Source organism: Morus notabilis, unplaced genomic scaffold (assembly GCF_000414095.1).
Source record: "Morus notabilis unplaced genomic scaffold, ASM41409v2 Scaffold905, whole genome shotgun sequence".
Classification (NCBI taxonomy): Eukaryota; Viridiplantae; Streptophyta; class Magnoliopsida; order Rosales; family Moraceae; genus Morus; species Morus notabilis.
In genome coordinates, this window is record NW_010356723.1 from 1 (window position 1) to 60,735 (window position 60,735).

Consider the following 60,735-nt stretch of genomic DNA (forward strand, 5'->3'; position numbering starts at 1 on the left):
ACATATAGGGTGACTGTTAATGCAAACATTGATGTTTTTGATGTTGCCCGTATTGTCTGGGGTTTATGCCCGTATTGTCTGGGCTTTGTGCCCATATTGTCTGGAATTTATGCTTGTGTCTTACAATTTTTTTTCTTATGGTATTAATGTTATTTGATGAGTTAGTGTTTTTTAAACAATTACTACTTTTTTTATGTTCACATTACAAAAATTTGTTTCTGTTTTAATTTAAATTACTTTGGTCTTTATGTATAATAATTGTAATAATCCGTCTTCAGTATTTTACTTATTTATTTGTTCTTAAATGTGTCGTTTTATGTGTTTTTTTAGATGTTTCTTCATTTTTTTTTATTTTCTGTAATTACTTTAGTGTAATATAAAGCATATTTTTTTCCTGTAGACAGATTTAATGTATGTATGTGATATGTTAGTGTAACTAAGTATATTCTAAAACTCAATTGATTTTTTTCCTTTCTTATATTTTGCTTTTTATATACTATATTCATTATGTGATAATGAATTATTTTATGACTCTACCTATTTTGAGCAGATTTGGTCTTTTCTTACTGTTGCCTAAAATTGTGAATCTAGAATCTCGCAAGTGCACGAGTCAACAAGTAGTAAAATGATGAATAATCAAGTATCGTCTCACAGGGATTGAGTGTTTTTGAAATCAAATTGCTAAGTTAATTCTATTCAAGTTTTAAGAAGAAAACTAAAGTTGATTTTAAGATGTTAAAAACTAATAATAATCTGACTGTAAGAAAATGAACAACAGAGATAAAACTAATTAATAACAAAATGTGCAAATAAAATTGGTCAAAGTCACTGTGCGTGGCTCACAATTGCTAAATTGTCTCCTATCAATGTTGCGCGATGCTGCAGCAACGGACGGCAACGAAGACTTCTTGTTAACCAGATTTACTAAACCAGGGATTTTCGAATCCTCTGTCTACCGATCTTAAAGCTAAATTTCACAAATCTCTTTGTAAATTTAGGCTCTAAAATCAGGGAATGAAGCTCTAAATCATATGGTTATGCAAGACACAATATATTTCTATATCATGTGAATCAAATATTTAAAACATCTAAGAACTTGCACTATTCAAGCTGTGTCCACTCAATTAAATCTTCCCAGATCTAATCAAAGTTATACTCCCCTCTTATGATTTCCCAATCATAGTTAAGGCACAAATTCAGCTCACTTGAATAAACAAAGAAATAATCATCAGATCCATTCAACATCAACTAACATTTTAATATTTAACAACTCAACAATCTCAGCCAACAAATCATAATCTCATAGAGTTATATATATGGATTCGAGTTCAGATTTATAGAGGAACGTAAATATTTTTTAACAAAGTAAAACAGAGTAATGAGAGTAAGAGAAACTAAGGTGAAGAGAGGAGAATCATAATCTCCCTTTTCCAAGATTTCTTCTAAACGCTTCTTTCATCCACAATGAACCTTCCTTTACGTTCAACACCCTGTGACGTTTCTTTCTTCTTCTTTCCAGTACTGGAGCTGGTACTTGATCAGAGAAATGGAGGTGGTTTCCTTTTCCAAGTTCAGCCGCCTCTACGTTACAAAATATGACCAATGACACCTTCTTTCTTCTCAGCTGCAGGTACTTATTGTACCCTAATTCCACGTGGCAGCACATGAGAAAGCCTCCAATGAGTGGCTCAATCAGCACCCTTCACGGACAAAATCAGCCCATTAACCAGCTCAGGTCCAGCTGTCAGCAAAACACATGTCTGGCCCAGCTTGTCTTACTGCAGCAATGCATAGCAATGCTGACTAGGATTCCTTCATACTCCAAAAATGAAAAGCTACTCAAAGCTCCAAACGACCACGTTTTCTTAAAGCTGAGATTAACCACAAAGTGCACCTGAATTAGCTCTTTTTAAACGATAATCATGAGAGAGAGAATTTATGAAACACAAATAACTAAAAACTATTAACAAGACAAAATATAAGAGTAAACTAATATTAATTACCCTCTAGGTAATAATTTAAGCCTGTAAAATGCTCAATTAACTCTATTTTCATAGAGTTATCACTTACCTTCATATTATATAATTTAAATATCTTTATTTTTCTTAACACTTATATTTACAACCAATTTTCTCATTTTTATATTTGCAGCTGAAAGAAATGAAATGCTCAAGAATCACAATAACATTGTATTTTATTTTGTACAATTTGTATATATATATTATAAATAATAATACTATATATATATATATGTATAAATAAGTTTGTATAAATTTTATATCTATCATATAATACAATATTGTATAATACATGTATATATATAAATATATTTTAAATACAACTATCATATAATATAATACTATATTCCGCAGCAACGTGCGGATTTCAGGCTCGTTAACCTCTATTTTCAGTGCAGAGCAAGTTATAAGAAAAACAAAACATGTCGTATTTTCAAATTTGTTTGCATGTTTTGAAAACGACATGTCCTTTATCTTCATTAATCTTGGTTTTTAAACTAAGAGAAAAATTTTTCACCTTCAATATGGTCTATACCAAAAAGTACAGTGTGAATAGGAGGAAAACATGTCAATAAAGGCTGTTTCATCTTTCCCTCTTTATTGTCGATAAAGATTAATGAAAATGCGTACAAAATTGGGAAGGCACAATTGTTCCATTTATTTCCTCTAAACGCATAGACAATTGTTCACACATTATTGAACTTCAAATTAGTCAATCCTCAATAACTACATCTAGTTATTTTCTCCTTGGAAAGCCACAATTATCGTCTCTATTTTTGATCATTTTGCAAAATAGCCAACTATATATACACTATTAAATATTTATAATAAAAAAACAACCCAAGGTTTTTTTGTGTGGATAATATAACCCACGGTATTAGTATTGCTAATAAAATCCAAATGTTATTACAAATTGATTACAAGCGGAAATCCATCCACTTTAATGGACCTCCACCTAAACAAACGACACTAATCTCGACAAAAGAATCCAACCAATTTGGAAACACGAAACAAAGCACTACATTATACAATAAACAGAACAGAAGATCGTTGTTTTTTCACCAATCACTTTGAAGCAGTCCTCCTCCGAAGATCGGCGTTGAAATTAGGGTAAGAAGAAGAGTCCCTCCGATTCTCAGACGGCGACGGAAAGCCTCTGTTGACGCTCCGCGATCGCTGCTCGGCGAAGTCCAGCGGCGGCGGCGGCTGGAACTCCGATCGCGTTCGCCGGTGGGACGATCCTTCGGAAAATTTATGGCTGGATCCGCTCAAATTAATAATAATTATAAAAAAGCGTTTACATAAAAACAGAAAAAGATAAGATGATAAAGAGGTAAAGTACTCTCTATATACTTAATAATACGTACATAAGTGGATTTTACTTCCACCATAAAAGAATGAAAGCCCAAGAATAGATTCCCTAAAAAACCAGGCCAAGACTTTTAACAGAATATTAATGTGAGAAAATTAATAAACTCACTTTTAATGTTTGGATTATATGCATACTTGTCATATTACAGTACCCTGAATTTAAAAATACTATTCTATTTATCTACAAAATAGTCTGCTACCATACATAAAAAGACACTAGCAACCTTACATAATGAAAAAGGTCCCAAAATAATGAAATATCATTATAGGAAAGTTTGCAAAATAAAATCATGATATGAAATCAGAATAAGACATTTAATGAAACCTACCTTATTTAGTGAAGGGAAAGTATTTTTCGAAAAAAAAATTAAAACCATACAAAAAATACGATTCGTACAAACTAATACTCATTTTCACTAATGTTGATGTCTAAGCTGACTCAACACCCACGTGTTGGGAAGTACAATACTCGAACTCCTGTTTCGGTCGAGATCCCAATCGACAACTTCATCATTTTTTGGACCTGTTTGCTCTTCGGTCAAGATGGTCGAATACTGATGCTCGAGGTTGGGTCCGGGAGGACCTACTAGATGAGTGTCGGCCATTCATTCGCCGAGCAGTGCTAACATGCTTATATCTTGAATTGCGCCGACTAGTGGGCTGGCTCGCCGATGGCTCAGGTTCGGTTGAAGGTCGGTCCTCGTCCTCTTCCTCGATAGGTTGGATGTTGGGTGCGGGCTTAACAGGTGCGGCTGGAGCTTGACCTTGAAAGGCATGGACGAGCATTTGGACTGTCTTGGAAAGGTTCCAGACGTGGGCTATGAGCCGTTCAGTTTGGGTCTGAGCTCAATGTCGGGTTGCTCTGGCTCCTTGGCCTCGGCCCCTTCGGGGACCTTAGGGGTCGGGTACCGGTTCCTTTGAAATGTTGTTCTAATCATTAACAGACCCCTCCATGACGGGGTAGTATTGGAAAAGTTAGGATGCTGGAAACGCGTGCACGCCCTCCTTTAAGAGCCAAAATTTTGATGCGTAAGCTGACTCAACACCCATGTGTTGGGAAGCAAGGTGCTCGGACTCCTGTCTCGATCTTAGCTTGGTCAGTGCTCCGCCATGTGCTCGAGTTCAGGGACTAGTGTCCTATACTGGAGTAAGAGATAAAGCTTCGAAGTGAGTGGACACCAGTGTGGTACTTACCAAACACACTCCGACACTCAAGTCAGTTGAGCTAATTGGGAGCAATAAATGTTGTGACAGGAGTTGGGTAGTAGAATTATCCTTACCTCAATAAATGATCATGGGGTATTTATAGTTCCCTTGATGGACCCGGATTTTGTCCATGACCCACCGGGGGCCCACAAGTACATGTGTACGGCTCCGTCTGACGTCGTGACAGTGTCGCACATCAATGGGAGCGTACAGTATTCACTCAATGGTTGGGATCGATTTGTTGTACATATTGTTTATTGTGATGTGGAGTCGCCGAACAACCATGTTCAGCGACAGGCCTGTAGGAATTGTGCTCAGCCTATCGTCAGGGTAATAAATATAGCCGAACATCATATCATATCTGGTGTCGGAGAGAAGCTCAGCTATATCATAACGTCTGAAAACTTATCGATGACTTGTTCAGCCGTACCACCCGAATAGTGCTCGGCATGTGCTGCCGAGCTACCTGCCAACAACTAATTTATTAACAATATCATTATCAAAGAGAACAAAAATATTAAACAAATGTTAATGTATAAATAATACCCATTTTTATTATTTTACTGACAATAACATTATCAAACATATCTTACCCTACATAAGAAACACGAAAAATGTACTCAGTAAAAAATATTTCCATTATTGTAGCAATATGCTCTCTAAATCTTAAAATGTACCCGTTGTGCTTTTGAAATATGATATCTCCAACTTTACAGATTCTTTAATTATTTTTTTCTCTTTTTATTGCCTCTAATCAATTAATGTTTTGAGAATTATTGTCTAACTGATATTTTTGGAGCGAAAGACATTTAACAAACCCGAAATATCATAGCTAATTAGCAATTTAATGGTCTTATGAATATTTTCGTTTAAAAAATTAATAGAATCAAGATGAAAAGAAAAAAATTGAAGACATATCATATTTCAGAAGACACAATATATATATTTTAAAATTTAAAGGTATATTAACACAACTAATAAAATTTAAGAGACGTTTATAAATATTTTTGTTAAAAAACTTGACGGAATTAGATTTAAAGGTATATTCACACAAGTGATAAATTTCGGAGCACGACATTCACATTTTAAATTTTGTCTAACAAAGTTCAGAAATTCATAAAACGATGGACGCGGTTCGACCCAGTGATCAACCTTGCTGAGTCTGAGACACGCAAGCAAATGCATGCCTGCCGTCTAGTGTCGCTGGAGCGAGTCGCGGCTAGCGGCACCCAAACCACCACCGTCGTCTTCTGTCGTGGTTGTCTCTGCTGTTCAGTGCAAAAGTTCGTTTTCTTCTCCTAATTACTAAAACAGGGTCAGCTCCTCAGCTCTTCATTTCAATTTCTCTCTCAATTTAACATGTTCACTTTAGCCTGCAATGTTTAATTTACTTCTTTTTTTTTCCTCCTCTTTTTCCCTTTCCGATTTAGTTTTGGGTTTTCTCTGTCGTTGTGTGTTCTTTACTTGGGCCATCAAACCAAGTTAACTTGTGTGATGCCTTTACTTTAATTGTTGATTGGTATTGGGAAAGATTGAAAAGTTGTAATTACTAAAGAAATTAATTCGATTATGAGATATGAGATACAAAATGGAGGCTTTTAGATTCAACAAAATTTGCAGTGCCCATTTGAACATCTTTCAAGAAGAGGCATTAAATCCAGTAAATTTGTTGTAAAAAGTTAAAGTGCCCAAATTTGTGCATATTGTGAAAGGGTTAATTTTTAAACCAATTGGCTGACTATTTTTAATTGTTTTATTGTAGATAATTCCCTCTATCTTACACATGGTAGTAGGGTTTATACCTTCTTGCCTGAGTTTGTTACAACAACCTCGTCCTTCAATCTGTATTTCCAAGCACATATCATCAAGAAAATATAAGAGAGAGATAACGAGGACTGCAGGCATTAGAAGAACTCTAATATCACCACCTCCTCTTAAAGATACTTTTGGTATACGTGTTTTTGTGGTGTCAGATTTGCATACAGAATATGCTGAAAACATGAAATGGGTTGAGTGTTTATCGACCGTACGATACAAAAATGATGTTCTTCTTGTAGCTGGTGATGTGGCTGAAACGTACAGTAACTTTATCTTGACTATGTCTATGTTGAAGGATAGATTCGAACACGTTTTCTACGTGCCTGGGAACCATGATTTGTGGTGCCGTCGGGACGGGGAAAGTTATGTAAGGGCTTTGGTTATACTTTGTTATAGTTACTTTAATTCATTAGCAAATTATATTTGGCTTATTTTATGTGTTCGCTAACTAAAATAAAGAGTCTAAGAGGCCGAAGTTCTAAATTCTGTTATAACAAATGTGATATGAGGTCAGATCGAGGTTTCATCAAGCTGTTTAGTTTTCAAAAGTCTTGAATTGTTTTGTACTTCTTCCCTTGAATAATATTTTGACTATTACATGTCTTTCCTTTTGTTGTAGTCATATTGACTATCACATTTTCTTTGTAGCAATTTTTTTTATTTTTAAAAAGGACTTTACTTTTTCTGGAATTTACTTTGGTTTACAATCCTTGGTAATGATATGGCTGCGTGGTGTTTCAGAGACTATTTTATTTTAAACCGTTTCATTGTTTTCCTTTCCCTTTTTGTCATCTGTTGTCATTCCTTCTTGCACATATTAATCAATCTATGAACAATGAGTGCTTGTGGCTTTCAGCTTAATTCTCTTGAGAAGCTTAATAAATTGCTGGAAGCATGTAGAGCTCTTGGAGTTGAGATCAATCCTACAGTTATAGAGGACTTGGGTATCATCCCTTTATTTTCTTGGTATCATGAGGTGAATGTTTTATCACGTTGTTTTGACGTGTTTACACGATTCATCTCCTGGATCATGCATAGACTCATCAAACTGCTCCATGACGCTTCATCTTGTTTTCGCTTCTAGCCAAAGAATGTGACGCTTCATCTTCCATTATTCTGATTGACTGCTTATTTTGCAGAGTTTTGATAAGGAGGAGGATATTACTGGCATTCACATTCCTTCTTTGGAGATGGTGATTTACTTTCTTTTCTCCTAGTAAGGGTTTTATCGTCTATGACATCATAATTAAATGCGCCCGTGACACCTAGGTTTAATGATGATTCCCAACATCTAGTTTTTTTCTTGTAACTCTTTAAGTGTTGCGTATGTGATCAGTTATTCTAAATCAAATATTTTTTGAGGGTGAAGGTGTCAACATTGATCTTTTGAGTCAAAGTGTTTCACAAAAACCTGCTTTGTAACGACAATCCAGAAAGGTTTGTAAAAGTTTTATGACGCCTTACCATACGAGGGAATTAAATAGCTAGATTGTGTATTTGTTCTTTCAAGTGGTTCTTGCAAAATATTGCTCTGTAGCCAACTTTAAAGTTCCATAAAGTGTTTTCAACATAAGGTGAACCTCAGCATTGTGAATGGTCATAACTATAATTTTTCCTCTGCAACTTACTTCCTCTCTAGTCTTTTGTTTTTTTTTTTTCCCCTTGAGGTCTCCTCATGTCAATCCCACGAGCCTCTTATCCACTCCATTCTCATTCCCTACTCGGGATGGAGGAGGCCGCGGAGAAGTTGCGTGATTGTGGAGATAGTGCTATTGGTTTTCGTTCTTATTTCTCTCTCACGTGTGCTCTTTTTATATATCATGTTCATGCCAGTTTTCTGTTACTTTAGGGTTTCTATCGTGCGGAAAGAAAGATCTCTGGATATATTTAAGATCATAACAAATGGTTCTACTAAGTTGTATGTAGGCATGTAAAGACTTTCATGCATGCAAATGGCCTGGGGAGCTGTCGAGTGGAGATGCCTCCCTTGCCCTGTACTTTGATGCAATGAATGAAAGAAATCAAAATGTTGTCGACAAGATTCAGAGGATCTGTAGCCAAATAGTTACATTTTCTCACTTTGTTCCCAGGTCTGTTACTGTCTGGATTTAATCTTGTGTTCAGCCAATTCTATTGTATCTTCTTAAGTAGAACCAGTGATTGTAAATTTCTTTATTTTACTCACTAATTATAATGGTAGAGGAGCACAGATTTGTATATCAAGTCATTTAAAAGGGAAAAAAAAGGAAAGAAAAATCAACGAGTTGATATGGTCTAGCCTTTAGGGGAAGGAAGAAATTAAGCTCCCTCTTCCACGTTGCTCTTACAGGATTATCATATCCATTTATCTTCTGGATTATTTTTCCTTTAAACCATGTGATTGCTCAATAGTGAAATATTTGGAGTGTATGGGGTGACATGATTGTTTTTTGGAGGAAACATGTTTACGGACTCAATTGAAGAATGCCTGACTTTCTTATGTTGCACCTTTAGTGATTTTTAGTGGTATTCTGATATTGGTCATTCATCAGTGTGATATTCAAATGGAGTAGTGGAAAGAAATTTTGAGGCGCTCTGCGCTCATTTATACTTTGAACCAGTTGCAGTTGTAGCCAAGTTGTTTACTGTCATGTGGTGTTTAGTGGATGTTCCGACTTCTGTTATACAGTTCTTGGTTGTCGTTGCTGCGTTGACATGTATAGGTGGTTGTGCAATGATTAGGTGGTTTTAATGATTCTGACGCTAGCATTTTAACTTTTCTTGTGTACCACGAACTATTTTTGTTTTCTGTTCTTTCTTTTTAAGAGATTCTAGTGTGCTCCTTCTTTAACACCTTGACATCAAGACATGGGCAGAAACTAGATACCGTTTAAACTTGTGTTGTTTCTTAATTAGATTCTATTCTTTATATTTTATGGCAGTACTAAGTTAACAATATCTGGCATATTATGTCTTTAGGCAAGAGTTGTGCCCGGAGAAAAGGATGCTTTTTTATCCAAAGCTCCCAAAAATTATTGGATCTGATTGTCTTGAGCATCGCATAAGGTCTATCCATGGGACTGAAGGTGATGAATCTGCATGTCATGTGTTTGGTCATACACATTTCTGCTGGGATGCGGTGATCGATGGTATCAGGTAGATTGCGCTGCATTTACTGATGTAGCATTAGCTTCCACGGAAATTTGGCCAAACTTTTATTTTTTCTTTTTAGAGAAAAAAAACTTTATATTTTTAGTGAAAAGAAGCATTACGTTGAACAATAATTTGAAATTACTTGAATCAGTACAACGTCTTTGTTTCACCTGGAAAATGAATATATCAAATGTTCAGCTTTAGGAATCTGGCGAACTATATTGGTTTTTCAGTTTTCTACCATATTCAACAATTCTTTTTGCCCTTTGTCCATATTCAACTCTCTAACATGCATATGCAAGTCATACACAAACATGGATAACAATATTTGAAGAAATGATAAGGTCCTCTCCATTTTGTTTTTCTGAATGTTCATGCACAATGAGGAAACTTTAGAAATTTGCATCATAGATTTGCTTCTAGAAACTTCTTTCGTAGCATATACCCTGAGTTAGAAGAGAAATCAGACTCATTCTTGAGACCAGGTCAACTATTCGTTAAGAGCTTCATTTCACTGGCATCTTTGACAACTATCTTTTTTAAGCTCTTAGAAACCGCCAAGAAACGAAAGCAAGGAGGAGGCCGCACCTTAGAGTTGGAGTTAAAGCTAGGTGAATAAAGAAATCAATGTAGTAACGGCAGATTTAAGGCGGTGTATTGCATTTTATTCTCTAGTAGCTTTTGCTAGAAGGTATTCTGTAGTATTTACTTATATGAGCAATTTGTCCCATACAATGCAACACGTTTTATCACTACATAATCCTAGTAGTTAACATTTTTGGCATGACTATAGGGTGACAAAAGAAACGTCCTTTCTCAAAATGAATTCTCTTATTTGATTTAACTATAAGTTACAAACTATTGGTTTCTCAAATTACTTACCGCAGTAATTTATATGCATAAATGCAGGTATGTACAGGCACCATTGGCATACCCAAGAGAAAGGAAGAGGAGAATGAATGGGGGTGAAAACTGGCTGCCATTTTGTATCTATTCTGAGGGCAAGTTTTCTGAAAGAATTTCACCATGTTTTTGGTCCGATTATTACTCTGTGAATCCTAGAACACCTCATAATACTGAATTGGCTCCTTGGGTTGCCAGATTCTACCACAGAACATGACTTTTTGTTTATGTTTTGTTTTGTTTTGTTTTTGTTTTTGTTTTTTTTTTGTTGTTGTTCCAATTTAATGACCTAGACATATAATATGGATTCTGTTTGTGAAATTATCACATTCATAATAACCATGCACTTTTGGCAACTTTAGAACTCTTTGCTGCTGCTTGTATTTATTTTCATAGCCGTGTCAACATATATTGCCTCTATTTTGAGCGTCTTCATTCATTTATTCAAAGAAGAAAGGGAAAAAAAGAAAATTCTTTCGGCAACTATATAACATTTTTGGTTGGACAGTTCTAATTGGTATAGTTTGAATAATAACCCTAACAGAATAGTGGGAAAACCCTAAAAAAAAAAAAAAAAAAAAGGAAAAAATAACAATGATGTTCCAATTTTGACCGGTCAGTATAAAATAAACTTGTATTATTTATTTATTAAAAGGATCTACTAAATTACTTTAATACTCCTGCAACCTAAATATAAATTTGCCTCTTTGCCCATCTTCACTTCTCAATTAAGTCTCCTAGCCGCCGCACTTTCTTCCTTTTTCTCATTTGTTCTCTCTTTCTCACTCCACATCTTTCTTTGTATTTGAATTTGAAGACATCATAAGATTAAACCTATCAAATGATAGGTCAAAGTCATCCTTTGTCTTCAATTCAATGAAAATTTTTAAGGGGAAAAGATTGTAAAATTCCTATGGTAGGAAATGTAAAAAGGAAAACGTAAAGAAGAAAAAGAGAATTGAAGAAGAATTGTGTATATTTCTGTATCTTGGAAATGATGTACAATGAGTATTTTATACAAGCAGGAGAGAATAATTCTATGCCTAAATAATAGCAACTTTCCTAACAAATACCCTGATTTAGGGAAATTGATCTAGACAATAAATTAAATAAATACAGGAAATCAAATACATAAAATCAAGAGGAAATTAAGGAATAATTAGCTAGGATCTTGATTTTTAACACTCCCCCTCAAGTTGGAATAGATGTTGATCATTCCTAACTTGTTGACGAGATTAGAAAACTGTGGCACACCCAAGGATTTAGTGAAGATATCTGCGGGTTGTTTTGATGTCGATATATGGTAAGTCTTGACTACCCCAGCTTAAACCTTTTCTTGAACAAGGTGACAATCAATCTCTATGTGTTTTGTCCGTTCATGAAAAACCGGATTGGAAGCAATGTGTAGAGTAGCTTGATTATCACAAAATAACTTTACTGGTTGTTAATGCTTTGTTCCAAGATCAAGTAAAATGTTTTGGAGCCAAGTGATCTCACAACAAGCAGCTGCCATGGAACGATATTCTGCCTCTGCACTTGAACGAGAGACAGTTGCTTGCTTCTTGGTTTTCCAAGAAATGAGAGAACGCCCAATAAAAATGCAATAGCCTGCGGATGACTTTCGTGTGTCTCGACAACGAGCCTAATCAGCATCACAAAAAGCATTCAGCTACAATGAACTTGTGGATGGGAAAAAGATACCTTGTCCAGGTGTGTTCTTGATGTAGCGTAGGACTCATTGTGCCGCTTCTAGGTGTGGAACTCGAGGCTTATCCATAAATTGACTGAGAATATGTACGACATAGACCAAGTCTGGCCTCGTGATGGTCAAATAAATCAGTTGCCCAACAAGTCTTCGATAAGAAGAGGGATTTTCAATGCAATCGCCCTCTTCCTTACTAAGAGATAAATTCTGCTCCATTGGAGAATTGGTGGGCTTCACTCCCAAGTACTCCATGTCTTCTAATATTTCCAGTGCATATTTCCTTTGTGAAATAGCAATTCCTCTTTTGGATCGAGATATTTCAATGCCCAAAAAATATTTCAAGTTGCCAAGATCCTTGAGCTTAAATTGCTACATGAGATGAGCTTTAATTCCTTCAATTTCTTGGAGATTATTGCCCACTAGAATGATGTCATCTACATAGACAAGGAGAGCAGTAAAGGAAGTACCATGGTGTCGGACGAATAAGGAGTGATCTGATTTGGATTGTATGAAGTGTGCAAGAGCGAGGACTTTGGATAGCTTGATGAACCATTGATGGGAAGCTTGCTTGAGCCCGCACAAAGATTTGTGAAGTTTGCATACACGTGTCTCCCCCTTTCGTCCGAAACCAGGAGGCAATGACATGTAGACGTCTTCCTCCAGATCGCCATGTAGGAAAGCATTGTTAACATCTAGTTGGCGAAGGTGCCAATTCATGGAAGATGCGACAGCAAGGAGTAAGCGAACAGTAATAAGCTTGGCAACGGGGGCAAATGTCTCATGATAATCAAAACCTTCCATCTGATGTAACCTTTTGCAACTAAGCGTGCTTTGTATCACTCGACAGTGCCATCAGAGTTGAATTTGATCTTGTATACCCATTTGCAACCTACGGGTTTCTTGTTTGAAGGCAAAGATTGGAGAGACCAAGTGCCATTATCTTGGAGAGCAAGAAGTTCTTCGTTCATGGCAAGATGCCATTTTGGATCTTTGATGGCCTGGGCAAAGGATGTAGGTTCTTTGACAGTGGAAATGGAAGTAGTGAAAGCACGACGGAGAGGAGAAAGTCTATCATAGGTAAGTACATGAGACAAGGAGTGAGAAATACCTTTGGAAGCTGCCAACACCAAGTGAGACGACGGTAAGGAGCGAGAAGGCAAAGAAGTTTCTACATGATACTGTTGAAGGTAGCTGGGTGTCCATGTGGGTCGCCGGACTCGGGTGCTGGGTGTAGGAGAATTAGGTGAGGAATCAAGTGGAGCCGCAATAGTAGTGTCTAAGGCCGCGGCGTTGGGAAGAGAAGAAGGTTGGTCACCACGGCACATGGGAATGGTCGTTGCGACGGGGGGAATCGAGTCTGAAGGCGCCACGGCGGGCAAAGGTGGATCCGCAAGGGGGGGGTTTGAAAAGTCTGGCGCTGCGGTGGGTGTCTAAAGATGCCACGACAGGCAAAACTGTTGCCACAGCGGGTAGATTTGGATTGGTTGGTGCTACGGTGGGAAAGGTGGGAGCCATGGCGGAAAGAATCGGATTGGATGTTCCAGATGAAATGGATATGGGTGCAGCTGAAGCATAACGAAAAATATGTTCATGAAAAATGACATCTCGGGAAATGTAAATTTTTCTAGTGGCTAAATCATATTGTAACACCCATTTTTCTAAACCAATAAAATTCTTAGAAGTAGATGTTAGGAGTTAATTTGAATAATGTTATGGTGTTATATATAATTAATTGTAACATTATGTTGAGTATATTTTACAGGTGAACGCGACGAGGACTCGTGGTGTAAGAACAAGTTCATGCCAAATTGTTAAATTTTATATGATGATTTGATGGATATGCGTGTTTATTTAATACCATTAATAAATTATATTGATATATGGTATTACAAAATACATATACGTTCAATTTTATGTTATACTATATAGTTATGTATATATATTATATATTTAAAATATCAATGGCCAACCACCATTTGTTATTGCACTTTGTTGGTAATGATTGGTTCTATGCTGAATTGTTAAGGGTGGGGATTGATTTAATGTCTTTGGAGTCAACAACCGTATAAAGAAACTTTCACCATGGTTTGCAAAATGATATCTACCTCTTTGACAGCCACTATATCACCCAACCCAAGACAATTAATATTCTTTATTGAGTTATATATTTCACGCTTTCATTCCATTTCTTTTCTTTTGCGCCTATTTATGAAAAGAAGTCAACTTCATATACGTACAATGTGAGAAAAATAGGCAGATTCATTGCTTAACCAGCCTTGCCATATATATGTGCATTAACTATATGTATGGTCAAAAGAGAATAAGAGGAATCAGCGTACTTGAAGCAAGGAAAAAAAAATCTCTCTCTCTCTATCACGCTTGTGCCCTCTTCTTCATATCTCTCCATTTTCTCTCTAGAGCCTCAATTCCCAAAGAGATTTTTCATCTTCTTCTCCTTATTTCCTCTTTTCTCACGTTCTTGAACACCACAAGAGAACTTTCATTTTATCAGCCACCAAACTCATTTCCTCTTAATCATTTTTGAATTCATCAATCACACAAGATAAAATTTAGAGATTGTTAAGGTATGATCCTAAATTTTTGATTCTATGATTTTGAGTGTAGATTTCTATTAGACTATATGTTAGTCATAATTATTATTTGATTGTTTTGTTGTCTATCTCCATAAAAGCATGCTATAGAGGTTGGAAATTTTGATAATTGAATTAATAATGGAACTATTGGTTCTTGTACAACCTAGAAACATGCAAAGGATTATTTATTTATGATCATTTATATGATTGACTCATGTGATTCTTTTTATCATCATTTTATAGGTATAAGATGTACATATATGCACGTATTTATATTTCTTTAAGTATTAGAAACATGTTATAGGGCTGAAGAATAGATGGAGTGCTGTTTATACATGTTGAGGATGATGGTTTTGTATTTTTATATAATTTGGTGAATTTTCGTCCTAGTTTGAGTGCTGAAATTTCTTCAGGTTTCATGTCTGATTTTGAAACAGGGTTTCAGAAAGTAAACGAACTCCGTTTTTAAGAAATTATATACCGTTGGAAAGGTCTAGATGTCTACTTTAATTTAAAATTAGTTTCAGGTCATTTGGAGTTCTATATGAATGGTTATGAGTTTTTAAATGAGTAAAGGTCAGGCTGTCAGTTTTATTAAGTTTTGTGGTTTTGTGTAATCAGTGGGCTTTTATGTCTTGATGTTAATGAATGGTGAGAATGGTATATTAAATGTTGTTTTTAACATGATTAATGTATTTGATGAGATGTTAAGGTTTTTTTTTTTAGTAATCTTATTTATGATCTATGGCATGAACGGTTCTAGAGGCAAGCACCCGAGGACCTCATTCGTCGCGTCACCGTTGTGAAATTTTAAAAGGCTAAGTAAGGCGCTCAAGTAAGTACACTCTCACCTGCAACATGAATTGAAGAATTGAAAAGTGTATGATTTTGATGTTTATGATGATGTTATGACACCTTTAATATTTCATATGATGACGTTTTGAAGAAAAATGTATATTTGTCTTTTTATGTTTTTAAATGGTATTGTACACCCTTGATGGTGACCGGTGAGCGATCTTATTGCCACGGTTAGTATGGGATTTACTATCCCATGCTTTTCGTGGCTAGCGCGCTATGATGGTACAACGTCGGGCCCAATATATGATGGATTTTAAAGTTTAAACATGTTCAAAAATAATTATTCTCGTGATGAAGTTTATTGTTGATGAAAAAAAATGTTCATTTAAATTTTTGAGAATTAAGTGTCTTACTAAGCCCTTGCTTATATAAGTTATTTCATCTTGCAGACAATCTAAAGGGTAAGATGTATCCATGGAGAATATTGGAGCAGATGCGAGCTATACGTGATAGGAAAACGGAAAAAACGATCATGGGATGAAAGTGTTTAAGGTTAAACAAAGTTTTTGATTTTTACTTTTATTGTTTTGAAACTTCAGTTTATGGTGGTTTTGATTTGAAGAATATTTTAGACTTTATAGATTTTAATAACTAAGTTGAACCGAAGGTTGTTTTATTTTTCTTTGAGGAAGTTTAAAAATTTAAAGATAGTATGTTTAAAAAAATCTAGGCTTTTCTTTAAGTCGTTCAAAGTAAAGTATTTCAAGTTTAATGATTTTCCGCATTCTTTAAGAGGTAAATGTTTGAAAGTTAAGATAATTGTGACGGTCCGTGAGGGGTCATGACACATATACCCAATAACCTTTTGTATCATAAGGATAACCAAGGAAGATGCAACGTAGAGAGCGAGCATCGAATTTGCTTGGTTTATGGTGATGTGTAGAGGCAAAACATAGGCAACCAAAAACACGTAAATGATCATAAGTGGGTGTTTTGTTAAAGATTACCTCAAATGGTGTTTTGCCATGAAGAATAGGGGTTGAGGTACGATTTACTAGGTAAGTGGCAGTAAGGATGGCATCACCCCAAAAAAATTTGGGAAGGTTGGCTTGGAAAAGTAAGGCACGGGCTACATTGAGTAGATGTCGATATTTGCGTTCAACAACTCCATTTTGTTGTGAGGTTGAGACACAACTGGTTTGATGAATAATCCTTTTAGCATGATATGTGTTTGGAATGTCAAATTCGTTGCCATTATCACTATGAATAATTTTGATGCGAGAAGTAAATTGGGTTTCAACAAGGTTTATAAAAGTAAGTAGACAATCTCTAGCTTCAGATTTTGTAAGCAAGAGATAAACCCATGTACATTGAGAAAAATCATCTACGATAGTGAGAAAATATTTTGCCCCTTGTAAAGTTGGGAACATGATAACCACCCCAAATATCAACATGAATGTGCTCAAAACAAGATTTTGTCTTAATAGAACTGGAAGGAAAAGGTAGTCTTGTTTGTTTAGCAAGTGGACAAATAGAACAATCATTAATAAAATGAGCTTTAACAGAATCTAAACACAAAGAAATGCCTTGCAGGGTTTTATTGGAAGGGTGACCAAGGCGTTGGTGCCAAAGATGAGGAGTGGTGGAAGTGGCAGTGGCAGCGAAGACACGACACCCAACATACTTCGAAGTATCCAAGTAGTAGAGTCCAGCTTGCTCAATTCCCATCCCAATCGTCTTCCCCGAATGTTGGTCCTGCACAAAACAAAGGTTATTGGTAAAGGTTGCATAACATGAAGAGGTTTGAGTCAATTTGGCTACAGATATCAAATTGAGTTTAAAGGAAGGAACACAAAGTACATTATAAAGAACCAGTTTACTAGAGAAATGGACGGTCCCTATATGTGTTACTTGAGCAAGATCATGGTTTGGTAAATGGACATAACGATTGGTGATAGGTATGTGAGTGGTGAAAAATTGAGGTGAGCAAACCATGTGATCAGTGGCTCCTGTGTCAAAGATCCATCGAATACCTTTACCATATATGGAAGAGCTAGGAGGAATACCTGAAAGATTGTTCACTGTTGACACTTGATTGGCAACACTAACCGATTTTGTTCGATCAATGAGTTCAAGGAGATCACGATATTGATCAGCAGTGAGACTATATGAGAATGAGTTGTTTCAGCTTTGTTGGATGTAGAATCCGCGTGATGTGCTCTGACGTAAGACTTTGAGGGACCTCTCTTATCCCCTTGAGCATTTGCCCGCTTGAGTTTGTGACAGATGTCGATGGTATAGCCCCTGTAGCCACAAGGATCACATTGAAGATGTTGGCGGCAGTTTTCAGTGGTATGTCCAACAAGGTTGCAATGATCACATTTGAGATGTGGGTTTCTTGGTGAGTAATTCATGTTCAAATTTGGTGGTCCATCTTTGACAGCAAAGGCAGCCGCATCCGGTGTCTTCCCAGTCACCTGTGAAGAGATGTTTTGTTGTTTTTCATCTTGAATAATGAGAGAAAATACCTTGTTCACAGGCGGCAAGGGATCCATGAGTAAGATCTGCCCTCGAGCGCCGGCATAAACGGGGTTGAGTCTCATGAGGAATTGATTAGTACGTTGTGTTTGTTGGTATTCCTGCAATTTCTTTGCTATGTCGCCATCACAAGGTGGAAGAGGACTTAGAGCATCACGTGCATCCCACAAGCCTTTTAATTTGGTGTAGTAGTCACCAATGCTCATGTCTCCTTGAATGCACTCATAAATCTCTTGTTCAACATGAAAAAGATGCACACTATTTGTATGAGAGAATGTTCTTTCAATTCCCGCCAGATCTTGAAGGCACTATCATTGTACATCACACTTTGAGCAATGTTTGGTGACATAGTGTTGAGGATCCAACCCTTGACAAGGAGATTGCAGCGAGTCCATTGCTTGTGTTCCTTGGTGGATGTTTCTGGTGGTTTCGTGATGGATCCGTCCACAAAGCCATCCTTGTTCTTGGTGAAGAGAGCCATGAGCATGGCATGGCTCCAAAGAGGATAATTGTCCTGTGTCAATTGTTGAGTCACAAGAACCAAACCTGGTTGATCAGAATAGTGGAGATAGAAGGGATTACTTGGATCATCATACATGTTGGTAGATGGCTTAGTTGCCTCTGTAGTTTTATCAATATTTGCCATGGAAGCTGAAAATAATGGAGGCGTAGAGTTGGGTGGGCTGTGGAGATTTTTAAGTCTCTGATACCATGTAAATTTCCTCAAATGTAAAAAGGAAAATGTAAAGAAGAAAAAGAGAATTGAAGAAGAATTGTGTATATTTCTTTATCTTGGAAATGATGTACAATGAGTATTTTATACAAGCAGGAGAGAATAATTATATGCCTAAATAATAGCAACTTTCCTAACATATACCCTGATTTAGGGAAATTGATCTAGACAATAAATTAAATAAATACAGGAAATCAAATATAGAAAATCAAGAGGAAATTAAGGAATAATTAGCTAGGATCTTGATTCTTAACAAATTTCATTAATATAAATCTCGATAATTGACAGGATTGAGATAATGAATTTTCTCGTTAAATTCGTACATTTCAGTAATGTGAAATTTTAATGCTAAGACAATTTTAATTCGTGACAATTGATTCAAAACTTCAAGTGTCGCATTTATTTCCTAAAATGTAAATTCAAGTGACGGAAATTGATAGCTTGATTTATTTATATTCCATACATAGTTCTTTGGTTGGTTTTTAGCGTTTTTATTCATTTTTATTGTGTTTTGTTTTGTAGATTTTAAGTTTATGCGAATAAAAGGGTCAAAAGAGAGCTTAATTAGAGTCATTTCTGCATAATCCAAGGGCTGCAGCGGATGCACTTTCGCTGCAGTGGAAATACTTCTTGAGAAGATCAAGAAGAAGTTGCGATCTACAGCAGATAAACATCCGTTGCAGTGGATGCTGGACCCGAGAAGACCATGCATCACTCGTCCACTGCAGCGAACGAGTGGTGTGCTGCAGCAGCTTGCACAGCGAAACAACGTGTCCGTTGGAGCGTGTGGCCTGCATCTGCTAGGGTTCTGAGCAGATTCTATTGCGGCACTACAGCGGATCCAAAGTGCGCTGCAGCGCCCCAGTCACATGCTGTCTACAATTTAGGCCAAAATTACACACATTTCGAGGAGGCATAAATAGAAACGAGCTAAGAGTCAAAGGGAGGGACTTAAAGACAGAAAATCCAGACCTAGAAAAGGAAAATATGAGGATTCAAGAGCTAGATTGAAGATTCTGAGGAGGGATTGAAGATTCTAAGGAGGGATTGAAGATTGTGGAGCTCGATTGGCCTCTAATTCTTCATTCTTTCTCTCTCTCATTTAGCTTTTGAGTTTGTGTTATTCTTGGATTTGAGATTGTATGATGGTTTGGATTCTTGGTTTATCTATAGTTTTTGTTATGGAACTCTTGATGATTACTTCTAGTTAAACTCTTAAAGTTAGGGGTTTTGATGTAGTTTTATAATTGGCTATGTTTTGAAGATGCTTGGTGTTTGTTAATGAAATTCTATTTCAAATCATTTATGTTTTCTTTGCTTATTGTTCTAATTTGTGACTCAATGAACTAGAGGTATAAATGTGTAATATTAGTCTTGGAAAAGTCAATTTCACATGTTGAGATTTGGGAAACACAACATAGAGTTAGTTGAGTTCGTGAGGCTAATTGATTTAGGTAATTAAAATTAGGTTTGCTTAATAGGTGCTTAATTAGTTAAGTGAATAGGGATATTGCTTGATTGATTTTGCACACTATTTTGTTCAGCACTAGGGAGAGGGAGTGAAATTACTTTTGAAAACCTCGATAATGAATTGAGTGGAACTAGTTACCAAAACCCAAGTACCAGAATTACATAGCTCGATAGAACGAAACCAAAACCCCTACTTACCGTATCATTGTCAAAGTTTCATTTGATCCTTTTTGTCTCCAAATTGCTCTTCTTATTGTGTTATTACTTTGCATTCCTTATTTTATTCAGTCTATTTCCTTAAATTTGATTGTCTAGATAAAATTGGGTTAGTATAGTTGCGGTAATTAGTTTAATTTGTGAAAACTCAACTCTTGTGGAACGATATTCGACAATTCTGTCACTTTACTACTTGTTACGATTCATTCACTTGTAAGCACACACTTCACATGAACTAAAAGAATTTTGCAACAAGGTTTTGGAGCCGTTACCGGAGCTGAATGTTTTTGGAAATTAACTTAATATTGTGACCAAGTAACTTGATTTTAATTTAGGCTTTTATTCTACTTCAATTTACTTAATTTTGTCTAAATTGTTGCTTGATAGTGTATGCGACGAGCTCAAAGTTTGAAATTATTGTCATTTAATTTAGAAATCGAGCGAACTTGTCGTACAATCCTTAAGGAAAGAAGGGCCCGAATTTGAACAATGACGGAAGAGGAAGGCAACAACAACAACAATGTTGTTAGTAACAATCAACAATGGGCTCTTTGGGATTACTTTCGGCCCTTTATTAATGACGACTATTTGGGGATCCGGCGACAAGCGATCAATGCTAATAATTTTGAGTTGAAACCGACACTCATCAGTATGGTGTAACAAAACCAATACAGGGGATTGCCTCAAGAAGACCCCAATGTGCATCTGGCAGTATTCCTAGAGATTTGTTACACCAACAAAATGAACGGGGTGGGAGATGATGTGATTCGTCTACACTTGTTCCCATTCTCTCTCAGGGACAACGTGTGAGGGTGGCTTCAATCTTTGCCACCTTGAAGTGTTAATACTTAGGAGGATTTGGCTCAGAAGTTCCTCACAAGGTTTTTCCATCCCTCGGAGACCACTCAATTGAAAAGTGACATTGCTCGGTTCCGGCAACTTGATTTTGAGCTGTTGGAATGGTTCAAGGAACTCATTCAGAAGTGCCCACAACACGATTATCAAGACTGGTTCTAGATTACTTGTTTTATAAAGGACTGAATGACCAAACTCGGACTATAGTAGATGTTGTTGGGAATGATGTCCTACAAACATGAGATGTAATATGATATTTATTATTTATTTAATAAAAGAGTTTATTCATTATTTTTTGTGCATATATTAATAAATATTTTATGAATATCAGTAAAAATTCCATGATTATTTATGTGACCTTAAATATTGTATATAAGTGTTATACAATATTTAAAATTGTAGCAGAAAGAGCTAGTGGGATCCATGTGGCAGAAGCAGAGAGGATGAGAGCGAGGGTGCACACAGAATAGGTGGAGCGCAAAGCAGAGAATTGCACTCGCTAGGCTGATGAGTGCTAACGCGTGGGCAGGAGCTGGTTTGAATTTTCTCTATAATTTTGACCCCATTCAAGCTTTATATTTTCAATTTGGCTCCTTTTTCTTTGTACTCTTGACCTCATTTCATTTCAAACTTTTCACTTAAGCCTCACTATTACACAAATGAGAACATTAATTATTTTGGATGGAAAACTAAAATATAAATTACTAAAACTAAACTAAAATTAATTAAAATAAATCTAAAATAGAAAGTAAATTCATTAAAATTCAAAATAAAGTAAAATAAAATAAAATAAGCTAAAAATCTCAAAAACTAGACACTTTAAATGCTCAAAAATAGTGAAATAACTCTATTTTTAATGGAGTTATCAATGCCCCTGAACTTTAAAATGTACATATTGTGGCCCCTGCATGATAATACTTCTCTAGATTTGCAATCCCCCTCCCCCAAACTTTGAAATGTTTCATTTTTTTAACATACTATCTCATGTGACACACATGAGATTGTTAAATTTTTCAATGTCTTTAAACCATGAACTAACCTAATTGAATTCAAGTCCGTTCTCTACTTTTTTCCCTCTTGTTTTCTAGCTTTTGAGCAACTACTCGAAGGAAAAAATATATCTAAAATTTAGCCCCTAACTAATTTAATTGGAGTGAAAACCTTTAATTTACCCTTAAATATTGTGCCTAAACTTAAACCATTATGCAATTCCATTAAAAAAAATTCACATTTCAAAGTTGAATGGGAAAATTTAGATAAGTATTATAAGGGCACAACATATACATTTTAAAGTTCGGGAGCATGTTGACACAAGTGACCTTGTTTAGAGAGACTTCATAAAATTTATTGAAAAAGATTAACAGTTTTATTTGGTGTGTCTTTCTCCAAAAAAAAAAAAAAAGAAAAAGCATACAAAAGCATATAAAAAAAAGTGTAAACAACAAGATACGCGATTACCATTGCTTTGTTTTCTATCTAAATTTTGACGAAAATTTTAGTCAACGTTTGAGACATTTAGTGAGTTCAGGGTTTAAGTTAGAATATTTTTTGATACAAGGATTAATTCTAAAGAGGGAAGAAATTCAGGGACTTCTCATAGATTTAACTCTATTTTTTTTAAGATTTAAAATTGTCAAGAATAATATTTCATACAGACTGTAATTGTTATGTAGGTTTGATGCTCTCATAACGTCCTTTGGAAGTACCAAGATAGATGATCTATGGTTTAGGAAATATTAGTGGTTCAAAAGACTTTTTTTTTTTTTTTTTTTTTTTTTGTGAATTTGGGATTCAAGGATTAGAGTATTTGATCTCATCATTAAAAGTAGGGTTAATTCATCGCTAGACTAAACCTGAAATCACCAAAAAAAACAAAAAAAGGAAAGAAAGAAAAAAAACATAAATTTTAGAATAAAGTTCGTAGGTTTTAGAAGTCAAGTACATAACCGAATATGTAGAATCGGTGCCAATAGCCCTTATGTTTTATGTCATCAAAGTTGGATCATTTAGCAGCAATAGCTGAAATAGAAGAGATGTGGGCCTACTTACCGCCATTATTCATTTATTAGTGAGCTGTATTAATCCAGTTTTGACCAATAAAACAGTTGGGTGCAGCTACCATGCATCTTCTTCTCAAAGGCTAGCCATTGACATTCCATTTGCTCCCCACGAAGTTTGAATATAAAATGGTCAATATAATTTTATACTCTTTTTAATAAACGGAATTTGTGTACACAAGACACGCTGATGCATAGAAGATCTCAATAAGAGGCCAAATCTCAAAAAAAAAAATAATAAAAAAGGAAAAACAAAAAAGGGAATTTTTATAGACAACAGTAGTACTAAGACACGCTGATGCATAGAAGATCTCAATAAGAGGCCAAATCTCCAAAAAAAAAAAATAAAAAAGGAAAAACAAAAAAGGGAATTTTTATAGACAACAGTAGTACTCCTGAATTCAACGCTCTCATATTGTAAACACATCAAATCTTCTCAACAACAAAACTCTTTGTTGTACTCTCCGCTTATTGGTGTCTAATTCTGTCGGAATCTCTTTCATGTATCAAGCTTTGCCTTGCGGACTTCGTCAAACTGTCACAAAAACAATACAAAAAAAAGCCTGGAAATATTGTATGACTTCTAGAAAATGAAACTCCAATAACTCATGACCAAACGCCATGTTTGATATACCACTAATTCTCCTTCTCCAATCCCATCCACCACCATGAAATTCGTCAATCACAAACTTGCATTTCTCATAAGCTTGTTCCTTTTGATCCAAACACCTAGCATTTTTTCTGTTGTGGCAATCATTAAGGAGGAGTTCTATCCAGATGAAAGAGACGCTTTAATCCAGCTGAGAGATTCTGTCACGTCAAATTTAGATTTGCACTCCAAATGGACAGGTCCTCCGTGTCACGAAAACGACACCAATTGGGTCGGAATTTCTTGCTCAAATGGACATGTCGTTCACATTGTCTTGGAAGGAATTGAGCTCAAAGGTTCTCTCCCTTCTACATTCCCGCAAAACATAACTTACTTAACCAAACTAAGCTTCACAAACAACTCACTCTCTGGACATCTTCCAAACCTCTCAAATCTTTTTGACTTGGAATATGTTTCTCTCTCACACAACACCATTTGGGGTCCAATCCCTTTGGAGTTCATCCAATTGCCAAAGCTGAACACTCTTCAACTCCAACAGAACTACTTGTATGGGGAAATTCCACCTTTTGATCAGCCAACTCTAACCGTTTTCAATGTATCATACAATCATCTCGGAGGCCAAATTCCGAATACTTCTGTTCTTCAGAAATTTCCGAATACGAGTTACGGCAACAACCCAGGTCTCTGTGGGACGCCTTTGGAAAATCCGTGTAGTTTTCCGCCTCCGCCACCAAGTCCTCCATCTCCAATCCCGCCGGTGTCTCCCCCTGCGAGTCCACCACCAGCAGACAACAAGAAGAAGAATAATAAGAGAAGCCTGGGATCGCGGGATGTGATTCTGATTGCGGTTGCAGCGGGTTTCATACCGATTCTGGTTGTTCTTGGTTTTTTGTTTTACTACAAGGTTGTGCATAGGAGGGAAAAGAAAAAAGAGATTCGTTCAGGTATGCTATTATTTGCAGGATATAATTCTAACTATACGATATTAGTACGTGTAATTTCCTATGTTTTTTCCTTTTTATTTTCTTAAATGCTCTGGAATATCTGTAACCGGAGTAGAATTCAGGACAAGATCGTGTCAGAATAACGAATTTTACCGTTGACTTGATGATGTGATTTTATCTTTTTATGCAATTTAGTTAGAGACCTACTCCGGTACGCCAACATATCGGTATATCAGGTTTTTTATCTGTTAGATCTGTATAAAATTATGTAAAAATTAAAAAGTACGCAGATTTAACAGTTAAAAAAATTTAACTTATCAGTACGTCAGGCGTACAAAAAAATCACCCATTTAGTTAAAAGAGGATACATATTTTTTTGAAAGTAGTTTAGTTGAGAAAGTCCACTTCGAACTAGAATCAATATATGATTATGTACAAAAAAAAAAAGGACTTAATTGTTGAGTGATTTCATTGCAATGGGTAATTTGGTTGAATGGAGATTTGCTTTTTTTTTTTTCTTTTTTTTGGAAGACTAGGATTTAGGAGAAGTGGTTATGTTGTCACATATTGTCATCATACATTAGGATATTTCTGCTATATATCAATAAATTCTGTACAAAACTTAATGCCATTGAATTAGAAAAGATAATGCCATTTAGAAACATCGGAAGATACATTTCTCTCACATGGTCTAATTATAATTTGGAAATAAGAGAGATTTGTAATGGGATTGCAGAAGAGAGAATGCCTTCTTCACCAAAGAGCAGAAGAGATCCAGAATTAAGTGTTGAGTTGGAATTCTTTGACAAGGAAATGCCTGCTTTTGACTTGGACGATTTGCTAAGATCATCCGCGGAAGTTTTGGGGAAGGGAACGCTGGGAACTAGCTATAAGACCACACTTGAAACAGGTCAAAACCTTGTAGTGAAGAGACTGAAAGACATGAAGGAGTTGAGCAAGAAGGAATTTGTGCAGCAGATGCAGTTACTTGGAAAGAAAAGGCATGAAAACCTTGCAAGGATCGTGTCTTTCTACTACTCCAAGGATGAGAAGTTAGTTATCTATGAGTTTGTCCCTGACGGCACTCTGTTTGAGCTTTTACATGGTAAGCACATAATTTAATTCTTTTCTTAATTTAGTTAGCTATCAGACTCTGCTAATTAACTCTATGGTGCTAAGGATTCATTGGCTATCACTTAGATACCTAAAATTAGATTAGATATAAGAAAGCATTTTTTGGAATTCAAATAAATGCGTGCACAGGAGTCTCTGTGCAAGAGAATCCATTATGTTTTTAATGTCCTATTTTTTTTTAAAAAAAAAATAACTTAAGTTACAACTCAAATTTTTTTATAGGAAGAAAACACTTGTAAAAAAAATTGAATTTAAATTTTTATAAAAGAAAACACTATAGTAAAAGAACTTGTGTTTTGATTTGAGTTGTGAAAAAAACAAGATTAAAATAATAAATAAAAGAAAGAAAGAGACCTACTATGAAAAGCAATGTTAAAGTTTTTGTCTTTATGTTATTTCAATTTTTACTCATCTTTAATCAGTTTTCCTTTTTCTATTCGTTTCACTTTCTCTATTCTTTTTAGTTTTTAGTTTTTTTTTTCATCTCTATCTCAAGTTTCTGTCATTCACTTTAGAAATTTAAACATCGTATAAATATGAATTTAGATAAAAATTACTATATACTCTCTTAAATTTCTGCTATTAGTTTTTATTCCATTTTCTGCTACGTTTTTTTTTTCTTAAATGTAATATTTATATAAAAACGTTTCAGTTATCCCTCAAAATTTGTCTTATAGTATTTGAACCATACTTTTATATAAATTCATATTATGGACGATAAATAGAGATTAATACTTTAAAAAAATAGTTGCACTCTTATTTAACTTAAATATTGTAGTTTAATTGTGCCCTCACCGACAGTACTGCACCATTACTTTAGGCCGATTGAAGTTGGCCCGTTTAGTTCGCTGATTCGACTATTTAATTCGAGTTAAAATGTGACTTTATGTGAGAGATTTTTACTGTAATAAAAAAGTTAGATGTGACTGTTTATGAGAGTTTTTTACTGTAGTAAAACTCAAATTTTAAACTCAAATCGGTAAAATAAATGGTGTTACATCTAATCTAAAACATATATATGATGAGTTTCGTATAGCTTCTCTCACACTACACTATTCAATGGTTATTTTTTAAGCCTTTTTGTTTTATTGTTTAGCTATTGTTTTGCTTCTTTTGTTTTATACTTTTATTTGATTTTCCATTTTGTTTTAATTATCCCAAATGTTTTACATTTAAAATTTATGTTTCTAATTTTTTTCCTAAGAGAATAATATTTTCTTACTAATATATCCACTTAATTATTTTTTATAACCCTCTAAAATATGTTTTAGACAGATATTTTAAATACATTTTTTTAATGTACACTGGAAATATTTTTTCATTGATATGCTTTATTAAAATAGCTTTTCTCAAATGCAGTCATGTTTATGTTTTTTTTCTTACAATTCTCTATTTTTTTTTTTCAAAAATTAGCCGTTATAAAATGTTTATGTTACTGGTGTTTTTATTGTACTTCTGTTAAATACTATTTTCTCATATATATCCCCTAATTAGCTTTCTGTTTAACTTGTCTTAACTAAAATCTATTCTTGCTTAAATATGGTATGCTTATTTAATTCTATGCTTATGTAGTATTAGATTGAAACACATATTTTGATACGTTCATTTTCGTAATTAAAATTATATATTTTTAAAAGTGAACGCACTAAATACACACATGCACCTGATATTTAAACTAATATATATACACATGCTAAGATTGTTCGTGTTCAAATTTTGTTGTGAATGAACAGAGAACAGAGGAGTAGGAAGAGTACCACTGAGCTGGGCAGAAAGATTATCAATCATCAAAGACATAGCAAAGGCTCTTACATTCCTTCACCATTCTCTACCACATCACAGAGTTCCCCATGCAAACCTCAAGTCCTCCAACGTCCTAATACAACGCAACCCTCAAAACTGTTGCCATTCTAAGCTCACAGATTTTGGCTTCTTGCCTCTCCTGATGTCCTCCAGCAAATCGTCGGATAATCGTATGCTGGCCGTCGCAAACTCGCCGGAGTATGCACAGGGCAGGAAGCTCTCCCACAAAGCCGACGTCTATTGTTTCGGCGTGGTCCTTCTAGAGATCATCACGGGGAGAATCCCCGGCGAGATCTCGCCGGTGAGCCAGGAAACGATGGAAGATCTCTCGGATTGGGTTAGAATGGTGGTAAACACAGATTGGTCGACGGATATTTTGGATGTTGAGATAGTTAATGCTAGAGAAGGACACGATGAAATGTTGAAGCTGACTGAGATTGCACTTGAGTGTACGGACGATGTACCAGAGAAGAGGCCTAAGATGAGTGAAGTTTTGCAAAGGATTGAACAGATTGAGCAAAAGCAAGAGAGAATGAATGAATGAACGATCATGGAGTAGAAAACCCAGCCGTGTTGAAAGCTATTTCATGGTCGTAGGATTATCATATGACTTTTGTCCAGGAAAAATGGTGGACTGGTAGTGTGATATCAGACAGGAAAAATGCTTATGGCATCACAGATGTCAACCAATAGAAAATGAGTTCTATATGTGTGCCACATACTTCTATAAGACCTACGGTCTATTAGTCTGTGTGGCACCCAACATTAGACCACTGATATAAGAACAGGTCATAATATTTTGTATTTATTGTTATTTTTAAGCAGCATCGCAGTTGTTTATATATATATATATATATATATATATCTATTTCATTGTTAAAAAAAATGCTGGTTCCACGATTTTGGATGACCAATACACGCTCAATGAATGAAGTAGAAGTACTTTGCTAGCTAATTAGACAACAGAGATATATATATATTTTTTTAGGGTAACTAGTTTTGAGGACGTGCGGACGTATTGTATTGTTGTGTGTGAGTCACTTGAGCAGTCTATTAAAGAAACGCATTTTAATTTTAAATACATGACACTAGAAGAGATTAAAGAGAATTAAATATATGTATAGTTTTTTATGAGGCGCATTTAAAAAATTAGATTTTTAAAAAATAGCTGTCGAATGTTGTACTTTCATAAATAAAATTGAACATGCTAAAAGAAATATTTTGAAAACATGCATATGGAAAAGAAAACATGCATCATTATTAAAGTAATGTTTTTTTTTCTTGAAATATAAAACAAATTTAAAAATAAATCACATAGAAAACTAACTATGGCTTACATATGAGAAGGAAAAAAAAAAATTTGCTTAAAGGGTATATTTGAGAGAAAATATTTCAGTAGAGTAAAAAAGAAAAAAAAATAGTCATATAGAGGAGGCATCACTATTTCAGTAGTTTTTTTTTTAAAGATAAAACATATTTAAAAACAAATCACATAGAAAACTAATTAAGATTACATATGAGAAAGAGAAAAATGTTTACTTAAGGGTATATTATAAAAAATATTTCAATGGAATAAAAAAGGAAAAAAAAAAAGTCAAAATCATGCAACCTAAAGAACTAGTCAAAAGCCCAACATATGTATTACCAAAATTATCCCTAATGGTCAAAAAGGTAATCTATATGATCACCACCAATAAATTACTAGATGCCGCCGAGAGGCAATCTCTGCTCAGTGGTCACCAGTCGACAGTCGTTGGTCGTTCATCTACTAAATTATGTTCTATAATCTGTCAAATTGTTTTTTTTATTTTTTATTTTCAAACAAAAATGATAGGTTTGACTCCAGCTCTGGCGTCAGTTGCTGCCTTCGGCGCCTGCTGCCGTAATTTGTCAGATTATGTTTCATAACCTGTTAGATTTTTTTCTATTTCAAGCAAAAAATGAGATTTTGTCTCCGGCTACAACATCAACATTGGCGTCAGCCATAGGCTGTTCAAATATGTTTCATAACCTACCAGATTATTTTTCTATTTTTACCAAAAATAAAATGATAGGTTGTCTCCTGATTTGGGGTCGTTCGCCGCTTGCCGATCACCAACCATAGTATGGAAGATTATGTTTCATAATCTACTAGATTATTTTAGTATTTTCAACCAAAAAATGGTAGTTTGCCTCCAACTTAGGGGTTGGTCATAAGTCATTGGCACCACCGCCGGTCATAATATGCTAGATTATGTTTCATAATCTGTTTGATTATTTTTCTATTTTCAACCAAAAATTGACAGATTGTGTTCAGCTCCAGCATCGGTCACCAACCGCCGGTCATAATATGCCAGATTACGTTACATAATCTAATAAATTATTTTCTATTTTCAACAAAAAATTGATAGTTTGTCTCCAACTTCGGCATTGGTCGTTGATCACCGATCGCCAGTCATAATCTGCCAGATTATGTTCTATAATCTGCAAGATTATTTTTCTATTTTCAACTGAAAAAGACAAAGTTATCTCTGAGTCCCACATCAATTGTCAGTTGTCGGTCATAATCTGCCAAGATTATATTCTATAATCTACCAAGTTATCTTTCTATTTTCATCTCATCTCATAATTTGCAACAACAACGCCTCCTAAAATACAATAATAAATCTAAAAAACAATAAAGTATTCATAATCTACAATAAAATCATATAAACCAAATTACAATTTATTTGTCTATCCAAACACCGTTTTGAATCATAATTCAAATCACCATAATTTAGATTCTACATTTCAAACCAAGAGGTTTTAAATCACCACAATTTGAACCCACGAACCAACACGGCCTTAATTTTTTTGAAAACATAGAGGTTGAATTGTATATATTTTGTCCCTGACTATAACGTCATATACTATGCACATTATATTTTTGGATTAATTATAAAAATTCTCCTTAAATTATGACCCTTGTAAGCCCATGATCTATAAAATGTAACATCTGTTCCCTGAATAATGAAACATTAACAGAAAGGCCCCTTTGTTAGGGTTTTGAACGGAAATTTAGATTATTGGCATCGACAGATATGAGTGATGGGCAGAGAGTTGTTGTTAACAAGTGGCAGTAGTGAGCTCCGGTATTAGGACGGAGGCCGTAGTCGATGAAGATGGGAGTATGCTTGAGAAGATGAAGCCATTTTTTTTTTAATTTTAACGTATTAAAAGCAAATTAGGGTTTAGAATATATATAAATGTAAGAGTAATGTTATAATAAATATCTCATCCACCATCATTATATTTTTGACACCTGTAAATTTTGTTAACTGATAGAAGGAGGATTTTTATTAACATTTCAAAAATAGCGAATATTACGTTTTTAAGATTGAAGGACAAAGTGTTACAAAGATCATAGGGGAAATTTTTATAATTAATCATATATTTTTCATTCCAATTATATTAGAGAACCCAATAAATAACTATTGTTGCTATTAAAAACTGCTTCAAGAAAATGTTTATCTGTAAAATTAGATCGGAACCAAATATATACACAAACTTCCAAGCGTACCATTAACTTGAAATCTTAAACCAAAAGTCGAAATGTTGTAAATCAAATGCATTGGATATTGACACCTCTTGATATTCCATAACATTCATATTAAACCCCTGATTAGATCATATTATCTTCCCATTATGTCTCTCTTAAAATAGTATACTATTACTGCATTATTCTCTCTTAATTTTGTATGTAATTTGTGTTTTTTTCCAGTGGTCTCTAATTAGAGGTTGTGTTAGCTTGTAATATCATCCCTCACAAATTATAAGAAAGGATACTAAATTTCTTTTCTCTCATATTTCTCTTGTGCTCTTTATTTTGTTCTTGTTAGTTTCTTGTAATATTTAGTTTTTACTATTATTTAATAACACATTATCAGCACGAGTTCTATCTGTGGTTTCTTTAAACGTTGATTACCTTGATTTGTAGTTTTTTTTTCTCAAGGTATTGTGTACATATATACTTTCTTTGGTACTACAAAAAATAGTTGATTTTACGACACATATTAGACGACGATTTTTGTTGAATTCGCCGTCTATGTTCTATTAAAAACACATGAGTGTATTAATGGACAATAGATGACAGTTTTTACAAAAATTGCTGTCCATAGTTCAAACATTAGATGACAATTTCGACGAAAGTTGTCTTCTAATGTAACCGCGGACTCAAATACTTGAGTCCTTTCTCTCTTTCTTCGAAACACTAGCAAAACCCTCTCGTGCCACTCTCTTTCTCTCTCGTGAGCTCCGCCGTAGTGTGCACTAGTGTATCTTGCTAAACAAACTCGAAGACATTGGAATGGTGTTAAATAGATAATTTGTTATCTACATGGAACACCAGATATGGGTTTTTTTATTGGAAGTATTCAAAGTCAGAGTTGATTGGATATGCATATACTGGATATTTTTCAGATCCACATAAATCACGGTCACAAACAGGGCATTTGTTTACATATGGTGGTATTGCTATATCTTGGCACTTACAAAGAAAACTCTTACCGCCGCATCTTCGTATTATGCTGAAATATTGGCAATTCATGAGGCAGGTTGAGAATGTGTGTCGTTAAGATATCTGGTGTAGCATATAAGAGAAACATGTGATCTTTTTGTTAGCGTTTATGCTCTTAGAAATAAATGTAACAATATTTTTTGAGACATTTTGACTATTAATAAAGATTTATTTTTTTTCATATATCTTTGTATTGTCCTTTTTACGTTCATATTAGTTGAATGTACGATAAGTAAACTGGAAGTCTGAGACTGTCGTTCTAAGTCTTTAGATCGTGCATGTAATGAAAAGAACATGCAGAAGACGTGAATATAAAGATGATAGTGTTAGGAATAATGTACTTAAAGCATGAGATGTAATAAGGATATTTATTATTTAACTAATAAAATAGTTTATTCATTATTTATGTGCATGTGTTATTGAATACTTTATGAATATCATTGAAAATTCCGTAATTATTTATGTGACCTTAAATATTGTATATATGTGTTATATACGAGATGATAGTATTTAAGGATAATAATCGAAATAATGTTTGTAATGAATTTAATTAGAGTTACAGAATCTTTAATTAAAACATTTCTAATACACGTCATTCCCATTAAGAATGAAATGGTGTTATCCGCATCATTAAGATAGATGGATATTGAATGAGGTATTATGCATAATAAGATTATGTAGTACTGCGACACATGCACAATTTGATTTTCTGATAATTTCTGTTAAGTATAGAAAATTAAATTTCAGTATACTGATGGTCATATATAGAATGATATTAATCATGAGTTATTAGTAGACTCATATTTATAGATTCGTACTTTTTGACTTACTCGATACAGATTTCGAGATCCTAAATTCTATTCCTTGTATCTTGGAAACATGATGATATGAATAGCTGGGACTACTAATATACAAGATGGAATCCATTCCTTCTTCTTTGAAGAAGTAGATAAATAATTCCCTTGAGGATTGATTCGGTACTTGAATAAGTAACGAGCTCATACTCATGAATGTGTTTTATGAATATATTATTCATTAGAGAATCAATGGTACTCAAGGATAAAGATGTAATTAGAGAGGTTAACGGATTTTACGTAGCTCTAATTATGAATTATTTATGGAGGATTGATCTATACCTAGTGACTACATCAAATGGACACTTCAAGTTCTTAGAAGTAAATTATGTCTATACTTTTGAGAGTGCAATTCCAAGTTTTTAGTTGAGTAACTTTTGAAAATAATAGAATTAATTAATTAATTAAAGTGTTTAATTAATTATTAATTTTATTGGAGCTCAGAATTATAAGTCATGAGTCTCCGCGTTATCCTTGTAATATTTGCAAGGCAAGTTGAATAATTGGGAACACACTGTAGTGGGACCACAGGAGGCCACACGCCCAGGCAGAAGGAGGTGCAAGCGGCGTGTGGCACAGGACGAATCCCACTGGGATTCAGTTGCTTGTTCTCTAAGGTATATGGTTTACTTGTTTGACAAGTTTTACAATCAAATTCAAAAAGGAAAGTAAAGTTTGACTTTATTTATATTTGAATTTGAGCTAGAATTGAAAACTGAATTAAGGAGGAATTTTCTCTCTCTCTAGCTTGCTATTTGCGCCAGCCACATGGAGATCTCCCTGTGGTGTGACCAACCATATAGTAAAATGGAAGGGAGAATTTTGTTTCTAAAATTAAATGAAAAACTGTATTTTAAATGAGATTTAAAATAACCAATTTTCTATTGCTTTGTCTTCAAGTTAAAGCAAATGAGTCTTTCTAGTGTTCTATAAATAGGAGACAACAGAAAATTAAAGAACAAAATTTTTGCTCTCCTTTACTATTGGTGGCCGAAATTCCTAAGAGAGAAAAAGAGAAGAAAAGTTCTTCCAACTCCCAGTTCCTTCACATACATGTGTTGATAGTGGACGAATACAAATTAGCAAGTGAATGTAATTCCATAGTTCCATATTAGAGCTCAGACTCTACGTCTTGCAGATTTCAAGGACTAGACGATAAAAATTCGGGTTTTCTGAGAAAGCTTGAAACCAGGACTTTTTGTGGTTAAAGACCTCAAGTTATCCGCCTAATCGTTCGCTAGGTATCTATCTTTATAAATTAATATGATTAATTTACTATTGCATAAATTAAAATATGTTGGGAATAGTGTCCTAGAAGCATGAGATGTAATAGGATATTTATTATTTAATTAATAAAAGAGTTTATTCATCATTTTATGTGCATATATTTATGAATATTTTATGAATATCAAATGAAAATTCCGTGATTGTTTATGTAACCTTAAACATAGTATATAAGTGTTATATACGAGAAGATAGTGTTTAAGGATAATAATCAAAAACATTGTTCATGATGAATTTAATTAAAGTTCAGAATCATTAATTAAAACATTATTAATACATGTCATTCCCATTTAGAATGGAACGGTGTTATCCGCACTGTTAATATGGTAAGATATTGAATGAGTGTATTTCGCATAATAAGATTATGTGGAACAAGGACACAGACACAATATGAATTTCTAATAATTTCCGTTAAGCATAGAAATTCTAATTGAGTCTACCGATGGTCATATATAGGATGATCTTAATCATGAGTTCTTAACAAACTCCTATTTATGGATTTATGTCTTTTGATTTACTCGGTATGGATTCTGAGACCCAGAATCCTATTCCTTGTATTTTGGAGACATAATGAAATAGGTAGCTGGGAATGTTATTGTACGAGATGAAATCCATTCATTCTTGAGAAAGAAGTAGATAAATAATTCTCTTGAGTGTTGATTCGGTACTTGGATTAGTAAGAGCGCTCTGGTTCATGAATGTGTTAAAAAAAATTCGTAGTTTAGAAGTAATTAATGTCTACAATTTCGAGAGTTCAATTCCAAGTTTATAGTAGAGTAACTATTGAAATTAATAGAATTAATTAATTAATTAAAGTGTTTAATTAATTATTAATTTTATTGGAGCTCGGGATTATAGGTCCATTAGTCCTTGCGTCGTCCTTGTAATTCTACCAGACACAAATGGCAAAATGAGAATTTTAGAATTACAGAATTCTAAAATTGAATACTCAAAAAATAATTAATTGAGAATTAATTATTATTTAAATAATATGATTATTTAAATTTGAATTTGAATTGTGAACATAATTTAAATTTATCCTTTTGAACTTATTTGATAAGTTGTTCAATTTAGAATTCAAATTAATTTAAGTTTGACTTAAATTTGAATTTGAATTTGAATTAAAATTGGACTACAGGATAAAGGATGATTTTTCTTCCTTCCCTATCTGCTGTTGGCGCCACACACAGGGTGAAACCCTAAGGGTGTGGCCGGCCACCTTATGGATAAGGGAATGGGATTTTTTGTTCCAAAAAATTCAAATTGGAGATAGGGATTTGATTCTATTTTGAAGTTTAACTTCTACTCTTTAGATATGAGAATGATAGAAAATTGTGGACACAATTTTTGAAATATTTTTTCTGCCCTAAATTGTTTGGTGGCCGAAATTCATAGAGGGAAAAAAGAAAGTAAATATTTTTCTCCAAAAATTCCACATCATGCATGCGTTGGTGTTTGTGGAAATTCAAGTGTTTTAAGAAACCTATTTTATCTCACATGTGCCCACACACACGTCTACGTGGAATCAAGGAATTGACGTGGAAGACTTTGGTATTCTAAACACAAACTTGGAGCAAGGACTGTTCGTGGTCGAAGAACTCAAGTTATCATCCGAGTCAGCTTTCAGGTATTTTTCCGGATTGAGTTCTTAATGTAAATTAATGCGATTAATTTATTCGTGCATAAATTAATATAATCTATAGAGTATCTCAAAAGTTTTTCTAAAATTTTTGTTATACACGATCCGCCTCCCCGCCACGCTTCCGCACCCGAATTTGATTCGGGAACCAACAATATATTCTATAGAGTATTCAAAAGTTTTATGAAAATTTTTATTGTACACAATCGCACATACACGCTTCCGTATCTGAAAAAGTTTTGAAAACCAATACATAGTCTAAAAAATATGATCCACAATCGAGGGAATAAAGTTGGACGCTTAGTTCATGTTAAGGTTGTTATGTTGTCTAGTTCCTAACAGAGATGGCTTGTCTTGTTCGTCAAAGGTGTGCCTCCATAGGTAGAGACATTGACATAATTCCTATTCGTGGAATCTATATTGGATCAGACCAAAGTTGAATTGTTTTAACTAATAATTCCATTTGAACAAAACAATTCACTTTTGACGAATTATATATGGTCATCTTAATTCTGAGATGAATAATAAACCTATATGTTTGACTTGTATCTTTTGATGTACCAAAGGGAGACATCTTGACATTATGTAAAGGTACGCCTACCAGTACGTTGGGGGTATAACTCTTGTGTGCATAGATTTATTATTCATAGATAGGGAATCCATAGCTCCTATAAAGAGTCAATGATATCCTCTTATGGCATTATCCGTGGATTAGAAAATATGAGTGCTCGACCATTAGACTACTTTGTGCTATCTAATGGTTTACTATTTATATTGGTACAAATAATGGATTTTCCGATGGAGTGGTAATGAAACATAAGATAAATATAATCGGGAAGGTAAAACGAAACTTGACCTTAAATCGATTATGGATATCCTATGGAGATGATACGCTAATATCATGAGTCATGGACGAGAGCTATTCGGAGCTTTATAAATATACTATATAGATCGCGAGTGCAGCTCCAGTGTTTTAGTGGAATAGCACTAGAGTTTGTAATTATGTGATGAACTTATAGGTTAACAAGTACTGTCGTGATTGTAAGAGCTCAATCTATATATGTCCATCGGGTCCCTTTGCTAGCTCATATAATTTCCTGCAACGATACGATATATTTCCTACATATTTGTAACTTATGTTATTTCTGTAAAAAGGTTCAAAAGTCATCGTGAAATCGGTAATTAATTCATGAGTAATTTATCGGGTGAATTAATTGTTAAATTAATTCTAAATAAATTTGGTGAATTATTGTTTTGAGTTTTATTTAATATGAGAAGAATATTATATGACTGTTTTGATTAGGTAACTTCTATATTGAGTTACATGAATTAAAACTGAGGCATTATGCAAGTTTCCCATATTGAATAACTTAAGAAACAAGCAATTTGGAATAGGGACCAGTCGATCGGTGTCGCGGGGCGATCGACCGGTATGTAACTTTTGGGTTATTCTGTGTCATTTACTAGTCAAGTGGTGAGTTTGTAAAGGCTCTATGACCAGCCGAACGGTTAGCAACATACTGACATGTCAAAACCGATTTAATGTGATTTTTGACACGAGTTAGACTTTGAGAAACTTAATTATTGTGGGAATATGACTTCCTAAACTCTATAAATAGCCCGGTAAGTCCCATTATTTAATATATCACTTAAGAGACTTTTTAGGGGCGATTGGTAAGCGTTCCTGACAGGAAAAACTAATCAAATCTTAAAATCAATTTTTTCTTTGGCTCTCTTGTGGTTGGAAGGAGTTCAAAAATACCAACAGAAGATTGAACAATGTGTGCCCACTCGCACTCTGATCATGAAAATGAGAATAAGAAAGATGACCAGTTAGTTAAGGCTCTTCCGGTTGTTGTTTAGAACTCTTTGATCTGTCAGATGTGATGTTTCCATAATCTCTGAAGGCATGATTTAGATCTTTGGTATTTATGTTATATAGAATCATGAACATGTTCTTGGTTGGCTTCGGCACTGATTAAAATTTTTAAAATTTCGTTGCGCACTCGATGTCATTTTCCAACACTTCCCTTCAACAAAGGAAGTCCAACGGTGTTGTATGATGATAATGCAGCCTGTATCCTAAACTCAAAGGAGGTTACATTAAAAGAGATAGAACGGAGCCTATTTCACCTAAATTCTTTTTCACGCATGAGCTTCAAATAGACGCAACGAATTCAGTCCAGCGACAACTTAGCAGATTTATTTACAAAGGCACTTCCTAGGACAACATTTGAGAACTTGGTGCACAAGATTGGCATGGGTCGACTCAGAGATCTTTGAAGAAGACGTGTCGACATGAGGGGGAGACTTTTGCGTGTTGTACTCTTTTTTTCCTTAACCTACGTTTTGTCCCCTTGGGTTTTCTTGACAAAGTTTTTAATGAGGTAGTTATAAAGAGCAAATCCTACAAAATAATATACTCCTTTCTTTTTCCAAGGGATTTTAGTAAGGTTTTTAACGAATCATATTCTTAATATGTGGACATCTAAAGGGAGTGTTATAAATCAAATGCATTGGATGCCACCTCTCTTAGTATTCCATAAATTTCATATTAAACCCCTCATTAGATCCTATATCCCCCATTATATCTCTCTTAATATTGTGTATTATTTATTACTCTATTATTCCCTCTTAATTTTGTATGTAATTTGTGTCTTTTCCTATGGTCTCTAGTTATGATTCCTAGCTTATAAATAGAGGTTGTATTATTAGCTTGTAATATCATCCGTAACAAGTTATAAGAAAGAATACTAGAAGTTTCTTTGTCTCTCATATTTCTCTTGTACACTTTTTATTTTTATATTTTTGGTTAGTTTCTTGTCTTTTATAGTTTTTTTTTACTAAGTTTTCTCTACGATGAGACCCCTTAAATAATTTACTAGTGGAGCATCTTGTTTTGACTGTTGAATTACTTTTTTAACAGTCAAATATGTAAAGAAACAGTTATGTGCAGCGCGCTATAAACTTTTAATACGAATTTATATCAATCTAACTGTTAAAAACTTACTCTAACGTTTAAAATATGGTGTTCTAGTAGTGGATATTTTTAAAGAGTCTCAGTATTATTACATAATACAGAAAGAATTTATTTCCCATTTTTGAAGAGAGAATAAAAAATAAAAATAGTAGCCAGTAAAAAATAAAAATAAAAAACAACAATTACATTAAAAAACGCACCACGTACCAAAGACAATAAGACAGAAGTAAAATATATAAAGTAAAAAGACCAGAGGAAACAAATTAAAAATAAAATAAAAATAAAATGAGAGAGGGGCATTTCTTAAACCCTCGATGGGTTTTTCGCAGAGGCTCATGTTTAAAGAGATGCAGCGATGCATAAACAACGTGGGGAACTAAGAAGCCAAGGAAGACGAATATCTACTTCTTTATCACCATGATCATACGAACAACCTCCAAATTAGGTCTGTGTTTTGACGAGTGATTGATTTACCACATTTCTTTTTCTCTTTAAAATTGATGTGCTGAATTTCTGTTCAATTTAATTTAATGTTGAATGTGGTTGTAAACAGTGTGTTATAGTGGGAGAAGTGGGAAATCATACGCCGTTGCTGCTTTGGCCGCGAGTGCGAATAAGAGCGAGAATGAGAGTGCTAATAAAGCTAATGGTAGTGAGGCTCCCAAAATCAAAGCGAAGAAGATTTCGAGAGCCCAACGCCGAGATATGGTCGAAGCCTTTGTCCTCAAGTACGATTCCTTTTCTTCTATGTTAGTTTCTTTAGTGTTTAGAGAGAAAAATGGAAACCCAAAATACTCTTAATAGGGTTGGCACTGGACAACTTAGTGAGAGGGATGCTTATTGTTACTGACATTCAACTTAGGACTACTTTTCTTTTTCTTTTTTTAAATATAAAAATAAAATAAAAAGAGTGAAATTTGGTTGGGGCCAAAATGCAAATACGGTATTTTAGGTCTCGTTCGTTCAGTTCGCCGATTCGAGTTGATGTGAGTGCTTTTAACTGTAGCAAAAAAGTTAAATGTGACTTTTTGTGAGAGCTTTTAACTGTAGCAAAACTGGAATTGAAAACTTGAATCGGTGAAATGAACGAGATCTTAATAGGGTAAAATGAAGGCATGTACATTTCACTAATTCGAATTATAACTCAAGTTTTCGCTACAGTGTTTTCTCTTACAAAAATTTAAATTTAACTTTTTTTGTTACAGTATTTTCTACCACATGAATTTACTTTTTAACTCAAGAGAACTTAACGAGCAAAACGAATTAGGCCAAAAAAATACAAATTTCTAAAGCTATTAAAGTCAGTGGGGCTGGCTGCCCCTACTGGCACCACTGCTTGTGACCATGATAAATTGAACTCGAACCGAAAAAACAAAAGGAAAGTAAATGAACGAATGAAGGGAAATGAAAGGCATGTAGTGTTAGTTTATCAATTCTCATGAAAGCTTATTTTTGACGAGGTGGAGTCAAAAATAGTTTTATGTTTTTCACACTCATGGACGGAACAATAGACAATCGTGTGGATAAATATTAATTAGAACATCCTACACTTCCAATATTTAATTTGAATCCCAAAACATGTTGAAGGCCCAACACGTGATTACAGTTTTGGAGAGTGCAATTACGAGAGTTTCAACGCTTCTTACACCATGTTAGTGATAGTGTTTGTGTGTGTCTGTTTATTTGTCTTGGGTAGATAAAGAAAAGATATGTTAATTGGATAATCATTGACAATAGATCTTTTTGGTTGAGGGGCTTCTTATAACATGATAGGTTCATCTGTCCCAAGAGCATTGAGGAAATCAAGAATTTGCTTAAAGTGTTTCAAATCTAATTTCCTTTCTATTGTTAGAATTGAGGAATAGAGATTTAAATAAGTCATTTATGCAGAATGTCTTTGTGCCAAACCATTTCAAATTAGATCAAGGACTAGGTAATTGAGGGATTAGGGCATGAGTGTTCTTTTTAGGTACTATTGGAAAAGGAAACAGAATCCAGGGAGATGCTAGGGTAGGGATTCCCTTGATTACACTAATCATGTGGAATTTGCTGAGCTTGATTCGTAATTGTGTTGGTAAATTCTGCTGGTAAATGTGCCAATGGAGGGAAGGACAATCACCGTACTATTTCTTTCGACCTTTTCTCATTCTTGATAAGTTAATAAGCCATTAACTCCAGAATTAATGTTGTGAAGTACTTTGTTGTCTAGGTTGCTATTGATTCCACCTGCAATTTGTTATTTTCGTGGGTAAGATACGGTAGTTTTGAGTAATTGCTTCAACAATTGGTTTTGCCAGATTCTTGCAGTTGGTTTTGCTTCCCTGTTTCAAATGCTCCTCCTTTTTTTGAATTGAAATGATTTTTTAATGATCGAAGAATATTAGCAATTTTTAAGGATATTCTACTAGAGTTTATAAAATTTACATGTTATAACTCCTGAGATAGCATTCATGTAAGAAGCAAAAATTCAAGATTATTTTCATGTGAATGGTGGATCATGTCATGAGCTTCTAATGGCTTTTAATTTTTTGTTCTTGTTATTTTTATTTCATTTCTACTGTGAGCGGGTACAAGTGGAGATATTTGTTGTTACTTTTTTGCAGGTACAAGGCGATGAATGATGGAAAGTTACCTTATGCTAGCAATGTTGCGAAGGAAGTTGGTGGTTCTTACTATGTTGTTAAGCAAATATTTCAGGAACTGAAATCCCAGTTTAAAACATCTTCCATTAACAATGCAAATCAAAATAAAATAGGAAAAAAGGAAATTAATGGAGCTGGACAATTGTCTAACGCCGGAGAAATCTTAACAAGTAGAATACCAGAGAATTCTAGTGTTCAAAATGATATTCAGATTGTGGTTAGCAATTATGTGGAGAACAATGATGCTAGTCGAAAGCATACAGAAGCAGAAATAGGTTTTAAGTACTCCTCTTCAAGCGAAAAGGTCTCTTCCAAAAAGGTTGCAACTGTAGTATCCACTTAATATTACAAAATGTTTATGTTTATATTGTAAAGTTTCGTTTATTATAAAAAGAAACATTACAAAATGTGAAGGTTTCAGGGCAGAAAAGAATATTCTTTATTGATCAATTTCTATACAAGAAGTTACAATATTTATAGGAGAAAACCCTATGGGAATCAGGAAATAAAATCCCACGGAAAGAGGGATTAGATGAGATCCTTATCTCAAGAGATCTCCTTTAAAAACTGAAAGTATAACCTACTTTCTTATCTTATCTCTAAGCCCCTATCAACCAGATTATTCCTATTTTCTACACTCCCCCTCAAGTTGGTGCATAGATATCTATCATGCCCAACTTGCTAATGAGAAACTCAAAGTTTGATCTAAATAATCCTTTAGTAAGAACATCAGCTACTTGTTGTGAGGTTGGAACAAATGGCAAGCAGATGGCACCAGCTTCAATCTTCTCTTTTATAAAATGTCGATCAATCTCAACATGTTTAGTTCTATCATGTTGGACTGGATTGTGGGCGATGCTGATTGTTGCTTTGTTGTCACAGAACAGTTTCATAGGCATAGTCATAGGTCTTCTCAGTTCTTCCAAAATCCGTTTAAGCCATATTATCTCACAGATCCCTTGTGCCATTGATCTGTATTCTGCTTCTGCACTGCTTCGAGCCACTACGTTTTGTTTCTTGCTCCTCCAAGTAACTAGGTTTCCCCATACAAATGTGCAGTAGCCAGATGGAGACCTTCTATCTGACGTAGATCCCGCCCAATCTGCATCTGTGTAAGCTTCAATACCTCGTCGTTCATTCTTCTCAAAGAACAGTCCTTTTCCTGGTGAACTCTTCAAGTACCTCAGGATACGGTAGGCTGCTTCTAGATATTCTTCATGGGGAGAATGCATGAACTAGCTCACTAGGCTGACAGCGAATGCTATATCTGGTCGAGTATGTGATAAGTAGATTAGCTTCCCGACTAGTCTTTGGTATTGAGTTGTATCCACCTGTCTTCCTTCTTTGTTTCCAAACTTCTGATTTGGATCAACTGGTGTTTCTGCAGGGCGACATCCACTCATCCCGGTCTCTTTAAGAAGATCAATCACATACTTCCTTTGTGAAATTGCAACTCCCTTTCTTGACCTGGCTACTTCCATACCAAGGAAGTATTTTAGTGAGCCTAGGTCCTTAATCTCAAATTCGGAAGCCAGACTTTGCTTTAGACGATTCATCTCAACAGTATCAACCCCAGTAAGGATGATGTCATCCATATACACTATAAGAATAGCTACTTTCCCATTGGAGTGTCTTGTGAACATCGTGTGATCTGCTTGCCCCTGGTCATATCCCTGTCTTCTCACAAATTGAGTGAATCTCTCGAACTAAGCTCTTGGGGATTGTTTTAGACCATACAGAGACTTTTTTAGCTTGCATACCCGGGTTCCATATTTTTCTTCAAATCCTGGAGGTGGATCCATGTAGACTTCTTCATCCAAATCGCCATTAAGGAACGCATTCTTCACATCTAGTTGCTGTAGTGGCCAATCTAAGTTGGCTGTAAGTGATAGGAGTACCCTGATAGTATTGAGCTTTGCCACTGGTGCAAAGGTTTCAAGGTAGTCAATCCCATATGTTTGAGTGAACCCTTTTGCTACTAGGCGAGCCTTGTATCTTTCCAGAGATCCATCTGACCTGTATTTTGTTGTGAACACCCATTTACAGCCAACAGTCTTCTTCCCCTTCGGCAATTCTATCACTTCCCAAGTTCCATTCTTTTCAAGGGCTTTCATTTCCTCGAGAACAGCTTCCTTCCATTCAGGAACCTTTAGAGCATCCTGCACATTCTTTGGGGTTTCCACACTAGACAATTGTGAGGTAAAGGCAGAGAAACAGGTGACAGATTTTTGTAGGACACAAAGTTTGACATGGGATATTTTGCACAACTTCGGACCCCTTTGCGCTTAGCAATAGGAAGGTCAGCCTCAGGTATATAGGGCTCGGATTCAAGATTGGGTAGGTTGGTGTGAATAGATATAGTGTGAGGAATACCTGATTCGGGAATATTCTGTGGTGTAGGATCCGGACTGATCTGTGGTTCAGGCTTTTGGCAGTGTTGGCTAGTTTCAGTCTCTATTCCTTGCTTCCGGTTCTTCCTCCTGTAAACCAGCAGTTTTTGTGTTCCTGTTTGTTCCCTATTTTCATCTTTATTATGTTATGAGATGACTCTATAGACTCAGGATTCAAATTTTCATTACTCACATCACCTAACTCTGTATTTATTAGGAAGTTTGGGCTTCTTGCAGTTTCAATTTCAGTTTCTATTTCAAAGTTCGAATCTTCCCTTAAGCTCTCCCCCTGAAGATGAGTACCAAAAAATGGTTGAGACTCAAAGAAGGTAACATCCATTGTGACAAACATTTTTTTTGAGCTCACGTCATAGCACTTATATCCTCTTTAGTTCGGAGCATAGCCTACAAATATGCACTTTCTAGCGCGAGGATCTAACCTTCCCCTATTTTGGTTGTGAATATGGACAAATGCACTACACCCAAACACTCTCAAAGGTAAATATGTAGTCAACTTAGAGACAGGGAAAGTGTTCTTGAAGACACTTAGGGGTGTTTTATAATCTAAAACTTTGGTAGGCATGCGGTTTATGAGGTATGTGGCAGCTAGGAGCCTCTCGCCAAAGGTACTTAGGAACACCATTAGTAAACAATAATGCTCTCGTGACTTCTAGGAGGTGTTTATTTTTTCTTTCTGCTATGCCATTCTGTTGGGGTGTATTTGAACACGAACTTTGATGTATTATGCCCTTGTCTGAAAAATATCCTCCCAATATTTCATTAAAATATTCTCTGCCATTATCACTCCTAAACACTTTTATTTCTCTTGAAATTGTGTTTCAATCATTGTATAGAATACCTGAAATATCTCTTTTACTTCAGACTTGTCTCTTAATAAATATACCTAAGTGAGTCGTGTGTGATCATCTATAAAGCTAACAGACCATTTTTTTTCATACATTGTTGAGGCTCGAGATGGCCCCCAAACATCACTATAAATTAATAAAAACGGTTTTGTTGCTTGATATGGTCTAGCGGGAAAGGAAGAACGATGATGCTTAGCTAGTTCACAAATCTCACATTTAAAAGAAGATGGACTTTTATTTCTAAATAAATCAGGTAACAAATGTTTTAAGTAATAAAAACTAGGATGCCCTAATCTATAATGCCAAATCATAACATTATTAGAAACGGAAATAGAGTTGAAACAAGAGTTTGTAACTAGGTGTCCTAATTCGGTTCCATCTTCAAGGAAATAGAGACCTCCACTTTCTCTAGCACTGCCAATCGTCCTCCCCGAGACCATGTCCTGAAACTCACACCGAGAAGAGTAAAAAATAACACGACAATTAAGAAAACTTGTTATCTGACTGACAGACACAAGATTGCAAGAGAGTTTTGGAACATGGAGTACATCATGCAAAGTTATATAATTGGAAATTTTGACAGTCCCTGTTCCAGCAATTGCGGAGAGGGAACCATCAACAATTCTAATCTTCCTATTCCCTGCACATGGAGTATAAGTTGAAAAAAAATGGGAGCAACCTGTCATGTGATCAGTGGCTCCTGAATCTATGATCCAGGAGCTGTTTTGTTTGGGATTAACACTGAGGAAGGCTGAGGCGAGACTACCTGTTTTGACAAAAGAACATGAAGGGGTTGATTGGTTTACTCGAAAGTGTGAAGACTGAAAAAGTTTGTGCAGTTGCTCTAATTGTTCCTTTGTGAAAGACAACCCTTCAGAAGTACCTTGCTGCCCCTGATCTTCACTGGTTGCTTGAGCCGAGAAGCCCCTGGAATTAGCACTCTTTTTCTTCCAGTTCTGCGGTTTTCCGTGGATCTTCCAGCAATTTTCCCTCGTATGCCAATGTTTTTTGCAGTGGTCACACCAAGGCTTCTTCTTCCTGTCATTATCTGAGTCATTCCTCATTGACACAAGGGCAGAATTATCAGTCACAGCAGCCACTGGTTTGTCATTCTCCTCGGTCTTCATCATAACTTTCCTCCTAGTCTCCTCTCTTCTAATTTCAGAAAACGCCTCTCGAAGAGTTGGTAGGGGATTTTTCCCAAGAATCCTATACCTAATCTCATCATAGACTCGGTCCAAACTAGCCAAAAAAAGGTACACCCGATCACTTTCTTCTTTTTTCATAAATCTAACGCTATCCATCGGGCAATCCCACTCATCATTATAGCATTGATCTAATTCTTGCCATAGAGACACCATCTCATTATAATAAATGGTAACCTCACGCTCACCTTGTTTGGATTTCCACAACTTGGTTTTAATTCAAAAATTTGTGAGGAATTTTCAAGATCGGAATAGGTTTCTCTCACCGCATCCCATATGTCTTTTGCAGTGGGAAGGAAAAGATAGGGCTTACCTATAGTTGGTTCCATAGAGTTAATGAACCATGCAGTAACTAACGAATTTTCTGACCTCCATGCCCTTAGTTTCGGATCCCCATCTCCAGGCTTCTTCACTTCTCCATTCAAATGACCGAGTTTTCCTCTTCCATCAATGGCCAACTTCACCGATTGTGCTCATTCTAGGTAGTTCTTCCCGTTCAGTTTGTGGAGAGTCAATTGGAACGAAAATTGAGTCGAGTCTCCTCCTTGTGCCATGGGGGTTCGATCTGGTTCACCACGATTAGAATCTCCTGCCCTAGAGGATGCCGGGGATCTGCCTTCTTTTGTGATGGCCGTTTCAGCCATGGGTTAAGAAGGTATTTTTCGGCTCTGATACCATGAAAGCTTCAGGGCAGAAAAGAATATTCTTTATTGATCAATTTCTATACAAGAAGTTACAATATTTATAGGAGAAAACCCTATGGGAATCAGGAAATAAAATCCCACGGAAAGAGGGATTAGATGAGATCCTTATCTCAAGAGATCTCCTTTAAAAACTGAAAGTATAACCTACTTTCCTATCTTATCTCTAAGCCCCTATTAACCAGATTATTCCTATTTTCTACAAAATGTTTATATTATTATTATCTGTTTCTTTTCTTCTAATAATTCTGGTTGTGATAAATCTGTTAAAATCAATAATCCATGTTTAGATCTGGCAGATGCAATTTGCCGGTGTCTTGATCTAAAGAAGCTGGGAGATTGGGAATTAAATCATTTCTATTGATCATTGTTTTGTGTCTCAAGCGTAATGCACAGTGAATGCTTTTTGTAGTCATTATCATACAATTGGATTGTTTGGTCAAAACTTGGATAGTAAAAATGTTATAAATAGAATTTAAATATAGGCGTAATAGTATGCGCATAAGTAGAATTATTATATAGGTGTAATGATGCTATACCTTCACACATAGAATGTTGAAGTTTAATATTTGTCGCACTCATTGTACTAGATTTTAATACACAATGCATATATAAAGACCAACCATAATCACAATCTGTAAAGCAGTTATGCAAAATACGCCCTCAATACATGTTTATCGACATTCATCTGTGTTCGGTTTTTGGGTTTCTCTATCCCTATATTTATGTGCTTTTACCTTGTATATTTGTAGATTTACATGTCTAAACTCTTATGCCTTAAAGTCTCAATGCTTTTCATTACAGGATTGTTATTCAGAATTTTCCGGAGAACAAAGTAATCTTCTGAAAAGGGATGCTGAAAACGCTTTTCATTCAAGTCATGAGAAACTGGACAGAACGGAAGCTAAGGACAATTCTTCTGATTTTATTGAAACGCCAAGTAGTCTACTGAGAGAAGAGTTTGAGAACGTTTCTCGCCCATCTCATTTAAACTCTCAAAATGGTACACAGAAGGAAGCTTCGGAGTATGATGATATTCCTGTTTCTGCTACCAAAGAAAATAAGTTGCATATGGTGGACAGTGAGAGAGTTTCCCATCCAGGCCTTGAAAATGCGGAGAATAGTAAAAAACAGAAATCTCTATCAGAAGAACTGCGAGATACAGATGGTTTAAAGGATGAAACAGAACATCATGAAGGGACCCCTAAACGTAAACCTGTAGGGTAAGTTTTTCTACTTGTTGATCTTGCTTTTACCGTCATTGTCCCAATTACTTTTCTTCTTCTTTTATTTATTTATTTATTTATTTTATTTATTTACTTTTTGCTCAAGCAGTTACTTTTCTTGTTATTCAATGAGTATCTTGCCAAAAAAAAAAAAAAAAAGGAAAGAAAGAAAGAAAACTGAAAAGGATGCTGTCGATTAGATTCTTTCAGCGATTGTTGTTGTGGTGTTGCCTATGGATCTCCCTTAGTTGTATTCCACAACAGAAAGAAATGTATAGAATAACATGTCAAATAGGCTAACTATTCTTAGAAGTTAATGAATTTTCAGCAGAAAATGGCTGTCTAGAACATCAACTAAGTGGGTTTGAACGTTCAATGCTGAAAATAGGACATGGCGTCCTGCAATCTAATCCTAAATACCTATTGAATAAACTATCTTCACCATCTTTTTATGTTTGACTGCATTTCTATTTTTTATTTCCATTTGCCCCCAATGTTTGATAAAAACTGCTTTGCAAAGAAGGAATGCCGTAAAATGCCGATCAAGATGCATTATTTTTTCTACACTTCAAAATTTTTTCACTGTTGATTTTTATCAATAGTACCCGTAGGGCCTTCTCACATTTCCGGTATATATGTCTTGCTTGTAAGTTGAAAGGGGCTAGTTTAGCAGTCAGGCCTATGTTTTGCTCCCACATGGTCTAGGGCTCAATTGGTCACGCCTACCAACCTGGTGATACTGATTATGGAATAACCATGATTTTCGTGCTTTCTGAAGATTGTGGGGTTCGGCATGGCTCCAATTTATAACTAAGCTCTAGAAAGCAGGTTTGGGGAAAAAATAGTTAAATTGACTAACAAAATGCATGTCTTTTTAAATAAATAAAAAAAATGGGCTAGTGCTCGGTTGTGGAGCGCTTCATAGCAAAGAGTGATTTCAAACTGTTTTTCCAGAGAAAAATCACTGAGATGCCTTATCCCCTTCAAGCATAATATACCACTAAAGGAGATGGCTACTCAACTTGCGTATTGGACATTGACCTCTTTGGCCAGCAAGCTTGAGTTCACTTTAGTTTTTTTCTTTACGTTAGGACCACCGAGAAACTTTGATTAGCACTCATTGATCTCTGTTCTTTCTTCAATATCTGTTTATGTTGACTATCTTGTAGCGTGTGGAAGTTGCACTTTGTTTTCATATACCACTAAAGGAGATGGCTTTGATTTAGTGTTCTACCAACTGCGCAGTGTTAATTGTCATTGACATGCAAGCCATGTTAATATAAATGTTCTTGTCCCCATTTGATTGCATTTTTCATGGTCATATTTAATCTTACAGTTGAAACCTTTATGGGTATATCCAATCTGTAATTTCTAATCTGGCTTCTTATTTTCTAGATGGACTTGTAAACCGAGTTTTCACTTTGACCCCATTTGATGAATCATATTTCTATTTACTTGGACCTCAAATTCATCCATTTTCACCTATCACTTAGCTCTAAATCTAATATTTATTTTCCGTTGTTCAGGGATACATCTCATCGGCAAACTAGTGAAGCAGAACTTCCAAAAAAATCAACTCTGTGGGGTACTCTAAAGTCATTTGCTGATGGAATCATCAACATTTGGAGAAAATCATAAATATTTGTCAAGTTAATTTGCAAAGTTTTGTGCAACTCTGATGCACTGCGAGGACATTGACAACATATCAGGTTAACATGTGTTGCTTTTGCTTTTTAAGCTAAACGCATTATCATCAATCCTCTCAAGTTGATATGTTTACCATTTGTTTGCCAGATGCGTGCTTTGAAGGTTTCAGAGTGCAGCTCAGTCGTTTGCTCAATGAAATCGAAATTTGAGTCTCTTCCATTTAGTTAGTCTTGTTGATCATGTGTAAAGGGGAGTTCATTTTGATGATTTTTAGACAAGATTAGAACTTAGAAATAATATATAATGCCCGTATGAATTATGATCCTTATCGCTGCAAACCATTCAGGCTCCTCCCATGGCAGGAATTTAAAACTACTTATGACAAGAATAGTACTGATCAGGATCATTTTTTGCATACCTAGGATCAAAACTCAATGTGCGATTTCCAGCATAAACTTGATGATTATCAATGTGAAAAATAATGCAGAACTAAGGCTGAATGTTATTGGTAGATTTGGCTGATGATAGAAGCGTTATCTAAAAAATATAAGAATCTCCATTCCTTAGTGACGAGCTGAACAAAACGATGATAGTATAGTTAAGTCAGAGAATCTCATTATCGAATTAAAGCATCTCTGATACAGTGTTAAATTTGCGCGTCAATGAAAAGTTTTGATATTTGGATAAGAAAAACACTAATGTAGTAATTTTGATATTTTGATATTAAATTTGACATTAAATGTAGCATATTTTAAATTTCATTTGTTTGTTATTAGTTGATATGCTCATTTTTTTTATGATTACTATGTTGTAATTTTTTAATTTTTTATTATTAAAAATTTATTTTGCGTAATACATTTGGCGATTAACCATATAGTACATTGTAATGTATACGCATTCCATTTAAGGGTAATAATAATAATAAATAAGATATTAATTTGCTAGCCGAAAACAATCATGTATGTTTCAGTCAAAAAAAAAAAAAAAACAATAATGTATACTGCATTACGTGTGTTATTTTTAATTTAGGTAACATATTGTTCCTTATTGGATTCGACCAAAATAAACTTGTATAGTATTAAACAAGAGGATAGTAAATGAGGCATAACCGGGATTATTTTACGAAGCAAGCGATAAAGAACGAAAAAAAAGTATTGCAAAAAATAACCTCGAATCATATTATTTTTTATGAGATATTTAAGCAATATGTCATTCAGTATCTTTAAATTTTGTGAGATTTGTGATTTTTTATGTATATATTTGTGATTTTTAAAGATTTTACGATGTTTAAATATCTTTAATTGTGACATTCTATGTAATAATTTATGTTTATTAGCATATGTAAATCGAAGCTTAAAATGTAACGACCCAGCTCTCCTGAGCCGTTACTTAACGTTAAACTTAAACTTTAAATCCTTTTTAACTCTTTAAAGGCAAACCAAGATACTCCAAATTTAGGGATATTTTTTTAAACTAATTTATATATCGCTTTTCTTTACTTTCCATTTAGCCAAGCAAGTGGAAATAACATTTAGTCTCAAACATTGTAATCGCACTAAGGTTCGAATCTAATATATTTTAATAACACATTTTAGTTTCTAAGTACTTGGAATTTAAAACACACATATAAATAAGCATCGCAAATAAAGTTTGCATGTAGATACTTTTTAAACCATAAATTTCAACATGTCTAATTCTCAAAATCAAAATATAAATTGCAGAATAGTTTTGCACGGTAGTATCCAGTCCCAAACCTCCGCAAACCTCTGCCTTACACGTCCACCGCCAAGTCCATCAATAGGTTGTAGGCCTTTTTTCTACAACATGAACAAACTGGATAAGTTAAAGCTCATCGAGTACAAATATCCTCACAAAAGATTTGCACACAATATCACAGATATAGATGCATGACTTTTTATGCTCAATTATGGAATATATTTTATTCTAGAGGTCTTGTGCTCATACCGGTTTGCGCGCGACCAATGAGGTACTAAGGAGCTACCCAAACATTTCGTCTAATAACACCCAAGGTCTAATTAATTATTAAATATTATTTCCCACGTGGAGTTGGTATCACCCCTCTCTAGTTCTCATTACTTTGCTTCAATTTAAAGTGAACATGCAATTATGATCATGTCACGTAAGTATAATTAATACAATTTAACTATAGAGGCAATATAACATAATACTCAATATTTAAGTCACAAAGGCGTAAAATACTTTATAAGACATACTTTACTTAATATTCAACAATCACATCACACAGAATTGCATCATGTAAACAAACAATTTCTCAAGCAAATATGTGTGTGTTCTAAAACTATTAATGTTGTAGGTACCTCACTTAGCGATCGCAATTAGCGTTTCCCTACAGTAAGTTGGGTTCTCAACTGCGTTCTTAAAACTGCTCTAAACGTTGCAAGTCTGTGATCAAGGTGTACCGACAAATCAATGTTAGTTCATTTTCAAATTCTAATTTAGTTCACTTAAGTTTTACCAATTATGTCTTACAGACATTTAAAGATTAATTTACTTAATTACTTTCCCTTTTCTAAGTTTACAATACTCCCTAATTAATCTTTCTAATTAATTAGTCAGTTTATCTCACGCTTAATTATTTACCAAAAGGTTAATAATTCTTGTTACTCAAATCATTTCATTTATTGGCTTTAATTAATTAATTAATCATATAGAATTAATTAATTAATTAATTACTTCATTTAATTAAATTTTCTTAATTAATTTATTTAGAGATCTCAGAATTAACTTAATTTATTTTTGTGGACATTCAACTTCTAATGTCGTACTTAGTCAGCCTTTCGACTTATTTAGTCTTATGCCTCAACTTAGGGCCCGTTTAGTTCGCTGATTCGAATTTTTAATTCGAGTTGAGATGTGACTTTATGTGAGAGCTTTTTACTGTAGCAAAAAACTTAGATGTGATTGTTTGTGAGAGCTTTTTACTGTAGAAAAACTCGAATGCTAAACTCGAATCAGCGAAATGAACGGGGCCTTATTTAGTCTTATGCCTCAACTCCTTAATCTTCTAAGGATCAGGTTACTTATTCTACGTTTCAGGTGTTAACTTTGTTACCAAAAAGATTACCGTCGGTAAACCTAAGGATCCATCTATCCTCAACTTGGGTTCTTGGGCTCATTAAGTTTTTTTATCTTAATGGTTTATGCTAGGGTCACCTCTGGTCCTTTAAGACATTTTGGGTGAGTTGGAGTTTTCCGACTCCAGTTGACGATTTTACCCTCAAGGGAAAAATTCCCGTTTTACCCCTAACGGTTTCGACATTTCCAAGTTCGCAAACTTAAGGAGTTTGTTATCCTAAACGTTCTGCCTTTAACGACCGTGAGCCAAAATTTATGCTCAAGGTCCGTTTTGACTATTTTACCCTTAGTGGTCAAAATGACCATTTTTCCCTAACGACTTTCTAAATAACCAACGGGTTTCGCTCTTGGCTAACTAGGCCCTTTACTGCCTAAATAAGGTGCTGAAATTCTATTTACAGGTTGACCTTTAACTTTTCTTGAATACAATTCTACCCCTAATGTTGGATGTTTTGATGTTTTGACGTTTTTACCCCGGGTCGTTTTTTATGTTTTCTACCAATAGATTCATCTTAGGACAAGGATCAAAAGTCTCAACTTTACCTAAGGCTGGTTCTAGCTAAAAAAACCATTTTACCCTAGGTCAAAGTTTGGTCAATTTAATTTCCGGACGCGATAAATAACTTTTTATCGGTGTGGAATCTAGAAAAACTCCGAACTATGACTTTTCTCTACTCATCTAGAAAAACTCCGAACTTAAGGGCATGTTCGTCCACGTTTTGTTTTTGAAAGTTTTCGGCTCTTTAGCAAACTTTCCAGATCTTAATAAATCACATATAAGCAGTCTAAAGGTTGCCATACTAACCATTTTTCATGCCAAACTTTATATCTCATGCCATACTAGTTTAAAGTTCAAGTTTTTACAAGACTATTACTAGTCTACGAAGTTAGTATTTTTCACTTTATTTTCATGTTTCCAACACTTTAAAACCAGATCTAAAGCCCGTAAACACAGCCATCTCAAAATCATAATATCAATTTCACAAGATCGTAGATCTAGGGCCAAAACCTAAGTAAAACATCTCCTATTTCTCCACCAAATCAACATAACATCCAAGTTGAGTTTCTTGAGTTGTTTTCCTTTGGTTGATGCCTGTATCTACTCAAAATCTATATATTTGAAAACAAGATTAAAACTTTTGAAGGTAAAAATCCTCATAAAACCTTATTTCTTGAAAATCACACAACAAAACACTAGATCTAGAGATGGATCGTTTTACCTTGAGTTGTAGACTTGCTCTCTAGCGAAAACTTGCCTTGACTCCTATGGATCTACCCCTTTAGGAAAGAAAAGAACCGAACTTTAGGTTCTAACTCAAACACAAGAAATTTATGAAGAAGACTTGATGAAATCACACTAATCTTACCTATCTACCTCCAAGATTGTTCTTCAAGATCCTTGATCCTAATGAGTGAGCTTGTTCTTGAGTTTTGATGGAAGAAAATCAAAGAGAGAGAGTGAGAGAGAGGGGACGGTTTTGAGAGGAGAAATGGAGATGAAATTTGAGTCTTATGGTTTTGAAAAGAGAGAAGATAATGAGTAATTTCATTACCCACCCATCCTATTTAAAGACAAGCTTATGGAGGGACTAATTTGCAAATAAAAATTTGCATAAAACCCGGCCATAACAAGGGGGAGAGAGAGAGAGATTGGCACATTTTTTAAGTGCAATTATGACACTTTTTGGCTCTTATTCAAAGGACTTATTACCTTTTTTCTTATTTAACCCTCGGTTATTCCACCTTCTCCCTCATTTTTCCATTTTTAGAAAAAATTTTAAGGTACGTTCTTTTAGAGTTATAGTTGAGTGTAATTTTTAAATTAAATTTGAGTTATAATTTAAATTAAAATTATAATTTAAATAAAAATTTTTTTAAAATTTTGTTATAAAAGAACAAGTCATTACTTTTTCATGGATGTAACTAGGCATAGGAGAGACAATCTTTTTGTCTTATATGGGTGTGTGGTAGATTTAATCCTAACCATTTATCTGAATCTCCATTTGATCTCCACCGTTTGATTGGAATCATTTTCTATGACTCCTACTGATTTGAAGAGATCAATTCAGTACAATTTCACTGTGTTTACTAATCTTAGTACACTTTTGTATTGACAGTATCTATGTCCTACTGATTAAATGGCATGTGTTGGCATGACTTCTCCTACATCAACAAATTAACGGGGAATTCGTTACCGAAATCCGAATTACACGGGTGAAAAATTCAAAAAAAAAAAAAAATTTTGAGTTATAATTTTATTTAAATTTATATTTTTTTTATTAATGAATAAATTATAATTAACAAAATATATGATTGATATATTAATTATTAACTATTTATTTAATAACCCATTATTACTTGTTTTATTGTATATGTTATATAATTAATTTTTGGTAATTAATCTTTAACTAAATTATTAATTACTATATTATTTATTATTTTATTAATAAAATTTTAAACTTAATAGTAATAAATTAATATTTAATTAATAATTAAGTAATTATTATCTATTTATTAGTTATTAAGTAAATCTATATATTAATTATTAATTAATGTATAATATAATTAGCAATTAATAATTAATTATGTCATATAATATTGTTGATAAGTACTAGAAAATGAAAATGGAAAAGGGAAAACAATTTTCAATCGTTTTCTACTTTCTTCACATAAATCATTCTCATTGTTTTTTTTTCGTTTTCATTTTCGAAACTTTTATTAAACAAACGTGATATGTAGACCATTTTCATTTTTGTGCCTCAAAAGATGTGTAGAAACGTTTTTGAAAACAACTAAAAAATAATTTCAAATACACCCTTTGTTTCTCAATAGTCTATAATATAGAAGGGTAAAATTGGAAAACTTAAAACTTAAAACTAAGTATGGCTAATTATTTTCTAATCTTTGATAAATGGGTTATTTTTTCAAAACTTTGCCTATTTCCTACAATTTCTCTTATTTTTTCTGCATTAATTAAATTATCGTTGTTTATTTTTTTTAATAGAGTGATATAAATAATATTTTTTATCATAAGTGGTACGTCTAATTTGTCCAATCTTTTGTTATCTCCATGATCTTTATGTTAAGAACATATTCTTCATATTTTACAACTTTCAAATTAACACTCCTTGAAAATTATCTAATAATTATACATGAATGAACCTTCCATTCTCATAGTATATCTCTTATCACTTTTTTTGTAAATTTTTCTTCATTCCATTTTTGTAATTTATTTGTTATTGTCCATTTGACTAGTATTTGATAAGAGTAACTCTAGTTCATCTCAAACTCTAATAACCACAAACACACCAAAAGATCTAACAAATTAAACTAACATTATTGAACTGTAGAATCTCACTGTTGTAATGAAATATGGAGGGGTCGCACTTAGATGTGAAGTCAATACAGTTATTATAAAAATGACATTTGTGGTTGTAGTTGTTTAAGCCCCCAATTCTAGAGAATTATGGGTACATGCGAGAACTTTAAGGAATTTTGTTTTCTTTTTAAAAGAGAGAACTCGTTTGATAAGGAGGCCGTTCATTGTCCCCCGTTGCCGGTCTCCTCTTTTTTTTGTCTCTTTTTTTTAAGATTTTTTTTCCTTTTTTCTTTTTAATTTTTTCTTTTAGTTTTTTTTCAATTTCTTCTTTTTACCTCCCTTATCTTTTTCTATTACATCTTTTAATTTTTATATATTTTCAAATATATCCCTGTAAATATTTTTTTATGGTTATTTAAAATAATATTTTGTTCTTTTTTTTTCATCCTTTCTTTTTTCGGCAATTTGTATAATTGTTGTTTTAAATGTCGCGTTTTTTACTAGTTTAGGTAAAAGGTATAACTAGTCGCATATACTTACGAAATTAAAAAAAAAAAAAGAAAACGTAAAACAATTAAAAATTAATTGAATATTCTTTTACTTTTAGACTCTTAAGAAAAAACTCTTTAGAAAAAAAATATGATCAACATTCAACGTTGGAGTTCATAGAGGATTTCCATAGAGGAATTTTTAACTGTAAGTATTAGAAAGTTAATATCGCATATGTTCACTAGTTCAATGATTATCAGGGGATATTCTTTTCTCTTTATTTTTTTTTCAACCAGATAATTAATCGAACAAGATTTAAAAATATTTATGTTACAACTTGGAAGATAATTAGAAAAAAAAAACTTTAGCAAACTTCGGATATTATATATAATATTTTTCTCAAGATAAATCTATTAATTATACATTTAAATTTAAAAATAATAATAAACGTAGTGATAGAAATGTTACCGAAATAGGTTGAGGACTAATTAAAAGGATTGATCACTTTCAACATTTTAAGATTTTTATGTGGGTTCAGTTATGCGTTTCCTAAAAATAAGGAGCCTTACATAGTTGCCTCAAGTAATGGCCTTGATTACCATTACCACTAACAATTCTATATCAGATTATGAATATCATAAATACTAACGAAGGCAAATCTGGGACTTACGACGAGCGCATGAAAAACACATGCAAATATGGGACAAAGGTGATAATTGATTTAGGAGTGGTTTCTTGTTTGTTGTATTTTATAGTAGAGGCAGTCAAGAAAATGAAGCATGTCAATGACTAGGGCGGCGCAGATCATCATCATGGCGAGAGGCATCCGACTTCCAGGAACTGGGATGCCTTCATCACCCTCTTGCTTCTCTTCATTCTCTTCTCCCTCTTCGCTTTCGACCTCGTCACGAGTTGTCACTCATTCGTGACTAACATTGTCAGTTGTCAAAAGATTGATCCTCTTGGGAATAGTACTAGAGCAATTATTCATCAGCCATGATTATGATTATTACTTCGTCACAATATTTAAAGGGCATTTGGTATGCAATAAATCTTTAATAATTATGTTGTGTGGGTTTTAGACTATCTCGAAATGAGATAAGTGAATCTAGACTTGTCTAGAAATGAAAAGTTGTAATTTTTGTACCGAACATGAAAATTTGAGAGATTCCTATTTCCTTAGAATTACTGCCTTCTAATACTTTACTTTCTCTATCTTTTCGGTTGTAAATAGATCATGTTGTTTCCGATTATTGATTATTTATGAAATTATATAGTTTTATTCTTGTTTAAGCAATAGTTTGATTTTTTTTTTGTAATCATGTATAACTTGTAAAGTGATTCTTCTTAGGCATTATCACTAGATTTTCATTTTAACTAAAATTACATTAACAAATTCTTTAAAAAAAAAAGAGTAAAACCTCCATAAAATATTATTATCGGGACTAAGAAAAGGTATTATTTTAATGGGGTTATTAATTTATCGATAAATGAATATTTATTAATTTAAGGAGAGTTTTATATTTTAATAACTTATGTCGTCTTGGTACATGTATTATTTTTAGACTATGATTCATGTATGAGTTAAATATTAAAAAAAATAGTTGATGTAGTTAAACTCAAAATTAATATGTTTACATATATGATTATAAAATTTTTTATGTATGTAATAAATGTTATACACATGTAAATAGAATCTCAAAAATTAATTTAAGATATTATAGATAAAATGTTAATAATAACATACATAGATATATGTATTTTTTTGAAAAAAATTTAATGCCTATAAGAAAGAAAAAAAAAACTCCTTAATATTATGAGTTTTGTATGTCATTTGTTATTATTTTTTTGTATTTGATTAATTACTAATTTTTATTTTCATTGGGTCCTAAAGGATTCCAAAAAAGTACTATCTTATGCATTTAGCGAGATTATTAATTTAGTACATTAGAAAAAGTCGGGATAAGAAGATTTTGTTATTTAATCAAGGTTATTAATTTATCAAAGGGAGATTGAGAGAAATAGGTCAAGATTTGAGAGGAATTTAAATTAAGAAAAATTGTAGAAATATGCCTATATTTAAAACTTATGAAAGTAAATGGCTAATTTACCAATGTATAGATCATTTCATGTTTTCAATTTTACCTTTTTCTTGTATTTTTTTTCAATTTTATTGGAAGTAAGAAATTGAAAACATGAAATGGTCTATTAATTTTTATACATTGGTAAGTTGGCTATTTATTTTCATAAGTTTTAAATGCATGCCTATTTCTTAAAATTTCCCTTTATCGAATATTCATTTATCGATGTTTTACTGTATGTTACCAATTATAGTAGTTAAAAATAAAAATAATAATAAAAAAAGAGCAAGCATATGGATAAAATAGGGTCCGAAAAATTTAGAATGCATATTCTTCTAAAAAACTACACGCATACATACATATAATATTATCAATGATTGGACATTTCAGAATCAATGTTTCTAAATGAAAAAAAAAAAGTTCGAGATTCTAGTGTCAAAATTCTTGAATCCTTTTCATTCTTAGGTATACGTGGTCATTCTAATTCATCTTTGGATATCCCATACTAATGATGGGGTATTTTGATCTCCATCTTAAAAGTATTGAATGATTGTTATCTTGTCTTTCTATTATCTTGTCACTTCAAAAAGCTTACAATTTAAATATAGTTAAAGAAGAGCCTGCTTACAATTTAAATATATTGAAGAGGAGCAGAAAAAGGCTCCAGCTTTTAAGTAATTATTTGGAAAAAAATTTTAAAAAGAACTTTCTAGAACATTTACATGAGATTTTTTGTTCATTAATAAAAATAAAAATAAAAATAAAAATGTTATTTGAAACTCTAAAGTAACTTGTTGTTTTTTAATTAGAAACTCTTATAGGAGAAGCCATGTATACAGGTTTGGCTTCCCTTGAAAAAGCTTCCCAAGAAGCTCTTCTGGTATTTCAACTAAGCATCTCTGAAACTAAAAGCTGCTTATGAGTTCAGGAAGCCAAAAACTGGCTTATAAAAGCTCTGCCAATTGTCCTAGCTAGTCCAGGAAAAATATTCACACATATCAAACATTGTAAGAGGAAAAAAAAATCAAGACCATCACCTCCTTCAAATGAACCACCAACATGAACAAGAGTCTAAAATCATTGTAAGTTTAAGATCTTGATTTGGTTTTGCTGCCAAACCATTTCACAACCATGGAAAATCAAAATTCTAAATTCATGAATCCATCATAAAATGAAATTTCAAGTTCATGAAGGCTTGCTTGTCTCTAAAGAAATGACTTTAAAAGTACTGAGAATAATAATGCTTATCAGTTTAAAGATAGGTGAATAAGTACTAAGAGTACTAGAAAAGCAAGAAAATAGTCTTGATATGCAAAATAAGCACTTGAATAAAAGAATTCATCTAGATCCTCTTCACGGAATACCACCTGAGTAGAACTATTGTCAATCTTAAACAATTCGTCATCAATTCCATCTCTTACAGCCCCCGAAATGCCGCACTCTCCAATATTCTCCTCCTCTAGTGGTGGCAATCCAATTTGTGGCAATTGCAGCTGATGTTCTTGTTCTGATTGTTCGATGAAATTGCTCAACATATTTGGACTTTCTATTGCACTCCCAAAGCCAAAATTGCCCACATTGGAGAAATCCATTTTCTCACAGAAAAAGTATTCCTTGAATAAGTGAATGTCCTCACCAAAGCCTAGTAACTCCCATCTAGCAATGATCCCAGTTTCTGTATATAATAAGAATTTGTACGAGTCTAGTTGGCGATCGTACAAAAATTAATTTCCTTTTAGTTATAGCTGGGACTTGAATCCAAGACAAAGGGTGCGTTGACAGCCCCGAGACAGCCCCGGGATAGCCTCGGCGCAGCCCCGGGACAGCCTCGGGGCACCCCCGGGACAGCTCCGGGA

The 60,735-nt window shown here is 34.0% G+C and overlaps 5 protein-coding genes and 1 long non-coding RNA gene across 9 annotated transcripts; 3 read left to right on the forward strand and 3 right to left on the reverse strand.

The window, feature by feature from the left end:
* The first annotated feature begins 5,645 nt into the window (after nt 1–5,645).
* Nucleotides 5,646–10,782, forward strand: LOC112094309. Of its 4 annotated transcripts, XR_002903496.1 has the most exons (8): nt 5,646–5,910; nt 6,358–6,780; nt 7,270–7,389; nt 7,553–7,606; nt 8,340–8,503; nt 9,372–9,548; nt 10,090–10,236; nt 10,455–10,513. XR_002903496.1 is itself a non-coding variant. In XM_024174919.1 (7 exons), the coding sequence occupies exons 2-7, from the start codon at nt 6,379–6,381 to the stop codon at nt 10,663–10,665; spliced, it is 1,128 nt and encodes a 375-aa protein (XP_024030687.1). In that variant the 5' UTR covers nt 5,646–5,910; nt 6,358–6,378; the 3' UTR covers nt 10,666–10,782. The 4 variants fall into 4 exon arrangements, 3 of the variants coding, with proteins under 3 accessions (XP_024030687.1, XP_024030720.1, XP_024030752.1); XM_024174919.1 differs by lacking the exon at nt 10,090–10,236 and having other exon boundaries at nt 10,455–10,782; XM_024174952.1 differs by lacking the exon at nt 10,090–10,236 and having other exon boundaries at nt 5,646–5,878; nt 10,455–10,782.
* Nucleotides 10,783–11,892: 1,110 nt separating this feature from the next.
* On the reverse strand, nt 11,893–12,405 carry LOC112094065 (uncharacterized mitochondrial protein AtMg00810-like). The gene is made up of 2 exons (XM_024174095.1): nt 12,247–12,405; nt 11,893–12,090 (listed from the first exon to the last, which is right to left on the reverse strand). The coding sequence occupies exons 1-2, from the start codon at nt 12,403–12,405 to the stop codon at nt 11,893–11,895; spliced, it is 357 nt and encodes a 118-aa protein (XP_024029863.1).
* A 4,708-nt stretch (nt 12,406–17,113) lies between these two features.
* On the reverse strand, nt 17,114–18,289 carry LOC112094098. The gene is made up of 2 exons (XM_024174212.1): nt 17,655–18,289; nt 17,114–17,300 (listed from the first exon to the last, which is right to left on the reverse strand). The coding sequence occupies exons 1-2, from the start codon at nt 18,287–18,289 to the stop codon at nt 17,114–17,116; spliced, it is 822 nt and encodes a 273-aa protein (XP_024029980.1).
* A 5,793-nt stretch (nt 18,290–24,082) lies between these two features.
* On the forward strand, nt 24,083–28,449 carry LOC21389639 (probable leucine-rich repeat receptor-like protein kinase At1g68400). Its single transcript, XM_024174259.1, has 5 exons — nt 24,083–24,793; nt 24,827–24,968; nt 25,512–25,516; nt 25,686–26,073; nt 27,836–28,449. Exons 1-5 carry the CDS (start codon nt 24,083–24,085, stop codon nt 28,447–28,449), a joined length of 1,860 nt encoding a protein of 619 aa, XP_024030027.1.
* Nucleotides 28,450–39,497: 11,048 nt separating this feature from the next.
* On the forward strand, nt 39,498–50,362 carry LOC21389640. Its single transcript, XM_010088479.2, has 6 exons — nt 39,498–39,641; nt 39,750–39,924; nt 41,800–42,157; nt 47,805–48,223; nt 49,753–49,935; nt 50,021–50,362. The coding sequence occupies exons 1-5, from the start codon at nt 39,614–39,616 to the stop codon at nt 49,862–49,864; spliced, it is 1,092 nt and encodes a 363-aa protein (XP_010086781.2). The 5' UTR covers nt 39,498–39,613; the 3' UTR covers nt 49,865–49,935; nt 50,021–50,362.
* Nucleotides 50,363–51,415: 1,053 nt separating this feature from the next.
* On the reverse strand, nt 51,416–54,639 carry LOC112094427. The gene is made up of 3 exons (XR_002903521.1): nt 54,358–54,639; nt 54,211–54,268; nt 51,416–51,690 (listed from the first exon to the last, which is right to left on the reverse strand). It is a non-coding gene; the product is annotated as an uncharacterized LOC112094427 (long non-coding RNA).
* Between the last annotated feature and the right edge of the window lie 6,096 nt (nt 54,640–60,735).

What these genes read in the sequence shown, in the direction of transcription:
- LOC112094309 (XM_024174919.1), top strand. Translation starts at nt 6,379, where the DNA reads ATGGTAGTAGGGTTTATACCTTCTTGCCTGAGTTTGTTACAACAACCT. An exon ending in TATTTTCTTGGTATCATGAG is followed by an intron (nt 7,390 to 7,552) that starts GTGAATGTTTTA and finishes CTTATTTTGCAG; the next exon opens with AGTTTTGATAAGGAGGAGGA. An exon ending in GCGGTGATCGATGGTATCAG is followed by an intron (nt 9,549 to 10,454) that starts GTAGATTGCGCT and finishes GCATAAATGCAG; the next exon opens with GTATGTACAGGCACCATTGG.
- LOC112094065 (XM_024174095.1), bottom strand. Translation starts at nt 12,405, where the DNA reads ATGGAGTACTTGGGAGTGAAGCCCACCAATTCTCCAATGGAGCAGAAT. An exon ending in GGCCAGACTTGGTCTATGTC is followed by an intron (nt 12,091 to 12,246) that starts GTACATATTCTC and finishes GATGCTGATTAG; the next exon opens with GCTCGTTGTCGAGACACACG.
- LOC112094098 (XM_024174212.1), bottom strand. Translation starts at nt 18,289, where the DNA reads ATGAGCATTGGTGACTACTACACCAAATTAAAAGGCTTGTGGGATGCA. An exon ending in TCATTGATCGAACAAAATCG is followed by an intron (nt 17,301 to 17,654) that starts GTTAGTGTTGCC and finishes TGTTTTGTGCAG; the next exon opens with GACCAACATTCGGGGAAGAC.
- LOC21389639 (XM_024174259.1), top strand. Translation starts at nt 24,083, where the DNA reads ATGAAATTCGTCAATCACAAACTTGCATTTCTCATAAGCTTGTTCCTT. An exon ending in TCCCGCCGGTGTCTCCCCCT is followed by an intron (nt 24,794 to 24,826) that starts GCGAGTCCACCA and finishes AACAAGAAGAAG; the next exon opens with AATAATAAGAGAAGCCTGGG. An exon ending in TCTGTTTGAGCTTTTACATG is followed by an intron (nt 26,074 to 27,835) that starts GTAAGCACATAA and finishes GTGAATGAACAG; the next exon opens with AGAACAGAGGAGTAGGAAGA.
- LOC21389640 (XM_010088479.2), top strand. Translation starts at nt 39,614, where the DNA reads ATGATCATACGAACAACCTCCAAATTAG. An exon ending in ACGAACAACCTCCAAATTAG is followed by an intron (nt 39,642 to 39,749) that starts GTCTGTGTTTTG and finishes GGTTGTAAACAG; the next exon opens with TGTGTTATAGTGGGAGAAGT. An exon ending in GTCGAAGCCTTTGTCCTCAA is followed by an intron (nt 39,925 to 41,799) that starts GTACGATTCCTT and finishes ACTTTTTTGCAG; the next exon opens with GTACAAGGCGATGAATGATG.